The sequence below is a fragment of the Mastigoproctus giganteus genome, chromosome 8 (assembly GCF_048544385.1).
Source record: "Mastigoproctus giganteus isolate SK-2022 chromosome 8, ASM4854438v1, whole genome shotgun sequence".
Lineage (NCBI taxonomy): Eukaryota > Metazoa > Arthropoda > Arachnida > Uropygi > Thelyphonidae > Mastigoproctus > Mastigoproctus giganteus.
Window position 1 is genome coordinate 195,695,684 of NC_143582.1, and position 72,089 is coordinate 195,767,772.

At 37.1% G+C, this 72,089-nt stretch overlaps 1 protein-coding gene across 1 annotated transcript; it reads right to left on the bottom strand.

The window, feature by feature from the left end:
* Positions 1–14,365: 14,365 nt before the first annotated feature.
* LOC150082141 (uncharacterized) lies at positions 14,366–50,223 on the bottom strand. The gene is made up of 3 exons (XM_090380006.1): positions 50,003–50,223; positions 23,674–24,192; positions 14,366–14,535 (listed from the first exon to the last, which is right to left on the bottom strand). Exons 2-3 carry the CDS (start codon positions 24,182–24,184, stop codon positions 14,501–14,503), a joined length of 546 nt encoding a protein of 181 aa, XP_090236132.1. The 5' UTR covers positions 24,185–24,192; positions 50,003–50,223; the 3' UTR covers positions 14,366–14,500.
* Positions 50,224–72,089: the final 21,866 nt, after the last annotated feature.

The window sequence follows — 72,089 nt, forward strand, 5'->3', positions numbered from 1 at the left end:
GCCAGAAGGAAGCAGAAATAACAGTTTGTTTGCTTCTCTAGCGTCCAGGATTAACATCTTAAGGATAATTGAACTAAGAAATATTCACTGCTCATGAAAATTTAGCTACTTCCAAGATTAACACAAAAAAATCCTCGAAAACTAAAGTTATTTTCATTGCTAATTAGAACTTGAAGAGTGCTCTAATTTACGTGCATTTCTTGAACTCACTGGAGAAGAAAATTGCTTCAAAAGAAAACCCATATTTTGGCTGTGTTCTCGCAATAGAATGAGGATTACATGAAAAGGAGGAAACAAATCTGTAAATTTGTGATCGTCGTCATTCAAAAGACTTCTCGAACATCATGTCATTCGGACACCGATCACAAATTTACAATTGTATCCAATGGAGGCAACCGATCACAAATTTACAATTGTATCCAATGGAGGCAACCGATCCTGCATTACACTCCAACATAAAACAATAAAAGAGGGGAGGGGAGAAGAGGGCAAAATTCATGCTAGAGTAAAAATATCCTTAAACTTACAGCACTTATCGTTCCTAACCTGTGCCATACCTGTTGACCTTAACTTAATAAGCCCAGGCACCTTTCAAAACTTCTTCGTCTCTCGCACATGCGTGTTAAAACCATTGATGGTAGAAGCGATAAAGCTTAGTTCTTTGAGAAAAGATCGAAATGCATTAAACGCTAAAAGCATCCCCGAGACGGAAAATAAAAAAAAAAGAAGAAGAAAGTCACGCCTCATCTATGAGCCTTTCCATTATACCAGTACACGTACCTGCATTTCTGATGATCAGACAGCTGCTGTCAAAGGACTGGTTGTTCACATGTGTTGAAAAGAGGTTGGATAATTTGGAAGAAGTAGAAGTCTGTTCTTAAAGAGTAGTTTTGTGCTATGTAACAGGTAATTGCTGATTCTTCAGCTAATGGAACGCGCAGTCATATTTAATAAGAAGGTTAAAGGCAAAATGCGACCTTTGAAACCACCTCTGGAATTGGAAAATGTCTCCTATTGTAGTTTCCAAATGTTTTAAGCTGTTGGAAATTTTAGAGAGAGAGAGAGAAAAGAAATATATTTGCATTATAAGCTTTTGATTATTTTAAATTGTATATATTCCCCAGTTTTCCTCCCAAGGCTTTTATTGAGGTTAATTGTTTTAGGGTTTCTTGGGGTCTCAATTGCCCCTTGGTACTGGAAGTGATCTTTGTTATATTTGTCTGTAATTGCATATTTTTATCTTCGATTTTCTAACCATTTTTTAGTTTCTTGGCAACAGGATCACCATCACCATTTTCCGTCTCCTATTGGTTTTTGCGACAGGGTCATCTTTATTGAATAATTTCACTTAATTGGGCTTTTATTACCGTAAAACAATTTAATGGTTTTTATTAATAAATAAGTTAACTTAGTGTTTTTAAATTATTCTAATTTTAAAATTAAACTTAATATTATAATTTAGACTAAGTTGGTTGGCAACAGGGTCGCAAAAACCAACAGGAGCTCAGGGTCATCATCACCACCTTCCGTCTCCTGTTGGTTTTTGCGACAGGGTTCCTTTCGTCGATTATCACTTTTTCACTTAAGGGTTTTCAATGTTTTAAAATAATTCTGATTTTAAAATTAAACTTAAATAATTTAGATTAAGTTGCTTGGTAACAGGGTCGCAAAAACCAACAGGAGATCAGGGACATCATCACTACCTTTCGTCTCCTGTCGGTTTTTGCGACAGGGCCCCCTTCGTGGATGATCACTTTCACTTAAGGGTTATTAATAATTAAGTAAATATTATAATTTAGATTAAGTTGCTTGATAACAGGGTCGCAAAAACAAACAGGAGACCAGGGTCATCATCACCACCTTCCATCTCCTGTTGGTTTATGCAACAGGGTCACCTTAAAAGGGTTTTCAATGTTTTTATCATGTTGCTCGGTAAAAACCAACAGGACACCAGGGTCACTGTCACTTCCTTTCGTCTCCTGACAACTCGATGATCACTTTCACTTAAAAGTTTTCATTACTATAAAAGAGTTTAAGTGTTTTTATTAATAATTAAGTTAACTTTTAGCGTTTCAAAATAATCCTAAATTCAAAATTCAACTTAATATTATAATTTAGATTATAGAATGTTATTTCGTTAATAAAATGAAATATATAAAAAATCTAAACTTAGAATTAAAACTTAGGATTACAATAAACTTCATAAATTGTTCATGGAATTGGTTATTTGGCTACAATTTATGAAAAATTTCGTATGAGTAGGAGACAGATAAATGGAAGCCATCCAACCATTCTCATTGCAAACAAACAAACAAAAATCATTGGCTTCCAAGCAGGGAAAAGATAGTTGTGTTTATCTTCGAACCTTCTCGCCTATAATCCTCATATTTCTTCTGGGTTCTTGGTTTTATGTAAGAGGGTCTTACTGGGATGGGGTAAAACGAGAAGTGAATGACAAGGAAAATCAATTATGAAGTTCAGTATCGTAGGAGTTCTGTGTTATCTTTGCTATCTGAGACACAAACCTTCCACACCTGGTTTTCTATTTCCGGTGCCAAACCAAACAGTCGTCACACAGAGATTGCTTACATTGTCAATAGGTTGGCGCATAAAAAACACACTTGCAATAGGAGCAGCCATACAAAGGCGCTTGTGTTTGTATCTATTAAGTCATCTATGTAACTCCAGTTTGAGTCTTTCCCAAAAGTTCCGGCTTACAATGAATGGCCCGGTTGCCATAGCGATTAAAGAGACTAGAAGGAAAATACCAGTTCCGTATTCCATTTAGTAAACCAATCTTCGCCTTTTTTTTTTTTTTTTTTTCTTTTCTTTGTTTCCTTAAAAATTGTAATAGTAGTTTTATGTTGCCCGTGTACTCAGTTTCCATTGAAAATAAACCTTTTGTTATGTAGAAAAGAAATTAATGGAGTGTAGGAGTCGTGGAGGATGCAGATATCTTATTTCCTTGGCAAGGAAATAAGATGTCCGCATCCTGTGTTCTTAATGGATTCGTAGGTGGTTTGCGTTGGCTGGAGATTATTTTGTTGAATCCACTAAGTTGGTCAGAGTGATGCAATATCATATATTGTCTGTATTTTCAGAAATTTAATTCGAGATTGTAATGACCTTGATTTATGTAACTCGCCTCAACTTTTTTATTTCAAGGTTGATTATAAGTTTTGTTCCTCTAAGGGTTTTCTCCAAGACTGGTTATAATTTTTCTTGGAAATCCATAGGGGAGGTGGCTCTAATCGAGGTGAAATTATGTCCTTTCTTGCATCGATATTTAGACAAAAGTGGTGGTCAGAGTTACATTCGACTAAGGATTCAGTTTAAATTATGAAAAAGCATTTCCAACGTTCCATTGTCTCTGGTTGGCTAGTGTAGCCAGCTGGTGCTTCCGGGCAACTCAGAGGAATAAATTGTGGCTTATAAGAGTGATTATTTTGCATTCTTTATACTATATATACGCTGGAACATTTTTCCGAGGACAGAAGGCTATTAATACACAGTCAATCGGGGAATGGCAGCGCCACCGTACATCCATTCAAGTTTTAGTAAACTACCGGTAGATAGCAGGAGTACGTTATGGCTCATTGGACTCTTGAGCAAAATTGTGCCAGCTCATGGTTTATTTATTGTCTTGGCTTAAAACATAGATGTTTTAAGCCTCTTTCCATAAATTAATAAATAGGATATGAACCTGTTACCCAAGCCAAAACAGTTTCACTTTTATATTTTATGTCTATAACGTTTTTTCTTTAATTATCAACAGAATTAATATATATTTTTTGAAAAATAAAAGGTGCAAAAATACACTTTCTTTAAATGTTTAAATTTTTAGCAAAAACTAAAAATATATATATATATACAATAAGTATTCTAATCCCTTAAAAAAAGATGATATATTGTTAAACTCCAAGCAGAATTTAAAACGGCTCATAACTTTTTTCCATAAATTAAAAAAGAAAATTTACAAACGGTGGCGCTACACCTGTCAGGTGTAGCGCCATCGTTTTTGTAACAATTAGAGGCCTCACCACTGTCGGGTTTGGGATGTCAGTTTTTTCCATCATCTATTTGAAAATAGTGCAATACCATATTTATTTATTTATTAGGTTGTATCTTGGCAGCACCTCAGTCTAATATATAGCTAATTTGCATTAATCTAAATAATCCCCACCTGTTTATTGTCCCGCCCCAATTATGGGGCAGGAGAGACCCTCTAAGACGACATAAAAATATATATATTAAGGAGACACAAAAATAGATACACGTAGAAAACAGGACAGCCCAACGTGTCCAAGTCCTATTTATAAATAAATGTTGGCCCATTTCAGTCCACAGCATGATCCGCTAAGATGGCCATGGCAAACCAAATCACTAAAACAGAATCTTCCAACCCTGCCGTGGGCCTCAACCTTTTTCTCTCAGTAGCAGAAGGAACTTCTTTACACAGACGCTCAATAAGGAAATCTTCACAACATCAAAGAATCTGTGGGAACCAACAAAGAAACTTGCTAGAACAGAACTCCCAGCATAACAAACTGGTGCTGGAGCTAGAGCTGGAGCTGTATATATATCACAGCTATGTAGGTTTAGAAATACTGTAAATCAAAATAAATTTTGAAAAAGGCGTGACAAAAAGACTGTTTCTCTTTTTGATTATCGGATTTTGATCTCTTTTATGATTTTATGATTCATTGTGGGCTGTTGAAAGTTCAGACGTCTTATTTATTTTTTCTTAAATAATAAAAGATGTAACTGGCAGAATACCTGTTCCTCATCGATGCTGGAATGTCGAAAATGTCAGACACGGAAGCAAAATAAGCTCAATCTCTCTCTCTCGCTCTCTCTCTTTCTCTGTATCGTTAATTCTGTTTCATTCTTTCTCTTTAACTACTCTGATAACTAAAAACAAACGGTGGTGGATTTGATTTTCTTTTGTGGTATATTCGAAAAGCTTTTACGACATACTTTATGTTAAAACTTAATTAGAATGCTGAAATAGTTCGCGTAATTGCAGATAACGAAATACTCGAAGAATTTCAGGAATTCCTAAACTGTCAGGTGTTGAGTGAATGGTTGGAATTATTTTCCTCATTACTTTTATGCTCATGCTTTCAAGAGATCATTTTATTGTTTTGGAAAACGTGTAGTAAACCACCAGCAAATGAATACAGAAAAATTACATTTTATAGTTATTTTGAATAGTTTCGTTCATTTCTTTATACACTTCTGGATATTTTCACTTCCGAGAATATTGAGATTATTAAAATAAACCACGTGACCGAATTATCGAAGATGAATTCTCCTTTGTGTTAATGGCTGACGCAATATTACATCATGATTGTGATAGCGGATTACATCATCATTGGTGAAGCAACTGCGTACAAAAATTTGAAATTTAATATAGAAAAAAACAAAGTGTTAACCTTAAAGATTGTAAAGAAAGGGCGGTAATCTTAAACAAAAAATCTAACGTTAGTTATTTCTGCAACTTTCATCTTAAGAAACAAAGATTCAAGGAGATTCTTTTCTGGATGACCTAGCTACAAAATACATTACCCATCCTCTTAGCCGTGCTAACTGTATTGTGTCACTAATAACGCACATGAAAAATAATGGCTTTTAGCGAGGATCTTTCCTTTGATGTTCTTCTTCCTTCAGTATTTCTTGATTCATAGAAGAGCTGTTTAATTCGCTGTGGTCCGCTTTATAAGATGAATAATATAAGTATTGGCTTCTCTCCCCTACCTCTCTCAAATATTTCAACATAGTTGTCTTTGGTTTAAACCCCTATTGTGATTAAAATTGTGAGACAGTACAAATTATCTCTGAAATATCTATACTAGTTTACCAAATATTATGGAACACCTTTCAAAATACTGAAAATTAACTAAAGTTAATCACCACCTTAATGCAGAGTTTTTAAACTATGGGTTGCGACTTCCCCGGGGGGAAATCGCAAACAATTTAAAGGAAAGGGGGTGGGAAGGATTGGAGAGAGGGAGGGAGGGGTGGCTGCTTTATCCTAGACTTTCAGAACCTCTGCTTTAATGTATTACAGCGTATTGTTCTTTAAGAGTCTTAATCCTTTGCCTTCTACGTCTACGATAATCAGTGGACATCGAAGGGCAGCATGGATGTTTAAAATTACACATCCAAAGCTATCCTTCACCAAAATAAGAAAGTCCTGGCCCCCCTTGATCTGTAACTGGCGCAGTCAAATTAATCAACTCACTATATTTTCATATCCAAGCATTTTAACGCTGTCTCAATTTACAACAAGTTTTGAACTGCTCTCAGCCTAACTGATTGAACCAAATCACATACAGTTTCGGGTCCTTACCCACAAGTGATAATCTCTTCTAAACATCATAAACATCTGCTGGTTCGCTGATTTCTAGCTCGTTCTCTTTCTTTATGACATACATACGTTTTCCCACTCCAACAGCTCGCCATGTGGATGTCGCAATAAAATTTAAAATACCATTCAAACTACAAACTGCAGACAGGAAAATATTTCCAGGAAGTCATTAAGTTCAAGAAAAAAAAAATCACACTTTCAAAACTCGAGATTATTTTGATAATTAATTTCCTCCGGGGATGTTTTTCAAACTCGAAAACACTCCCACATAATTTATTTCGATATAATGAATTGGAACTTGGATGTTATTTTTCTTATTAGAAACTAGAAAAATTTATATGTTAGAGGATGACTCCATAAGTGTTATTAAAATACTTTGATTTGCCCGAGGTGACTCTTACTGAAGCTTACTAACGCACCAAACATTTCTTAGTTTATGAAGAAATTTGGAACCGTGTACGCAGTTCAAAGAGAGATGCACAGGTGCGGCTAAAAAGAAGCGAGAAATATGTTTAAATCATTTATTATTTTAAATACAACAATTTCAATGTTTATCCCCTTCAAAGTACTCTCAAGCAGCGCTCCATTCGTGATTTCCAGTATCTAAAACAGCAGCGGAAGTCCTCTGAAGATATTGCCTTTAATTTCTGCATTGTGTTCTTTTGAATGTCTGTTAAGTCTTCAAATCGTTTTCCTTTGAGGCGTATTTTAATTATTTTGGAACAAAAAAAAAGTCGCACAGCGCCAGATCTGGACAATAAGGTAGGTGCTACAATGTTGTGATCTTGTTTTTCATTAAAAACTCTCTCGCTGACAGAGAAATGACAAGGCGCATTGTCAAGCCATCTATCAAAATTATTCCTACTGTTTCTTTGTCAATGTGTAACCGTTCTGCAGTCAGTCGAATGCTCACCACCAAATATCAAACAGTCACCAGGAATATACTGCGAGGCTGTCCTCAGGGCTCGGTCCTTGGGCCATTTCTTTGGTCCGTTGTCTTGGACGAGTTCCTGGGGATGGATCTCGGAGAGGTCAAACTCCTGGCCTTTGCCAATGATCTCGTACTGGTTGTTCATTCTGGTACAAGAGCCACACTGGAAGTACAAGCCAACTTTGCACTGGGAAAACTGCAAGATTGGGCCACCATGCGAAAACTATAACAATCTCCAGTGAAAAAACAAAGTCACTCTTTCTAAAAGGAAAGCTGCAAATCCGAAGGCCACCAGCCACCAGCGATAAAAATTGACAATACCCCGACCCGTCTCTACACAGAAATCAAATATCTGAGTCTGTATCTAGACGCCAACTTATCCTTCCACCCCAATTTAAAATACCTGTCAGCTAAAATCCGAAAATACACTACAATGATAAGGCGGATTAGTAGAGCGGATTGGAGCTTAAATAACAAAGCTCTATCATTAATATATAAGGTAGTATATGTCACAATTGTGTGCTAAGGAGCCTCCATCTGGTATTAAAAGGCAATCCTGGAAAGGAACAAGCGCAAGCTTGAATCCATTCAAAGATTTACTGTACTGTCAGCACCCCTGCATTACAAGTCATTACAGGATACGTACCTCACTATCTGGAAGTTGTCAAGAGGGGGTCTCTTCCAGCGTCTGAAGAAGAGAATCCCAACGCAATTGTTGAACCTGCAGTTGGACCATGCAAATGACCATAAAAAGGAAAGAAGAAAAATTGCAGACCACCTACAAAAACCTCTGGCAAAGGGACAATCACCAAAAGCTTTATTCCCTCAATAACTCCAACAATCCATTTTCCCTCAATAAGCCGCACCAAGGGTCCGGCTTATTGAGGGAAAATGGATTGCATCACCCTTCTGGTTACCGGCCATGGACTGTTTCAGCAAAAACTGACAGCCATGGGAATAGAAAATAACCCGTATTGTCACTGTGTGAAGAGGAGTCCTAGCCTTAACACGCTAAGCCCAGGCTGTATTCAATTCTAGAAGAGCTAGACTTGCGGAACTCAAGACAGAACAGAACAACGCACCACCCCTGCGAACCCCGACTGGGGTATGATAATGCAAGCACCCTGGGTGCAGGATTTCAAAAGCAAGTTGCCTTGCTGACCCGATAAGGGTAGGATTCATGCTGGCACTCCTCAGAGTGCGGGATACTCAAAGAGCGTAAGGCGTTCACACAGGAGTACCTGCTCCTGTGACTTTCAACCCCCATTCTCCATCCTCTACCTTCATGGCAGTGAAATAAAAATAAATTTTCTTATAACTCCAAAAACCTCTACAAGTTTTTATTTAGTTTTTATTGAAATGTCCTAATGCTCTTTTATAATAAAATTATAACAATTCTGTGCCGTTAGAGTATTTTACTTAAAACAGAGATCACTTGTTAAAAAAATATACACTGAAAGGACACAATTCGTGGGATATCTTGTTCCTAGGCAACGCGGCGCTATCATCCCTCTCACTAGTGTACGAACCCACCGTTTGGCAGGTATATAGGTACACTGCATCCACGTAGACGGTAATTCGATGTCAGTATGGATAAACGTCGTGAGTTAACCGACTTTGAAAGAGGGATGATTGTGGATGGAGAAAGGTGGTGGATGAACGTGATCGTCGACGACTGTCTCGCATTGCTTCAGCCAACAAAACTCGAAGACAGAGTAAACTTGAAGACTCTGGGTGAAATCCGAAGAAGCAGAACTCCATTCTGAAAGAAGGTAAAATGTTTTTATGCTTCTTAGAATTCCCCGAGTGCTGGATTCATAGTGTTAAAATGTAGGAATGGATAAAAAATAAAAATATGAACATAAAAATAATAATAAAACAAGAAATAAATTGATTGAATATCCTATACTAGCAAGCTAGAGGATTCTTCTTCCCAGTCATCAATGATGTCCTCACAGGAAAACCAAGAAGACGACTCTGGCGATCGAAGACTTGGCAGGAGAATCCTAAGTTCCAGGAATAGGAGCATCGATACGAGCGAGAAAATGAAGACGATAAAGATGGCAATGAAAGAGGACTCGCTTCCCAATTTTGTACTAGGGAAGTCGTCACTAGCTAGAAGGTAGATAGTATAAGCTTGGATGAAAGTTCCAGTGTCATTGACAGGATTCTAACCAGGGTCTTTTCCATCTGGTTTAGGGAGGACAGTGATTATTAAAATTTACGAAAAACATAAACACCGTTTTTCTTTCTATTTAATGCGCTAATTCAGATTTCACGAGTGATCCATCTGTTATAATGTCTGGACATGTCACCAAACATGTTGCGACAAGTTGTAACTCACTACAACGCCGGAATTACCAGATGCAAAGTCACCGAACTTTTTGATCACACCCAGTACACTTTAACTCTTCAACTACATCTTACTTAAAGAAGTAAGTTGTATTTAGCTAATGCTTCAAAGGAATTTAATATCAATGTGGCATATCTGTAATAATAAAATTAGAAAATATTTATTTACAGAATTTAAAAATTTTATTTTATTTTTGATTAATTAATTTCCTGTAAATGATAGTCTTCATTTGCAGTCAGATTTCTTATTCTAAATTTCTGATTGTCTGAGAAAGTTACATTTTTTTCCCTTTATTATTTAACAGCAGGGCAACGAGTTGACTCGGTATTGCTCTGCTGAAACAGCACTCATTTTTGAGACGTTTTCTGTTTCAAATAGTGTATTACTGAGGCAACTCTGCGATAGGAAGGCTATGTACATGAAATCTCGGTTTTTAAGGATAAAACGGAAACAGAACATTTGTTCACTTGCAACTTGTGCGTTAAAAATTTGTAAATAAGTTGCAAAAGCATTTGGAATTGGTGTATAAAGTGTCAAGAAGACCACATCGAAGGAGATCCATCCAAATAGCCATGGACATGTGTATATGTAATGGGCGGTACCTAGAACGTCTGTTCAACTACGCCTCGTGTCTCTGTGAAGAACAGTATCACTACAAATGGGCCAGATAATGTGCAAGATTGAGAGAGCCATGTCCAGTTACCAGAAAGGAAGTTTCCATAGTTAAGGAGCACCAGGTTTTAACCGATTTAGAGAGTAAGAAGGTCACATCAGGCAGGAATTTTCTTGTGGCCACTTCAAGCGGGGTAGTGTCCCATCTGGTCTGCCAAATGCTAATTAGCTCGTTAAAGCATCTGGATTTCTCTTTTTTAGGATCTTCATTTAAATTTAGCTGGATACCAAGTAACTCTGAAGGTATTTGTTTTTTGTGTCGAAAGCAGATGCCACGATAGATGACAAATAGATCCAATGGAAGGGAGCCAGCAATAACTTGCACTGCAGCGGTGGAAACTGTTCTACAGACTCTGAGAATAGAGAGGAGCATGCTCCGCTGGACAGAATTCAGTTTTAACCTCATTTTGGAATTGGGGGTCCGATTAAACCAAGCTCCTGCTGCATAGGTGACTATGGGCAGGAAAACAGCATTGTAGTAGAGAAAGAGTGACTTCCTAGAGAGACTCCACTCCCCTCTGGAAATTCTAATAATTGACCCTGTGAATTTTTTGATTTTAGTACTTATGTGAATCAGACGAGGATAGAAGAAAAGCTTATGGTCAATAATGATCCCAAGGAGTTTTGCCTCAGTGACTATAGGAATCCGCTTGCCAAAACTTTTGACTTGGTGAGGCCGCCTGAGATCCAATTTGGATTTAAAAAGCATCATTTTCCTTTTCACTGGATTAATTTTAAGTTTGTTAGCCAATGACCAGGTGGAATGGTCAGTTAAAATCCAGTTTGTATTCATCTCCAACACCGCACGAGAACTGCCTGAGACCACAATTGTCAGGTCATCGGCGAAAGCAAATATTCTGGAGAGAACGGCTCAGCTAGTCTTCAAGCACAATGCTCCAGATAAGGGGCCCCAAGGACTGAACCTTGGGGACACCCTCGAAAAACCTTCCTAGAGATTTGGAGGAATTTTGACTTGACAATTATTGAGCGGTCAGAGAAATAGCTTTGAAATAATTTGTACATATGAAAGGAGCATCTGGCAGATCAGAGACGTTCAAGGGCGCTGTCCCACCAGACAGTGTCGAAGGCGCCTTCGAAGTCGACCATAATAGCTAGTTCAAATATGGATGTAGAATTTACAATGTGTCAGACAAGGCCTCCTCGCAAGAATGACCTGGGGTGAAGCTATATTGACAGGCAGAAAAGAGATTTTGTTGTCGAAATAGAGCTGTTAGTCGAAGAGCCATAAGCCGCTCTAAGATCTTCCCTAGATTAGCAAGCTGCGCAATTGGTCTGTTAAGCATAATCACTTCCCGAATATTATTTCGGTCCCCATGGTCCTTGTACCTCAAGGGAACCGTGAACAAGTCCATAGTGGTTCGCGAGCAGACACAAGCTCGTCCGTCACGTTAATTACTAGAGGTAAATTTTTGAGCCTTTTTTAAATTGGAACCCGACGATGAAGCTAGGAATCGAAAGAGATTCATGGTGGGAAATGCTTGCGAGACACTGCTCTATAAGCAGATTGATTTGGTTGATTTGGTAGTTGTTGGCGCATCGGCTTCTGTGGCCATATTGCACCTCCCAAGGTTTTTGCAGTACTTTGATCCAAGCCCGAGGCGGGAATCGAACCCGCGACCTTTGGGTTGCCGGGCAGGTACTTTACCCACTCGGCTAGCCCGGTCGGCCTATAAGCAGAAAATTTATCAACAGGGCCATTAAGGACTAACACCAATTCCAACAATTTCTTGGAATTGTTAGAAGATATCTTTCTTCCCTGTCCAGTGTGTGTTTGAAACTTTCTACAGAAGAAAGACATTCAATGATCTTCTTCTCCTCCCCCGCTTTTTTTTTCTTGGAAGCTTCCCGTATATGATATTCTCTACAATTTGAGACGTACACTGCCCTACCATTAATGTCCGGACACCTGCCTTTAGACAAAAAAAAAAGAACTTTTAAACCTTTTGCTTTTATAACGGCCTTCAATTTTCGCGGCAGCTTTTTATAACTATCACGTGATATGTTCCTCAACTAGACCACCAGTTCGCTCTTGTTCTTTGGGCCATCTCGCCGTGCACGTACCCGACAATCCAATACACCCCAAAGATGCTCGACAGGGTTCAGATCATTCCTCTCTGGGCTGGCCAATCCAACTTTTCCACACCCATGTCCTCAAACCACTCTGTTACGACCCAAACAGTATGGCATCGAGCATTGTCTTGCTAATACAGGTATGGGCCTTCCCCGAAGTATTGCCATAATGTTGGAAGTGCATAATTGTCCAGACTACCCTAGTATTGCACAGCATTCATGGTTTTGTCGATAACGACTAATAGGGCCAAGCCAAACCATGAAAGGAGCCCCATACCATGACACTGCCTCCATAAAACTTCACAGTTGGGAGGATACAATCGTCACACCCAGGAACGGCCATCAGACTGGTAGAGTGCGAACCTCTACTCGTCTGTCCATAGGACTGTTCCACCGCTCTACAGTTCAGGATTTGTGTTCCTTACACCATGTTAATTGGAGTCCAGCATTTGTTGAGGTGATCAATTCTGTTGAACGTGTCATCTTGCATGCCCACTTTTGCAATTATCTATTCAAAGTCCAGGGTGTATATTTATGGCAGGTTCTGTGACGTGTTGCATGCATAGGACTGTTTCACAATCCATGGAGGGGTGTCCGGATATTAATGGTAGGGCAGTGTACGTTAAATCCCTGAAACCATCGGAGCAATATTCACACTCTTCGATTTTGTAACGAAGTTTTAAAAGTCTTTATACAGATGCAAAAGTGACAACAATATGTTACACTCTCGGAAATTACAGATGGTTATGTGTAATTGACTGATTTCTCCATTACTTTGGAAGGGTTGAGGTAAATGGAATTCCATGATCCAATTGTTTTACAATGAGACGCAGGAGTGCTGCACCAATTCATTTATTGACACAAGTGTTCGTACAGTACAATAAAGAAGCATCCTAACATTGTTTTCTACTTAATCAGTCATTTCAAGCACTTATTACATTAGTGAGGGAGTGCAGAGTAATCCTTTCAGAAGATATTGCAGACCAGCAAATGCAACGGGCCATCACTACCATGGACATCTCCATCAGTTTCAAAAATCTTCCTCGATAGATGTAGTTAAAACTACATCTATCGACAAACTGATGGAGATGTCCATGGTACTGATGGCCTGTGGGTCAGAAAGTTGCATTGGAAATGTAGAAGATACCCCAAAAGATGTAGAAGATTTCAGTTCACATGCGTGGCCCACTGTGTAGATTTAAAGAGCGATTGGTTAAATTTTTTGAAGACGTAAAAAAAAAATAAAAATCTACGATGATATTTTTTGTTTTGTTTATTCTTTTATCCTTTATGTTTTAAAAATGAATTAATAATTTGCATAAAATGAGATAACACTAAAACACAATGTGACATTTTATTTTATGAAGTTTTTCTACAACATGGGCGTGCTACATAATTTTTTTTTTTTTTGGAATAATCTTTGTAAATAAACAGAGAAGCACGATGAACGATTCTATAAAAGCAAGAACGAAGAGAGAAAAAAAAAATTTAAACTTTACTTTCTTATGGATGTGTTATTTCATTTTTTTAAAATTTATTTCAATGATGGAATAAAGATTCATCATTGAGTCCAATGACTGATTTTAGCTTATTAAGAGCTAAACTTTATTAAAATAAAAATAGCACATCCACGTGACCTATTTATTTGTAAAAATAATACACATACATTAAATTGTACACATTCATTCATATACACACAAAGGGTATACTTAACGTAAGAAATTATAATATTATTTTAGCTTACAGCTATATTTTTGCTATTTTATTAAATAAATAATTCAAACAATAATTACAATAACTCCAATAACACCTAATTTAGTGGTTGTGTGTTAAGAATAAAATACGTTAATAGACAAAAGTATTGGTTCATGAAATTAGTTGGAAATTTATTTGATTTCATTTTAAAGTTTATTGATTTATTTTTGATAATTTATTTCTGTCTTTTTGATTTATTTTTATTTTTTTTTTGAACTCGCATAGGTTATTGATTTATGTTTTTCAATAGTTGGAGTTGATATAAGTTGAAGTTGCTTGAGATAGAGGATTGAAGATTCGGATGGAGAGAAATGATAAGTAACTTCTTTTATGCACGTTCTGGCTTTAACATATCTTCTCTTTCTGAAAGAAAAGAAAAAAAATGCATTAAGATATTTTAAAGATTACAGCCAAGATCTTAAAGATAACAGTAGAGTCTCGATAATTTGAGATTCCAAGTTAAATTCCAGTTACAGTGACAGAACTATCGATTTTACGCTCTATTTCTCTGTGATCATAGCAGAATAAACTTTGCCTTTACAACAAGTTGCATTGATATTGCGCTACTTTCAAATAAATGACATCTTCCATTTATTAAATAACCACAGACAGCCTGAGCAAAGAAAACTTGAATTACGATAAACACAGTTCCAAGGTTCGTGGCTTAAATGCAATTGTCTTTATGCTCACAGCAGTTGCCTTCACAACGAGTTACTTAGGTATTGCACTGCTTTTCAATAATAGAACACAGACAGTGGTGAATTTTTCCTTTGCAAGTGGTCTCTAAAAACACACTGGACGATGATGGAAACCTATATAAGCAAGGAAACAGAATGCCATAACACTACCTTAAATTTAAAATAAAAAGAGATTAATCTATTGGCAACATTTGTTAAAAGTAGCGCAATATCAAGGCAACTCGTGGTAAAGGTAAAATTCGCCTAGCATTAAAAACCACTTATTGTACCATGGTCTGAATGCATTTTTCCATAAAACTAAACAGATATCCTTACTCCTTCCATCAAAGATACATCACAAATCCAAATTGTTACATTCTCAAAGATTAAACAGATTTTATTCGTTTTCAGTTTCTTTCACCATAAGTTTAATTAAATCAGTCTCGATGTAGACGTCACAATTTTAATCTCCCGAACTTTCACCCCTGTTTACCATTAATTAGAAGCACACCGTTCTGTAATTGTGTTCTCAATTGGAGATAGCTGAAGCAAACATTGAATAGAAGATTAGGGTAGCTATTTAACCATCGGGTGCCATAGCAACGAGTCTGGAGATTAGAAGCATCTCCAACAAACTATGTGACGTTGAAATCATCGGTTGCTAGGAAACGTCCGGATGTCGAATTCGTAGAAATAGAAGGTATTTGGAGGACCCGATGGATTTAAGTATCAAAATTAATGGTCTCATTTGCTTAAAAAACAATATAAATTCTAAACTTTTTTTTCCCATTTTAACAAGAGAAGATTTCATCAAAAGAAACTTTGATTGAATTTAAAATTTTATTTTAATTATTATTGCTTCTGTAAGTTTGCAATTAGGATTTAAGTTTATTAGATTGTTAAATTCTTGGAATCCTATTAATGCTAGGAGACTTTTGATCTCGGTTTCAATATACTTCAGTCGAATAGAACCATCAAACTTTCAATTACCTATTACTTTAAGAGTTTCCTTCATTTTTTCCACTTCAATTTTCTTCTACATTTTTTAAGACTGCTGAACTTTTTCAAATAAAAAGAAATGCCCATCCATCACCAAACTGTGTCCTGTATACCAATGAGAGGGAATATGTTAAGCTTAGCCGTGCTTGAATTACACCAAAAGGTCTATTAATTTCATTACCACCTTTGGAGATTTTTGGAAGCATTGATCTCAACAAATTAATCTTCGTCTTCATATTTTTATTTCTAAGTTTGCCTGGATAAAAATGAGAAATATATGACCAAAATAGTTTATTTAATGTCACATTTTTTAATGCAACTATCCGTGTTTATTATGTTCATTGTAGAAATTTCAATATGTATTTAGGTTATAACACAGAAAATCATTTGAATTGCAAAGATTGATCACATTTTCGAAATCGAATGCCCTCAGAAAAAATTTGCACAAAAAGCTTATGGATGCTACTGGAGAAATTTGAAAATCTTATTCAATATATTATATAAATTTAAATCGATGTAGTGGGCCCACCTTTGCATTACATACACGACGGGGCACATATTCCACCAGGTGTTTGAGGAAGTCTAGCTTCAGTTTTAACCATTCTTAACCATTCATGATATTTCCATCCCTGACATTCTCAAACTGGATTCAGATTTGGAGAAATAGGCGACCAGGATAGATGTTGGAAATCTTGTTCCTCAAATGCACGGTGGATAATTGCGTTGTCGTCTTGAAGAATCCATCGCAGTTTGGGTAAAAACGTTCATTGGTGATGAGAAAACTTTCGAAAGGTATGAACCCACCCAGTCTGTACCAACAGAAAACGTTCTATACTATTAAACCACCTCCAGCCGCTTTAATAGTAGACAAGAGACAGTCTGGATGCATGGCTTCATGAGGTTCAAAAAATCTAAATCAGACCACGTGATCGTTTCCACAATTCCACAGACCAGACCAGACCAGTTTTAGCGTTTGTGGCACCACCACAATCGAATCTTTCGATTTTGTTTTATAGAAAGAATTGGCTTTCACAGGCACACGGCTACCAAATCCCTGATTCATCAACTCCAGCTGCATAGTCGGCAAGAAATGGGCTTTCTTTTTGGAAAATGTCTGATGTTTTCTAATGTCAGTGACTGTATAAATCTATATACATTAAATAAAATGCTTTATTCTATAACAGGAAACTATTGTCCAATTGAAATTACTATTAGAGAGATCTTTCGCCTTCTACAATTGGGCAATAAGTTGTAGAAAACTTCCTGTTCATTGAGTCTTGTGGAAAATAACTTGGAATAAGGCCGGATAAACCAGTGAGTCCAATAATCTGAGTATGTGTAAGCACTTCATCTTTCCTAATCTCAGAATCCGATATCCTTCATCGACCTTGCCCTCCATCTAAAGCTGCTAATTAAAACTTGATCTCCTCTATCACTGCCTTTCCCTGATACAAACAACTTGTCTGCTAACTTACTGCTCGTTGTGTGTTATTCTAACTGCGCTTACCTATTACTGTAGATTAGATGGAGTATGTATGTGCTGACTGTTTCCTTTTCAGCAGATTATAGGAAGTAGTTTGTCTCTCTCTCTCTCTCTGTATGCTCTGTGATTGTATAGTATATTCATATGATTTTATACTGTTTTCGATTAATAGTGCTTGTTTACAATAGAATCACTCGCAAAACCTTTGAATACACTGCTAAAATCAAGTAGTTTTTTTTTAAGATTTATTTAACAACAAATCCTCAAATTAAAAGGAAAATTTAATCACAAGTTATATAAAAAATACAAGTTACAACTCGTCATAACTTGTCGAGGGCCACATTCCATTGGGGACTCCGCTATGCTTTTTTTTTAAATCATGGCACTAAGGTTGAACTCAACACCATTCTGGATCATTTAACAATTCTTTGAACGTGAATTTAGAAACTATTGTTTGTCGATTGTTTTTAACCATTCGCATGATCTGAAATCAAAATAGGTGTATAAGGAGTCTAACGTGAAAACGGTTAAAAATAAAGAGTTATAATTTAATAAAAGTATTTTTTTATTATAATTTTTACTTTTCTTTAAATTAAAGAAAGCTCGTTGTGATCTTTTGAAGTCTTTGAACTTTTAAAAGAATTTTTCGTGATGGAAAAGATCTTGGAAGAATTATCATTGGATGGCAACACAGACTGATCGTTTAGGATATACTACTTTGAGAGATACTACAAAAACTTTTGAAGTAAAGTAATTCTAAGTGAAATTGAAAAAATAATAAAGAAAAGAGGAAGGAAGTTCACATAGCTCTCTGGCTTATCATCAAAGCACAACTCTCCATCACTAAACGTGACAATTGTCTACTTCCAACACAGGTTGCTCATAGCAGTATTACATTTACATACAAATTTGACTCTCTGGAGTCACAACCGAGGTTTTTTAATATACTAAAGTGCTCTTTTTTATTAAAAGTTCAAGAACGTGCTAAATTCTCTGAGATTTCCGTTCTTCATACGCTTCCTACTTACGAAACAAAACAAAAAAATGAAATAAATGAAGGAATAAAACTGAGCTTTTTCTTATTTTCAGTTTAGGCGTCCAGATTTCTAAACTGTCTTGGATTAAAATGAAAAATATTAAAAAATACTTATGAATATTTCATTAGCTAACGTATGGTAAGTGCCATCTGTCACACAGCTCTGCTTTGAGAAGCGTTGTGCTAGCATATGACACTGGATAGCGCTTAAGGACCTTGACTAATTTCGATTCTTGAGAAATATTACTTATCATTCAATTCACCATCTATTTTTAAATAAAAATAACATCTTATGGAGTTCAACTATGTAATCTAAATTCAATGATCTGGACCTAAAATTAGCTAATGGGTGTGGACAATATCTGCACTCGTAGATAAGTCCAGATTCTTATTGATTTCCATAAACAAAGATCGGAAAGAGGTCACCATTCTACCCTAATTACGTCTTGGTGAGATGTTTCTTTGCAAGACTTTCTGGAAGCTCAAATTTGAATCTTTGGATAGATAAATAGCTGTGGGAGGAGTTTGTTTGCATCTAATGTCGAAAGACTCGAGTGATCTCAAAGGAAAGAAGTGACAATTATCCCATGAATATCGTGCATACTACCATTAATGACTGACCTGCTCGTTTGAAGGTTTGTTTATAAATGTCAGAACGTTTTTTTTTTACTATTCTTCTACAGTTGCGCTAATAGTGTATTAACATATTTATTAACGATGCTAGGAAAACATATTTTATAATAAATATTCAAATTTACCCATTAAAATGCATAACGGCTATTCATATGTAACTGAGAATTTTTTTTATCACTGATTTAGAGACATAAGGATACGAAACAGCTATGGAGACGTCATCGGATGGATGAATAACCATTAGGGCTCGACAAACACGGTCTCCATGGCGACTAATATTTTATAGATCAGTCAGTAGTTCTTTGTTTCACGATCGTTGTGTTCTGCATATTGAAATGATTTTTGGCAAAGGTATAGTATGATAGACTCTTAGCATATGAAAGGTGAACTGTAGACGATTATATGATCAAACACATCCGGCTAATGTTAGGACAGAACGATTTTCTTTTTATTTTTAAGTAAAATTTTGAAGTTTGCACCAACACTAAGAAAAAAAATACAAACTCCCAATTACTGAAAGTTTCTTTTAGCTAGTTTTCTTCAAACAACCGCAGAAAGAAACTTTTTTTTTTCTTTGTTATCATTTGAGTGGTGAATGGTCGTAAGAAACCTTTCAACGGTGACAGATTGTGTAAAATGCCCCTGTTAGCGTCCACTGCTTCGTTTATCGCTAAAGAAGACAACCGTACAATCTTTTTATAGTCTTTTAACTAAAGTAGTCCTGCCAGATGGACAATAGAAGGAACTTGTCACCTGTTCTTGGACGCTACATGCAGGTTTCGATAAAAAAGGGAAAGAAATCTAGTGAAAAATAAATAAAGACAGACAAGGAGAAGAGTCTATAAAAGATTTCCCTTTCTAAGTAAACAGAATGGGAAATTTGTTTTATTGGCTCTCAAGTTCGGAGTACGATAGCTCCATCATTACAATTGTTACCATGGAGATGATAAGAAACCCTAAATTAGGGGAATTAACTATTAAACACCGACGTAATGGAGTTTAACATTACTAAAATGGCCGGTAAATGAATACAGTTTGAAATTCAGTGTTACAAAGTGAACGTGATAATTATAAGTTCAATATAATATGTGTCATCGTGTGTCTAGTGTTCAGATGGATAATAGACACTAATGTCGGTGATTAAAATCTCATAAGATTGTTTACACTTGTTAGAGATCTTGACAAATGGTCTAGCACACGCTTGCAGAACTTTCAGTGTCTTGTAAGTGTATAATCTAGTCTTCAGTAAAATTTTCTCATAGTTGCACCTTCGTCTGTTTAATGTCAGGGCCAGATTCAGACAGTTTTTAGGGGGCGGATATAAAGATGATGATATACACTGAGTGATCACTGAATTATGACCATCCCTATGAAAACTAAATGCGACCCGTTGACCACGATAGGTACGAGAGTACCTAAGGTGGTCAACGGGTCGCATTTAGTTTTCATAGGGTCCCTCTGTCTTTAAGATGGACATCACACCATGCTTTAGCGACGAGTTCTTCGCGTAGATCTTTTGAAGGAATACAGTTAGCTGTGATCGAGTACCTAAAGGAGCAATGAGGCATGTTAGCCTTGAAACAGCGTTCAAGAGCATCCCCTTCTCAGCCAAAGAGAATCATTCTGCAAATCAAACAAACAAACAAACTCGTTCTGGTTCTTGATAAAATGAAAATGTCTTTTCCATTCGTTCTTAAAACGATATACTTTTTTCAAACTTTTACTGCGATCAACATTCATGGTTAAGAACAAAAACTGTTTTTTTTTTTTAAATAATACTTCAGTCGAAGAAAAACGACAAAAAACGCTGTTACTATGACAATAAATGATCCAGAAAACTGTCTACCCAGAATGCGTGATAGGTTTGAGCTGAATCGGTAACGATTAGTTTACATAGCTGCCTAAATATACCACAAATATTTTCCACTGGATATTTGTAATGACGCCAATATAGAAAAAGAGACTCAAAACGATTCGACGTCAACCAGTTGGTCGATCGCAATGAGTGAGTCAGGCAAGCTTGCGCTAAATTTGTTCTCAATGGATTTTTATAGGCTGCCCTTCCAGTTTATTAGAATTAAGCTAAAGGAGAACCTGTAATATTTTGGTACGGCAGTGTATATAGGAATTTAACTCCTCTAGCATTGTTGTTATATATGGCTGTTCATTCATTAAAATGCAACCGAATACAACAAAATGATATTGAAACCTTTATTTAAGCAGAACTATTACAAAATGTGCTCCATCTGGCACACTTAGGTACACATCCACTCTTTTTAATCTGTTTGACGCAAAACCACGAAGAATTCGTTAATTTGGTATAAGAAATAGTGCTGTTGTCATGAGGTAGCTGCCTTCTGCCTAAATATATCTCATTTAACATTCAAAGATCAGTACGCTGTTGTCATGGGAATAACCTTGTGTCATGATGAACTGCCTTCTGCCTAAAAATATCTCATTCCACATTCAAAGATCAGTACGCTGTTGTCATAGTTACATAATATATGAAGTTTCACTCAAGCTGTAAACATGTGATTTTTAACGTCACACTTTTACGAATTCAAAAACGCGATGCATATTTTTGAGGGAAATAATGATAATCTCAGTTTATGATAACTAATACAAGGTGCCTAAGTAAATCCTTATTTTTTTTATAATTTTAAAAATAAAGATCAAATTAATTTTTGTATATCAGAGTTAATTATATTAAATAAACAGTTTTAGATAATTTATGTGGATATAGAAATATACTAAGGGTACAGAAAACTATTGGTAGAAAATTGTAATATTTTGCAAGTTTTTCTACCACTAGTCTTACAACCATAAAGTTGAAATACTTCCTGGTTTTATAAAAGCAGTGATAGAAAATGATTCTTATAGAACCATAAAGTAGAAATACTTATAAAACTAGAAAGTAGAAGCACTTTCTGGTTCTATAAGACCAGTGTTAGAAAAAGGTTCTTATTGAACCAGAAAGTAGAAATATTTATAGAGCCAGAAAGCATTCCTACTTTCTGGTTCTATAATTATTTCTTAAGACCACTAGTAGAAAATGTTCTTATAGGACCAGTTCTTATAAAGACAGTGGTAGAAAATGTTCTTATAGGACAGTTCTTATGATACCAGTGGTAGAAAATGGTTATTATAGAACCAGAAAGTAGAAATACTTATAGAACCAGAAGGCAGGAATACTTATAGAACCAGAAAGTCTTTCTGGTTCTATAATACCAGTGGTAGAAAATGGTTCTTATAGAACCAGTTCTAATAAAGACAGTGGTAGAAAATGTTCTTATAGGACCAGTTCTTATGATACCAGTAGTAGAAAATGGTTCTTATAGAACCAGAAACTAGAAATAGTTATAGAACCAGAAAGTAGAAATAGTTATAGAACCAGAAAGTAGAAATACTTATAGAACCAGAAAGTAGAAATACTTATAGAACTAGAAAGTCTTTCTGGTTCTATAATACCAGTGGTAGAAAATAGTTCTTATAGAACCAGAAAGTATTCATGCTTTCTGGTTCTACAATTATTTCTTAGGACCAGCTCTTATAAAGACAGTGGTAGAAAATATGTTCTTATAGGACCAGTACTTATGATACCAGTGGTAGAAATAGTTATAGAACCGGAAAGTAGAAATACTTATAGAACTAGAAAGTCTTTCTGGTTCTATAATACCAGTGGTAGAAAATAGTTCTTATAGAACCAGAAAGTAGAAATAATTATAGAACCAGAAAGTAGAAATAATTATAGAACCAGAAAGTATTCATACTTTCTGGTTTTATAATTATTTCTTAAGACCAGTAGTAGAAAATGTTCTTATAGGACCAGTTCTTATAAAGCCAGTAGTAGAAAATGTTCTTATAGGACCAGTTCTTATAAAGCCAGTGGTAGAAAATGGTTCTTATGGAACAAGAAAATATAAATACTTATAGAACCAGAAACTATTTTTACTTTTGGTTCTATAAGACCAGTGGCAGAAAATATTTTTATAGTACCAGTTCTTATAAGATCAGTTGTAGAGAATGCTCTTATAGGACCAGTTGTTATAAGACCGGTGGTAGAAAATGGATCTCATAAAACCGGAAAGTATTTTTACTTTCTGGTTCTATAAGGCTAGGACGGGAGACCCCAAATGGGTGGAAGTTTCCCTTTCCACGATAAGTCAATAGAAATTCATTTTTCAGATGTGTGGTTTTTGACGTTCGTCAGGTTTCTATTTAAGATTCCTCCATATACCATAATTGCTGATGTATTATCATAGAATGAGATTTTTGTTAGTCTAGTTTAGCCTAAACTGTAGATTTGACCCTAAATACCTTATAATATTTGTCATTATTTGTTATAAATTAATTTGAGTTATTTAAGATATTTTAGTATGCTAAAATTTTTGATAACGCAGTTCTAAAAATAATTAAGAATTTCTGGAGAAAAAACAGAGCATAACACCGAGAAATAGTAAGATCCCTGGCTAGAGAGTTCCCCACAGAAGGATTCTACTGAAATAAAACTTATATTCAACAGAATTATAAAATAAAGATAATTAAAAAGTCGAGAAATAATCTGCATGACTTTTTCTATTCACTATTTTATTAGCCTTAGACTATAGGAAATGCCTGTGGAAAAGCAAAATTTTAATATAACATAGAAGGTAACAAAGGTACTCCAGTCTTACCATCATCGTCCCATAGATACGCCGTGTTCCAGTCTGACCTCTTTCCCCATAAGCCTTTGAGGTTGTTCCAGTTGGGACTTGGACTCCTCTTCTGTAGGAGCGAGGGACTCTCGGCGATTCGTTTTCCCCACATTCCAGACAGGTTGTTCCATCCTCTCTTGCCCCACATCCCTGACAGATTGTTCCACCCTTTCTTTTCCCACGAGGCGGGTTGCTCATTCCAGTCTCTTTTCCCCCACATACCAGAGAGGTTGTTCCAACCTCTCTTGCCCCACATGCCAGAGAGGTTGTTCCAACCACGTTTTCCCCACATTCCTGAGAGGTTATTCCATCCCCTTTTGCCCCACATCCCTGACAGGTCATTCCATCCTCTTTTGTCGGGTTCGTCGTTTTCGGCAGGAATAATCGCGCCCTCTAGTGAAGAAGGAGAACCCTGACTCGATGTGCTGTCAGCAGAAGCATATGCCAGTGATAGGAGGCAGAGGGCGCTACTGAGAATAACATACTGCATCACGGGATCTAGAAAGGAACAAAAGTCACGTGTTAGTATACAATATAAATGCCAACCATTGCTTGTTTTTAGTCTGTTGATCATTTATTGTCCACAAACCCAATTTTTACCAATCATCAACTTATTTAAGTTTATGTAATACAAAACAGCCACAATTCTAATTTATTTATGGTACGCTTGGAAAGAATAATGACCAAACAAATATTTTGATGAAGACAATTGAAAAAAAGAATTACCATTCTGGATTGGTTTGTCACAGTGTGAGTGACACTAGACTGCTATCAGCCTTATAACTATATCTGACCTAAGAAATAAAAAGAAAAGATTTTTCCTATCATAAAGCTCAAGGGATACGAATACAATATCTTTCGATATTTCAATTATAGATACGTACGCTTCAACAAAGAACCCGTGAAGAGCACGTGCCAGTTTCTCAGCAACGTCAAACAAAAACTACCCAGGGGGTTTTGACAGCATCAAGCGTAGATAATATCAATAGATTCTGATTATTTGGTTGGTTATGAAAACAGAACTTGCCAAGGAATAAAGGTAAACAATGATTTTAGACTACTGGAATTCATGGTTCACGAGAGATGGAGGCTTATGAATAAAGGCTTAAAAACATGTGTAAGATAATTCAGGAGGAACGAAATTTGTCATTAAAATGGGCAACCTTTTATAACCTAGCAACAAAATAAACAAAAGATACACTACATATCAAAAAATAAAGTTTTTTTTTTCAAAGACGAGTTATATTAACTTCATTTCTATGTGGATATGTATGCATGTATGTATGCTAGGTTCAACTATACTCCTATATAACAATGTTATTTATAGTCAGTAAAATAAAACAAAAATCAATGTTTTAATTTATTAATCAGAGTGAAACCCAAAAATTAACCAATGTATTCAACTTAAGAGTTATCCATATTTTACAGTACTACTGTTTTTTTTTTTGGAGTCTATGACTAGACTCCCAAATTTTGCATAACCCTTGCAATTCTAAAGGAAATACATAGTGTATCTCATTGAAATACACTGCTGTGCAAAACTTAAGGACCAACAGTATTTCTAAAGGTAACAACCACAAAATGTTTACTTAAGGTACTCTTCACTGATCTCAGCAGCGTTTACTTAAGGTACTCTTCACTGATCTTTCCCATTTCTGGACGTCAGCTAATCTGGCGAGAGGTTGGCACATGGTATCACCCTTCAAACATCACTGAAAGGGATTGATATGGCGGTCGAGGTGTTCTCGTCTGAGGAGGCGTTATCTTGGATGGAAGTACACAATTCCAGATACTGGAAGGCGGTACTGTAACCGGTGCACGCTACTGTACTGAGGTAATCCTTCTCCATGTGCGTCTGTTCCGAGGTGCCATTGGCCCCGAGTTTGTGTTTATGGATGATAACGCCAGACCCCATCGCACTGCAGCTGTTGATATGCTTTTGGAAAGTGAGGCTATTGTTCGTATGGATTAGCCTGCCTGTTCAGCCGATCTAAATCCCATCGAACACATATGGGACGCTCTGTGAAGATTCCTAACTGCACGTCCACACCCACCAGAAAATGTTCACCAGCTGAAGATGGCGCTGACAGAGGAACTGACGATATTACCGCAAGAACTTATCAACAACATTGTTCTAATTATGGACAGTCGGTGCCTGCATCGACATTAGGGGTGGGTGGCCATATCTCCTATTGAGGGCCACCTCTTCCCTTTGTTCCATCTTTGGCAGTGATGCATCTGTATCATGGCAGCCAGTGCTATGTTGCCATTTTTGAATAAAGTCCCTCTGTACCGTTTTGTTTGCGTTGTTGTGCCGGTGTTGTTTCCTTCATCATTTCTGTACCTCACGAGGTTCCTTTGGTATGCTTTTCCCATTTCCGGGCCATTCCTATGAGAAGCTACAGATGAAAACCTGACTGGTCCTTTAATTTTGCACACCAGCTTATTTACATTTCAAAAATATTTACGTTATATTCAATCCAAAGTAGTTGGATGTTCAGAATTACTTTGAGAATAAAGTTTTTTTGAGGATTAAAAAATTTGGAAAACATTTTTGCATATTTGAGTGGACTGTTCTTAAAAACATGACTGTTCTTATAAGAAGCTTAAGAGACTTAAATCACTAACAAGGACAGAAATTTTACTTTTTCTTTTAGTTTTGTTCACAGAACTGGCAAGGTATTGTAGCACATTTCATAATTGGAACTTTTAAAAACTAAATTTGGTTGTCATTCTTCGGTGCTCAAATAATCACTACCGATATCGGTTAGGTTGATATTCGTACCATACAAACAAAGTAAAAATTTGAGGATCACCATGACATAGTTTATTTATTATATTATTTATTATAATAACTACAGTGAGGTGAGGCAATAGAGGTCTCGGACTGGTGCAATATTTTTGAACACCAAGTGAACGAGCTCAAAATAATTTTATTTTTATTCAAAGTAATCGACTGATCGAATACATTTTTAATACCATTTCTAAAAGTTTCTGAAAAGAGTCAGCCAGGCGTCCAAAGAGATGATGTGGTTACAGTCTCCTTTATGTCCTCAACTTCCTGAAATCTCTTTCCTTTGATCGCAGTTTTCACCTTGGGAAAGAAGAAGAAGTCTGCTGTTGTTAGATCAGGAAAGTACAGTGGATGGTTGATCCGTAAAATACCATATTTCGTCAAAAAATATCTTCACAACAAGTACAGAATGGACGGGGACATTGTCGTGCAACAACAACCAGCAGCTTTTCTCTCGAAATTGTTGCATCACCTTGGAAATACGCTTCAATAGCCTTTGAAGCAAACTATACGCAGAATGCAGCATTGATTCTCTCTCTCTCTCTCTCACCTTCAGGACAAATTTCTTGTGAATCACACCTTGTTTGTCGAAAACCATGATCAGCATTGCCTTGATCCCGGATTGGTGATGGTTTTTAAGTCCACTGCAAGCTCTGATGCTTCATCTCTGGGTTGTACTGAAGCCATCAGCACTCATCTCCAGTAACAATACAGTCGAAGAAATTCGGAGTCTTTAAAAGTCTGGATGATGTCTTCTCATGATCACACTGTTCGTTTCTTCTGCTCATCACAAATTTTGCAGACCTTCCTTTTCACTAAATCTTCATCTTCATACAAAATTTGAAGAATCGTCTTCTTTTTCATATCCAACTCATCAGCCGTAATTCTGAGGGTCAAAACCACTTTCAAAGATTAATTTGCCATTTGTTTAAAATATTAGACACTGCTATGACAGGAGATTTTAGGACCAACTGGTCCCTCATCAAACCGCAGGTGGTTCCTCAAAGAAAACAGATAACTCTAGCTTTATTACAATTTTTAAATTCTGATATCATATACTGCGCGACAGCTCACATTGAACAACTTTACAAATGTTTTATTGACTTGGCACGTTATGGCCTAAGTTGCCAATGCGCTGTTAAACATTAAATCAAAACAAATATTTTGCCTGAGTGTTGTTAGAAGAGGCCACCTGCTATTTATGAGGAACCAGTTAGTCCTTAAACATGCTGTTATAGCAGAGTCTTGTCTTTTAAACAAATGCCCAATTAATCTTCAGCGAAGCTATCTGTTTGAACATAGTACAATGCCAGGATAACTCGCTGCAGAGTAGTAAGTTTGTTCTATTGTGAGCTCTATAAATTTGAAAATAACACCTTTATTGCATGGATTCTTAAAGGCAGATGAAATCATTAATGCTGATATCAAATTTCCTTTTTAATGCTTTCGGATTTTAAAAGATGTCCGATTTTAAAGAGTTTGTTGTATTTATGCAGATTTTTAAATTTTTAGTTTGTTTATTCAAGAATGAACTTTTAAAAAATTAATTTTTACACTATGATGTTTATTAAATCGTAATAGTAATCAAAACCAACTACGTTTTTGTCTACGAATTTTGGTGGTAATATATCTTAAAAAGCATAGTCTTATCCTGTCTTCTAGGAATCTCACCAAGCAAGATATAATGTATTAACAACCATTTCATGCTCCCCTCTTGAAAAAAAAAAAAAAAAAAAAAAGAAATGTAAACTGGCTTACAGCCGAAGTTGTAAAACTGGACAAAGTGCGTCGAGTCGAGTGTTGAATATTGGATTGTCCCTCCAAAAACCAAATAGTTGCTAGCTAGAGTGCTGAGAGTTCAAATTGCGAAGTCTTACTCCAAAACTCCTGGAGTACCATTACGTGGTACTCCAGGAGTACCATTATGCCTTATCCATTACCATTAATGTATTGGTAATGGATGGTAATGGATAAGGCAATAGTCAGGCCACGCCTTGAGTACTGCGTTCAGGTCTGGAGGCTTCATTTTGGGCAAGTGTAGAGTTGCTTGAGCGTGTGCAGAGAAGGGCAACAAGATTGGTGAGGGGAACGAAAGGGTCCTCTTACCAAGAAAGGCTTAAGTTCTGCAAATTGCAGCGTCTGGAGACTAGGCACCTGCGTGGTGATCTGATTGAGGTGTATAAGGCCTTGAATGGATTGAGCACTCTGAATTCTGATGGGATTCTTCCGCTTGCTTAGATTACGAACCTGAGGGAGCATAGATTCAAATTGAGGAAAGACAGTTGTAGAAAAGATTTGCCTTTAGCCAGCGGGTGGTTAATTGCCGGAAAAAACTTCCATCTGTCGTTGTGGAAGTTGACAAGTTAAATAAATTCAAGGAGGAACTGGACAAACTTTTAGAGGGAATGGTTTTTAAACATTTTTTTTTTTTTTTTGGCTGATGCTACATAAGCTCATACGCTTGTTTTCTTGCATCACATGCTTCTATTACTACTACTATTATTATTACTCCTCCAAACTGAGCCATTATTCTATTTTAAGTCCTTAGTATCGTGGCTCCTACAATCTAATTGGGCGCTATCAGGAGAACACATAATAATCACTTACTGTAGTTTGTTCACGGCTACGGTATGCTTTCCATGAATACATTTGCTCTATTATAACTTGACTTGTTTAGGTCTATTTTGATATCATTTCTTTAGGTCTATTTTGATACCAGTTGTCTATCCAAAATGCTAATTTCCAGCACGACAATGTCCGCTCACGGCTCTCATATCCCAACTGCGCTTACGTGATGTGAACTTGCTTTCTTGGCCTGCACTTTCATCAGATTTGTTGTCCCTGAACACCTTTTGAATATGAGACGATTTCAATGTATGTTCTAAATACCCATTTTCATTTTCTTTCTTTCTTGCGATAATCTAACATCCTTAGGAATGGGTTTATTGGAAATGTAGATATTGAATAGTTGGATTCCTGTATATAGGCATTTCATAACTGAAGCGGTGATCCCACGATATTTCTCTAATTGCCTGGAGGTTTTACTAAACACTGATTCCGTGTTGACAGCGTTGTTGACAAATATCGAGAGAATTGGAAGCTGGGCTTCCAGTTCTCTCGATATTTGTCAAAGATCTGTGACCGACATTAATGCGAAGTTCGTCAACATGAATTGGTGCGGAAGGCCCAAACAGTTGAGTTTATATTCAGTAATTCATGTATGGTGATTTCACTTGGGATAATAGCATGAAAATAATTTTTCTGCAAATGTTTCTAGTTCACGGAGAGAAGCCAAATGGAAAGGGTAATGGTGTAGATTGATTTCCAAGAAGGAAGGTCAAGTGAATAAGTCAAAAGAAATAGGTGGAACTTATTTCTTTTAGATTGAAGAAGTGCCTTTATAGTATTGCACTACTCTAAAAAAAATAACATTGCCCAAAGTTCACTCTGCCATTTATTTAAAAGATGAGATATTGCTACGACAGCTTATTTAATTTTGGGATGAATAACCTTAAATAAATCCTCCGATAAATCTCAGAATGCAGCAAAAGAGAGGAAGGAGAATTAGCCACAGCCGCAAAACCAATACATTAAATACGTGGATTGAAATCGTACAGTATCTTTTTACTTTTATTATTATAAACTTTTTCTCTTTTATCGCATTTTTGCCAACTATTGATACTAACTGGTACCAAGTGCATGGGGTGGTTGGGTATGTCCGATTACTATTATTATTGTTGTTGTTATTACTGTTAATCGAGGCACTCTCTTACCGTTCTACAAGTATTCAGTATCACGGCTTTCTGGAGTTCCACGTAAGGGTTCTCTGGGAGGTCTCTTGCTGCTTGGTTCATATGGAAGCTCTTTGGCACCATGCCGGTGGTTGACACGGTGATTGGGATGGTCGTTACTTGTTGAATTTGCCACAACTCTTTGATCTCCTGTCTTAGGTGCGTGTACTTTCTGATCGTATGTTTTCTGGAGGTTGCTGGGCACCGCTGTGTCAATCAGATAGGTAGCCTTTTCCTTCTTGTCGACAAGGGTTATGCCCGGTCTGTTGTAGGGGTTATCTTGTTCGTTATTATGGCATGGTCCCAATATAGTTTATGACCAGGGATGTCTAGTATGGCCTGGGGATCGTACTTATAATACATTTTTCTGCTCTAACTTTTGATGCGTTAACCTGATGACCTGGTCGTGTCTCTGAATGTACTCCGTGTGGGTGATTACCCTGGATCTCGCGGTGAAGTGCTGGATTGTTTCTGGAGCCGGGTGATATCATCGACACGTGTCATCTGTCATTCTGGCGTCCTTAGAAGAGTATTTCCTGGTGTTGACTACTAGGTCTTGGAATGCGATCATGGCTCCTTCGGTCTCGAGCAAGAGCCTTTAATTCGTGAAACATGCGTTGGAAGTCATCTTATCTATGTAGTCTTGGAGATCATTGTAGTGTCTGCCGTGGAGTGCATTCTTCGCCTATCTTTCTGTCTTTGTTCTTCTGTCTGTGTGAGTGTGGTCTCCTTGGTTTTTAAGCTTGTTAACGTTGAGTGTTGTTCCGTTTGTTTTATCTTTTTTATGGCTTGGTAGATTCGTGCTGGGTTTTTCTGGAGATAATCCCTCGGGTTTTCTCTATTTTATGCTTATAATGTATTCATTTCATTTTATAATTAAATTAATATTAAAATTAATTAATATTATAATACAACTGCAATATGCTTGGTTTAATTAATTATTAATTAAAAGATAGCAGAGCAGCAATGGCTCAATAAGTTCTACGTTATAAGTAAATTAGTTTAGAAATGGAAGAATTACCTCTATGATGTCTTGCAGAACATTTCGGTGCTGATACTCTCCGTAGTTGAATAACTATACAAATCGATTACATGTATTCCACTCTCTCGTAGACGAGATCAGTGATCAAATGCACCAGGGAATCGGGGACTTGCGGTTAATTAATAGATCTTCACTGATCGCATGGAATGGGAGTTCCGAAGCCAAGGAGCGGGATGAGAGGACAGACGTTGAACGTTGTCTCATTCTCGTATTGAGTGTATAACGAGTGGATCCCTGGTATGAGGAGTTGCAATCTTTGCAAGATATAGTGTAATAAGTCATTTAATGGGAATGTGGACGCGAATTGGACTTCGTGGTTTTTTTGGGCAGTTTGTAGTTTCGTTGTGGGTTTGGCTATGATTTTGAATTGTGTGTCTTTGAAAATACTATTTAGTTGTTTGAAATAAGATACAACTACATAATTTGGATGGAATTCTATTGTTTGATGAACTCCAAATCACTGAAGTGTCCTCTTCTGGCTTTCAGAGACGTTCCAAAGTAATCTTCACAATGTCTCTGAAAGCCAGAAACCTGAAGATTATTGTAAATATGAAAAATCCTTTTTATTAGAAAAAAAAAATGGTTCAGAACTGGCATCATAGTTTTAAAAAAAAAGTTCTGATATTTCTTGAAGATGACAGCTCCCAAAAGAACTTCTTAAGCATATTTCAAAGTCTTTATCTGTATCTTTCTTACAACTCCAGTATCAAAATGAATTTAAAGTAAAAGAAGGGGGAAAAAGGGGGACAAAAACATTAGGGATTTGAAGTGAGGAATAAGAAAAAAAAACCTTACCACGCGGCTATCATAACCATTGAGTTTAATGTGCCGAAATCTTTAATTATGTTTATCAAAATTTTAAAATCCTTGAAAATCATTTTTAAAATCTTTTGGGATTGCGAGCTACAGGATTTTAAAAATGATTTTCAAGATTTCAAACGTCTTAAAAATATTTTAAAATTATATTCAGGATTTTAAAGAGTTAATTTTATCAATTCATCTTTAATTTTATTTGCATAAAAGTGTTGCATGTGATTTGATAATTAGCAGGGATGTCTTTATATTTTATTATATTTTTCGCAATAAATCATTATTTATTTATTTGTTTATTATATATATTTTTGTTTTTACTTGTTACACCGCCTGTCATCTCAGATATTGTGAATATATCCTATCACTGGGTTCAAATGTTCGTAGTGTATTTAACCATTTAGAGTTGATTTTCTGTTGGAAAATATTTTCGCATTTTTTTTTATTCGGGGTGGTGCAAAACCGAGGCAACTCATTGCGAAGAGCCTATACAGGTTGAGACGAACAATCAGTCCATAGTTAGTGTTTAAAATAAAATCTCGGTGCATATAGTGGACATGGTCAGTGCTTGACCACTCTGCTATGTCCGGCCATTTTTCAGCCAGGAAATAAGGTAAAGTTTACCGATAGCATTAATCCTGAGGTAGTGTACCTACACTGCTTGACAAAATTAAAAGAACAATGTTTTTCTTGAATATTTTATTATGAACAGTGTCACCGAAGGCAAATATTTGATATAATAGAAATCCTGGCAGGAAAATTCCGAGTATCCAATAGAAATCGATCTACCACCTTATAGAGTCGCACATTATGCAAATTAGATTATTCTTTAAATTAGAGATTCTTTAAGATGATGAGCCGTTGAACGACTTGAAGCCGGGCAGTTGCAGACGGTGATGGCACATTGGCTTAATGTGTCACGTAGTTCGTCTTGGCATTATGGAAGCAGTTTCAGGAGACAGGAACCATTACAAGAAGAGCTGCCCACGGTTGCCCGAGGGCTACGTCAACCAGAACAGACTGCTATCTGGAGCTAATAGCAAGAGGGAACCCTACAACATCTTGTCATCAAATGTCTCTTGAGATTTCTGCATAGGTGAAAACATTTCCAAACGGACTGTGTTAAGAAGGTTCAATTCAAGTGGACTTTTCGCAAGGAATCCAGTGGTTTGCATCCGATTAAGTCTTTTCGGCGTATAGGGGAAACCCTGAAGGCCGCAACAAAGTACAAATAAATAAATCCCATGAAGTGTAAACCACAGCAGAGCTCGTCGAAACTGGTGCCATGAACACGCGACTTGAAGCCCTAACAAATGGAGCACAGTTCTGTTCGCTGATGAGTCCCATTTTAGCCTACAAACAGATTCTAAATGTTATTTCATCTGGAGACAGCGAGGAATACAGTACCATCCCTCCAACATCAGGAGGGTGGAGATGTGTTCTCATGTGGGGCGGAATAATGATCAACGGCCGCACCCCTCTTCATATTTTTGATAGGGGTACCTATCAAACTGTACAGAGGTACCGAGAACAGATCCTCGAACCCTGCGTGCGACATTTTAGGGATGCGGTTGGTCCAGATTTTCTTTTCATGCACAACAACGCCACTGCACACAGAGCTCAAGCGATGGAGGAATATCTTTAAACTGAAGATATCCAACGACTGCTGTGGCCACCACGATCATCAGACTTAAATCCGATCGAACATGTGTGAGATGCCCTCGGGCATTGCATTGCACGCTCATAGCCACTCATTGGTCACTTGATGAGTTAAGGTCTGCGCTGCAGAATGGGAATTGTTGCCACAGAATCTTAAAAATACCCTTATATCGAGCATGGTTCACCCCTGTCATGCCTGTTTAGCTTGGAGGGGATTTTAAGCCAATGTTAAAAAATAAATGTTTCTTTTAGCGAACTTTTGATACTTGGAAATAGAAATGAGTCAGATGGAGCCATATCGGAAGAGTAGGGAGTATATTCAATATTCCTTACTTTCTCGATATAGCTCCAACTGACTTTTTTTCTATATAAGGGCTTTGTAGGAAGTCCACCAGCGTTTATAGCACTAAGATTGATATCAATAAAAGTTTCAAAAATGCCTTCAGTCATCTTTGTAGAAGAGAATGGCTTCATGTAGATTTGCTCCAGGGGGTTACTCAGAAGGAGTCAAAAGCAAATAATTGCTAAGTTCAAACTTAACTTAAAAAGACTTCACATAGCAGTTTATACAGATTTAAAGAGATCGATGGTGAAGTCTACACTTTAATTTTACAGATAATTCGTGACTGTCGAGAATTGTTAACATAAACGTAATCTTCAACATCCGGCTTTGTCTAAATCCAATGAACCTAATGGTGAAGGTTGGCGAGAGTTTTCTAACAGAGCAAAGAAGATGAATCCAGCAAGAGTTTCTTTATTATTTAGAAGTGTCAAAGTGAACTGCTTGAGTTAAACATTTCGCGTACACTTCCCAGTAGGGCGTTAAGTTAACTCCACTGCTGCTTGTCAGAACAAAAACGAAATGTCGAAAGCGCATGAATAACTTAAGTTCTCTCAAGTTGTTCGGGGATTCTGTCTGCAGTTTTAATTATGCATATAAGGGAAGGATGGGGGGCTTCAGCGGTGGAAAAAAACTTTAAAAGATGTTAATCTGAACTGGTTTCAGGAAGTGAAGGAAGCAAGGGAAGACAGAAACTTGGAATATTAAATTCCTAGTTTATATAGGTGGAAATAAATGCTTGCATAATGATAGAAGTACTCTGGTTTGACTTTTTCTTTCTGTCTTTCTTTTCTCTCTGGCTTTCACCAGAATAGTTATTGCTGTGAGAAAAATACTTCAGGAAATAATAGTGGGAAAATGCTTTTTTATAACTTTTATGTTTAAAAAATAATGCATTATCACTTATTATTAATAAATGTTGGGCATTTCTTTTCTACATTAATATAAGAAGATAATACTAATTAAACATGCAAATATTCCTTAAATAATGATCGATCTGGAAGTGATGTTTAAAAGCAGTTCAATGCCAGAGCAATCTTTACAAACGCAAGTTCATTGTGCTGTGAGAATTATTAAGCCCATTGTATCAAGGCAGTTTAAATATTGCTGGCCACAAAAAAGAAGGAAAAATAAGATAAAAGGAGAATATATTCCTGCAAAAATTCCTCTGTCATATAGCTTTTGTTATCTCTTAATCAGAAACTTCGTAACTTAACGCGAACCGCTCTTTCAAATAATAGCTGTGTGTCTGGTCATACAGCGCCTGTGTGAGCTGGTAACTAGTTTTACGTCACTTTAGAACAACTGAGAGCAAAGTGAAAGAGAGCCACACACACACACGCAGAGATTGAAAATGCTCAGTGATACAGCTGATAAAATGTTTCCTGTGGTTAATAAATTATAGTATGATTGAATTTTTCCACAGTACATTATTAAAATCAAAATATAAATTGATAAAGACTGCACATAACTTCTTATAATTATTGCTTAAGAGGAATAGGTAATGTAATTAATTAATTAAAATAACGAACTCGATGCCACCTTCCCTCCTGTCATTGATCTATTTATTTACTGTAATTATCCAATCACTTCTAAAAATTTAGATAAACTTTCAACCTGAACCAAAGTAGGTGGACGATTCCTCCAACAGTCAATCCCTTTTTGACTAGAGGAAAGGTTTTCAGACATCGAGTCCAGTTATCTCTCTCTCAATTTAAATGTATTCCCCCTGTGCATGGCACGTGATTATGTGCGAAAATTGCCTCGGCTTTTAGTTTGCGAAAACCTTTCAAGAGTTCAAACATCTCGATCAGGTGACCCTGCAGCTGTTTGATTTCTAAACACTGTACAACTAAACTAGTCTCGTCGCTCTTCTCTGTGCCCTTTCCAGCAAGCCCACATCTTTCCTAAAGTTGGATCTCTAAGCCTGTATTCAAGAAATATTCATTTTCTGGTGTTATATCTCAACTGTCATTTCTCAGCCAATCTAGATAATTTATCTAAATCTTTTTGAAGTTATATATTCCTGATTATTGTCATTAACTACCTTACCCACCCCTGGTAACTTCAGCAAACGTGGACATTAAATTTGAAATAGTCACATCATTAAGTATTATTAATGAATATCAGGAACAGTAATGGGCCAAGAGCTAAACCCTGTGGGACTCCATTCATAACGTTAGTCCAGGAAGAACAGTGGTCATTAACTACTCCATCTCCTAGTACTTAACTATCATCTTTATCTATAGTAGTAACTTGTGCTTAATGCCCATTACTCCAGTTTATACAACAATCGTTTACCTGTATCAAAAAATGAAATCAAAATAAATGATGTAAGCCATATTAATCATGGTTGTATATACAGTACATATCAAAGTTGTATAGTAATGAAATATTTAATGGCTCAAATAATAGTTTATACACTGAGTGGTGTCTCTCTTTAAGAATCAGTATTCGCTTAATTATTTAAAATTAGGATAATTATTAATGCTATTAACAATTTATTTATTATATCCCATTATATTTTATAAGCAAACATCACGTAAACAGAATTTCGTTCTTTGTATTTTGGCAGATAATCTCTCTGATGTCTCCTATATTTACACTTCTAAACAATAATAGGAGACTTCGCCTAAGGTATATAAAGTTTATTTTTATTGAAAGGTATTGTTTTCAAAACTTAATAAAATTATTTTTATAAAAAACGTTTTAGACTTTTAAGATAATTAAAATTTAAAAGGTATTATTTAAAAATTTTAGAGCGTTTGTTAATAAATGCAAATATATTTAGATACCTTTTTTTAATACCATTTAATACCATTCGAAACTATTAATTGTGGAGTGTTAAGTTTTTTGGTCTTTTTGTCAGCCACATCAAGAATACATAAAGGCTGTTCCATGAGCGAAGTTGGTAACTACAGGCCGATAAGTCTAAGTTCGATGGTAGGGAAAATCATGGAGGCATTCATTTAGCATTCTGAAGGACGCATAACACAGTTTTGTTAAGAATAAAATCACATTTAACTGAGCTGGTTTGCTAATTTGACAATTACTAAAGATGCAGGAAATATTTTACTTGGATTTATACACCAAGTGTATAAATGGCTGAATACCTCACGAGGGGTTACTTTACATGCTGGAATCGCAGGAAAAATCCTTAGATGGATTGTAGGATGACTGCAGCTTAATGGTTACTTTTCGGAGTGGGACAATGTTAAAAGTGAGGTCCCATTCCAAGGATCGGTTTTGGGACTACTATTGTTTTTGATTTTTTCAAATGGCGCTAAAGAAAGGATAAAGGGTATGACACCAAAACTGGCACATCATTTGCCACGAAATTTTCCGTGTAGTGTAGACAGGCAGCAAAGTAGGGGGCCCATGGTGTCTTAACAATGATTTGTCGTCCCTTTTCTTGTGGGGATAGGTATGTCATAATCCCAGTATACAAGGATTAATCCCTAATCCGATTCAAAAATTAAATTTTTAGCCTCCTAGTCAGCGCAATGGATACGCCGATACAACCCTTAACTCTGATTTATCCTCCCATGCGACCAGTCTAAAATGTGCAGACACACGATATTCAGACTCCTCAAGGCCTTAAACACACAGCGCTGACTCTTACGCAATTTAGCCAAATAAAACACAGGTCCACAGTTTTGCAAAAGCTGACTTTTGCACAATGATTTAGTCTGTGTATACTCTCGAAAGAAAAGGAACAGGAACTGAAATCCAATGTTTCCTGGGGAATTTAACAACCAGAAAAGTGTTTTGCTCAGCAACGGAATACTCTCTGGTGGAAAAACAAGTGCTCTTCACACCAAACTCGGCATGCGTTCTATTACCTGACACCTTATTATTTCGCGGAAACAAGAGAACGCTCGATTTGTCATTTTCTGCGATCGGCAAGTAATGGAGCAAATGTCCCCGTAATACGAGAAACACCCCGACAGGATCAATAAGCAACACTCTACTTTTTCGACCTACAGCAAACATTAATCATCCAAAAGATCTCGCGTGAGCGCGTGCATTCAGCGCTCTCTCTTTATCCCGGTAACTCGCGTTCAAACTTGTATCGTTCCTAGGGTCGCTCTTGATGCGTTCTTTGTCCGGGGCTGTCTTCTTAAAGAAGGTGCTGTCGAGAAACGTTTAAAAGAGAGCACTCTTGAATGGAATATGAAGTGGAGCAGGAACAGGAGAGATGTATTATTATTATTATGGGACATCTATTATTCGTTGACTGATATAACGGTCCCATAGGGGGGTTATTGTAACCCTATCTGCGTTGCATAACGGTTATAGGACCCCATCGATGTGGGGGGGTAACAACATCTATCATGAAGATCATGAATAACGCATTAATCGTAGGAGACCCGACTCCTCGCTTAAGCAGCAGACCTTTTAATAAAAATATCGTCACTGATCCGCATGATTTTGTTTTAGTGCTCATAAATCATGCGTATTTGAGCACAGAATTGGAAAGCTGCTGTCATTTTAATTGACAGGAATCTCATGGTACAAGTGAACTTCACTCATGAGCCAAAACATGATATCCCTGAAAACACTGATCTGTGCAGCATATACAGTGATGGCACGGGTAATGCCTTGTAATTTCGTCAACGAAGCCCGTGCAATGGGGAAAGGGAAGGACATGATGGAGTATTTCCCAGTATTGCAGCTCCGGGGATTTCCCCCAATTCCTGTGAAGTAACTTTGTGACGCAATATAGTTTTGGTCGTATTCTGTTGTTCTTCTGGCCTTGGGGCTCTTTGAGAACCAAGATCTGCCTTCCATTGCCCCTCCACAACCACGAGGAGATGGGCCAGGAAGCAGGGTTCTGGGACGAACTGTAGCGTCACCTAAGCCTGCCATGGAGGGCCTCTAAAAAAAGGTTTTTATTAGAAGGTAGTGCAGTGGAGACAGTTAAAGTTGAGATAAGGCAAAAGATGAGATGAGAGCAAGAAGTTCACCAGGAATTTGAAGTTAAGGGGAAGAGGGGGGGAATCCTTAGAGGCAATCCCCCAGCGGTTAGAGAGCGCTCCGAGACAACAGACAGCTCGCGATCCTTCAATTAACAGCAGACAAGTTAGAGATAATACAAGAAACAGCACCGTATTTAACAGTCAGTGGCTTGAACCCCGGTCACTCAAGGCACGTGTGCATATGTACTCTTGCTTGTTTGTTCATACGCCCATTTTCACAGATCATCATCAACAACTCATGCAGTGGAGCACTGTTCTTGGACAGTGGGTGACTGGAAAAGAGTCTCCTGGTCCAATGAATCAACGTTTCAGCACCATCATGTCAATGGACCGGTGCATATTTGACTGCGAGCAGGTGAACAGCTGTAAGCAGACAGTGGATATTTTCATGAACATCATGGGTCTCCTCATCCTCCACTGCTCAATTGTTTTGGCTCATGAGTGTATATATTTATTACGTCACAACGAGCATGCGTATAACATTTATTTTAAATATAAATTTTGCATTGTTTATTAATGCCAATTTAGGAGTTATTTTACGGAACTGGAACTAGTTACAACTGGAACTTATTCTAACCAGTTCCAGTTCTATATTGGAACTAGTTCAGTATTAAACTAGTTCCAGGGATTAAAAAACAAAACAAAAAACACTTCTTTAGTTTTCTCTAACCAGGTGCGACCGGGAAAGAGTTTTAGCGAATAAAGTTGTCCAGGATTGAGTGAGAAACGACAAATTAATGGACATCGACCACTGAAGTCAATCGATGGGCAGCTAAGCCTTTTGTTTGGAAGATAATTAACGCGACTCAGTTACGTCTAAAAATCAATTATTTTACCGATTGCGGAAACTACGAAAATCTATTAGTGCTGAGTCGCTTAGTTCCTGAACACTGTAGATAAAACACCTGTTAGGAGAAAGAGGCGAAGTTACTATCTCTAGGGATTTGTTCAGTTAATGATGGATTCAGTTAACACTCAAAATGTTTCAGCTTAATCACATTGTTTTGGTGTAGAACTCTCTTCGAACACCTCAGAAATTTAAATAATTCCATTGTATCCGTTACCTTTTAGACAGGGGTTTTATTTATCGCGGGCATTTGTATCCACACCTTCTTTGCAAATACCATCTTGTTTAACGAAGTTAGAGAAAGAATGGATTGGAGTAAATCAGTTGGCCAGCACAAGCGCCATCTGGTATGACCTTTAGAAAGTACGCTGAACTCTGAATGTTTATTTAGCGAAAAATACCTAATTTATGATATTGTGTTTACTTATTGCAAAAACTTGGAGTTACCTAGTTACTGATAACTTTTGTCTATCCAATCTTCTACTTTCGTGACAAAGTATGGGTGACGTGTGAAATATAGCAATACCACTGCATTCTCTAGTGGTTTGCGCAAACAAAACACTGAAAACATTAAAGTAGTTTTGCCTTAAATGCTGAGGAATATATTCTGTATACTTTCCATTTCGTTTTGATATTTTCGTTTTTCTTGAAAATTAAAGTATTTATTGAAATTTGATCTAAAAATTATTATAAAAACACGAAAAGATATACGAACAATTTGATTTGACCATCAATTACTGCTCATTTGCGTCATTTACTGCTCATCTGCATCATTTACTGCCCACCTGCATCATTTACTGCTCATCTGTATCATTTACTGCTCATCTTCATTATTTACTGCTCATCTGCATCATTTACTGCCATCTTCATTATTTACTGCTCATTTACTGCTATCTTCATTATTTACTGCTCATTTACTGCTCATCTGCATCATTTACTGCCATCTTCATTATTTACTGCTCATTTACTGCTATCTTCATTATTTACTGCTCATTTACTGCTCATCTGCATCATTTACTGCTCATCTTCATTATTTACTGCTCATTTACTGCTCATCTACATCATTTACTGCTCATCTGCATCATTTCACTGCTCTAACTTCAAACTCACATTATAAAACCAAAATAAAAATTTATTCCGCATACATTGAGTGACTACTTTATTAGCTGCACCTAATCGATAGCTAGTAGGTTATGTATTGCTACGTGCTTAATACTGCTTAATTCGAATGCTGAGAGCAAGAATACGTACCCCATTCGTAAAAATAAAATAAATAATTGTTCTATCACGTGAACAAACAAGGCGCTATGACTCTAATAACAAAATCACTAATAAGTTTTTCATTATTATTTAAACATAAAATATATAAAATTAAAAAGATGTTTAGATATATTTTTATTTAATAATTAAAATATTAAGAAAAGAAAAATGAAATAAAAAACTTTTTTTTTGCAAAGTTTTTTAATAAATACCAGGGGGCTTCGCCCCCTGCTCGCTTCTGTTGATAAAATAAAATAAAATAAAATACTTACAGAAGCTTTCGACACTGTGTGCCTCTTCCTCAGCTATGAGTACATAAATACGTTACATATGGAAATCAAGGTACTGCGTGGTCATGCTAGATAAACAAAGCGCGTGCATGAGGTTTATCTAGGATGACCACGCTTAAACAGAAGCTTGTTTTACCACAGTAAAACAAACTGTTATGTAGTACTACGTAACCTGCATCCCTCTTCTCCCATTGGCTGAATAATATCACTAGGAGGAAGATTATTCTAATTTATAGAGAGAGATTATGATTTAAAAATATGCGAGGGGCGTTCAATAAGTTATCTATACTTCATATAGTTATATTTCAATGATTCATGATTTATCATGTTCATACATATCTCAACTTGAATTATACTAATTTTGATCCCACTGTGTTTTTAGGTTGTGCTACTGTAACAGAAAGAAGGAAGACATCTGTATCAAATTATGGTTGAAATTGGAGCATCGTTGAATCATCAAGTTTCTGACCAAAGAAGGAAATGGCACAAAGGCCATACATGAAGGATGTTGGCTGTGTATGACTACAGTGCACCTTCAAAGTAACAGGTGACATTCTGGTCAAAACAATTCAAGTAGGGCAGAGAGTCCATCGGAGATGATCCACGTCCAGAAAGGCCTGTGACAGCGACCACTCCCGAAATGTGCCAAGCAGTGAAAAACCCTCGTGTTGAATGACAGAAGTTTAAAGGTGTTCTTAATGTCTAGGGAATGTGACATATCTGAGGGAACAGTTATAACCATCCTCTATGAACATTTGGGGATGATTAAGATCAGCCCAAGGTGGTCCCCAGATTTCTGACTCCTGTGCAGATGCAATTCAGAGTACGGTATTGCGAGGAGAATTTCGATCTTTATGGAAGGTATCCTGAAACTTTCATCTTCAGTATTATTACGGGTGATGAAACGTGGGTTCATCACTGGGATACTCAGACCAAGAAAGAATCAATGCAATGGAAACACAAGAGTTCTCTACCGAAAAAATTTCGGACACAACCTTCAGCTGGCAAGATTATGGACACCATTTTTTTGGGATGCTGAGAGAATTTTGTACATGCACTACTTGTAACACAAGCAGGGGTCATAAGTATTCCTCCTGTACAACCTAAGGGAAGTCATAAAGGAAAAACCGTGGAAAACTTTCCAGAGGTGTGCTGCTTCTTCAGGACAACGCACCAATGCGAACAACTGACTTTATAGAACTTATCCATCCACCTTACATCTGGATGTATCCCCCAATGACTATTTCCTGTTTTTACACCTCAAGAAAAACGTACACGGACGTCGCTTTGCTGATGATAATGAACTGAATTGTGCGTTCTTTGATGGACAGGACAAAGAATTTGATTTGTCTGGTATTTCCTCATTGCCAACAAAATGTAACAAATCTATTGAAGTTCAGAGGAGTTACACTAAAAATAAAAAACAGGTTTTTGCTTCTATCTCATTTTCTTTGTAGGTAGGTAGATGATTTATTGAATGTCCCTCGAAACAACTATATTTTTAGTGTTATATTTACCAAATTTTTAGGAACAATAGAAAATGAATCATCCGATGTTGGTTGGTTGGTTGTTGTGTTTCTAGCATAGAAACTTAAACTATTATGTGTTCAGGGGTTCATTTGCCTATTTTGAGGGTTTAAAAAGCCTCAATAACTCACTGGAAAAAAATCCTTTCCCCCTCCACCAGTGATCGACTAACAACAACCTTATTTGAAGAAGACTTCATTCTGGACGATGGAATAAGATTCGGTAGAACGATTTAAGTTTTTCTATAATTCGATAGATAAATTTTATGGTGATACTCCAATGTCTGCGAAAAAGTCACATGTTCACAAACCTCGGTATCTTTAGATGCCTTATATGGAACTTACTACTGTTCACCAACTCCATTGTGACACTAATGGCCACCAACATTTTGCTTTCAGTTACCATCGAAACGCTGCAAAAGTTACTATGGCAACAGAAACGGATATTATCACAATGTTTCCTAACTGGAAATGGCCATTTCGATTTGAATTCTACGTATATTAACCACAAGAGGCAATATTTAGTACGCAAATATATGAATCCGATTTAAAAGAAGACTATTGTCGAATGAATAAACTAGTTAAGAGCTAGTGGTCGATACAATTTGTTTAATGCAAAGCAAATAAACTTTCATCGCTTCCTGAATACATTTATTTCTCCAGATGTTTGCAGATCTGTGCGAGGGATGAAAGCAGAATTGACTTGGGTCTGTAAAGTGGGTTAAATGACCATTAGTGGTAATCATTTTCACTTACGTATGACTACCAACGATCAGCAACGTTACCAGGTGTGTATTCAACTATAAATATCGCTTTGCTATTTGGTTTCACAGTAATAATGGTCACGCTCCACTAGGAAGTGAGGGCCCATTCATAATAATACCACAATCTATATAGGAATTATCTCACCAAAGGACAGAGCTTTTGGGAAGGTCCAAGTTGTCCACAGCATTCAGTAGATGAAAGGCAAATATTTCCAGTTCGTGTCTATTATATTAATGTCATATGCGTGCGTGTGTGGGTTATCTAAATATAGAATGCCAACAAGTTCTCCCAAAATTAATCTTTCCCTCTTCCCCCCCTTGTTTATTTATCTTTATCATGAATAAGACTAATACATTGACCGGAAACGCCCATAAATGGTGGATTGATAAATGTATTTTTAGTCTTAACTGCTATTTTTATTCCACTTGGGTCCTTCTAATGTCCTTCGAGTTTTTTATAGAATACCTATAAATAGGAGGGTCTTAAGGGACATTTTACAAACAGGGATTTGTTTAAGCACCAGAAAAATTACTGTTTTAACAAAATAGTCATTCTCGTGGCCCATTAACCACTCATTCAATTTTGAATGAGTGGTTAATGCGCTTGGGATTGTGAACTGCTATCTGGAGGAAAATACCACTTTCTGGATGAAGTCGCTAGAAGACAAGCCGATGATAATTAAGCCAGAATTGTTGGGTCTTTCCTACTGGGGATTAAAACTTTGTCACGTTGTTAACTAGCCAGACAAAAACTCCTCTCTAGTGATTACTTGAATCTACAGAAATAGTAGGAGGGTCATCAAGAAGACGATCACCGTGTGGAGACCAGCAACAGGTGTGTCTTTCTCCACGCAAGGCAATTTGGCCAACATCAGCTAAATTGAGAAAGGCAATTTAGGGACTTAATTAGATCTCTGCCGCTACATAAACTTTAGGGGCGCTCCTACGTAACAAAACAATGAAATCATTACTGCAAGGAGCAAGCTGACTTTTTGAAGATAGCGAAATTGGCTAGGAGAACATGTATGTATAGTATGTACCGAAATAAAGTGTCCAGATAGTACCGCTGCTTTTGGGTATGCTTTGCGATATTTGAAAACTTTTTGTACAATCAGGGCGTAGCCTCCTTTTTGTATATAGCAACAGCGCACTGGATTTGCTACTTATTGAATCGATCTCATTGTGGCGGACCTTCACCACGAGCTGCTTCAGTATTGTACTAATATAATAAATAAACTCTCATACTGAAAGTTTAACCTTGGAAACTTAAATAAATGCTCAAAAAGTATGAGTTTAAAGAAAGTTAAACATGATAACTAAATTGATGATGAACTTGCTGGATCTTCAATGTCATGGTGGTACTCTGTCTTTGCGCCTCTCTAGGACGTTTGGCATTCTTTCTATGAATCAAATACTGTACAATTTCCACCATCATTCTGGATAAATCTTGTGGATTTGAAGGTGGGATGATTGGAAAGTTTTATATTGGTGGCATTATTGAGATTCATTTTTAGCAGTATCGTTGTAGAGACAACGTAAAATCACGGACACTTTCAGTGTCGTATGACTGGTCAATAACTGCACTTCGTATTGAAGCAAAAGACAATGAGTCTACGCAGTTGTACGGGTCACCATATGCTTCTCGTGTCTGAGTGGAAGACATCTATTTTAGTGGCTGTGACCATGGCTATGTTCCCTCAAATCCCGACTCCAACAAGAGAGTCCACCTGACTTGCAGACACCGCCATCTGTGGAGTCAAGACTAATAGGCCGATATTATGTTGTTTTTACACAGTATTTTCAAACAAATATGATATTTTAGTATTAGTAATAGCCATATGGTGCAAGGAAGCCTAAGGCTTTTGCTCCACAAGCAAAAAAAACAAAAAACAAATAAATAAATAATAATAAAATAAAAGGAAATAGACAACCTATGCGTTTCCCTCATCCCGTAGTTCAACTAGTTGACCTTTGAGGGAAATTAAAAGAAAGAAAGGTCAACTATCCAGTTGACCTTTGAATTTCCACAAACTGTCAGCCTCACCCACCATTCTAGGTAACTTATTCCAGTAATTTATAACTCGCTGGCCAAAATAAAACTTCTTGCAATCCAGTTTAAACAACAATCCCCGGAACTTTAAATTATGGCCCATTGTTCTAGAATCATTTATAACCGTGAAATTTTCGTCCTCATTCATTTTACTTATGCCTCTCTGAGCCTTAAACACCTCAATCAAGGTCATCAGAGCTTTCAAGCTCTGCAAGCCACATATTCGAAGTCTTTCCTCATATGGACGCCCTTTTGCCAATCTCACCAGGCGAGTTACCCATCTTTGGACCCTTTCAAAAAGCACAATGTCTTTCTTTAGATGGTGTCTCCGTACCTGAATACAGTGTTCCAAGTGTGGTCTAACAAAAGCCTTGTATAATGGGATTATGACGACCTTATCTCTACTAGCAAATGTTCAATAGATCATCGATAGGACACCATGAGCCTTCCTTGCAACCTGTCTACAGTGCTCGGAGTACAACATACTTGACGGCCGTATTGTAGCACCCAAGTCCCTTTCTTCCACTATTGACCTTAATTCAGCTCCACCAAGTTTGTGAGTTACTTTAGGTTACTGTTCCTCCGGTGTAATACCTTACACTTTGCTGGATTAAAGCATAGCTGCCAATTTTTTGGCCATCCTTGAAATCTCTCTTGGTCACTCTGAAGAATCTCTGCTCAGGGGTGATCATTAACTACTCTACCAATCTTTGCATCATCTGCAAATTTAGACATCACGCCCTCTATCCGTTCATCGATGTCATTTAAGAAAATGGAAAACACCAGTGGTCCCTATATTGATCCTTCGGGAATCCTACTTCTTACATTAATCCAATCTGATAGTATAAACCAGAGCTGTGATGCTCAATACGTTCTACGTTAATGTCAATATTTGTAGAAGAATAAGAGAAATTTACCTCAATATGATAAGTATAACACTTATGATATTCGTTTTAATTTCTGGAGAGTAGCATATGGAAGTGTTCAACGTAGCATATTGAGGTAAAATTCTCTTGTTATTCTTCTACAAATATTCATCAATCTGAAGAATAACCCTCTGCCTCCTGCCCTCAAGCCATCCCGTATCCATCTAAGGATTTTCCCTGTGATTCCAGCCTGTTCCAGCTTATAAAGTACCTGCCCATGTGGGACTGAGTCAAATGCTTTGCTGAAATCTAAATAATGTCGAAATTATTCCCCGAATCCAGCTCATGAGTGACCAAAATAGCTAACCATGCTGTGTGTCTTCAGAATGCCATTTCTATCTAAATTATCCTGAATTCCACCCTTGATCATTGCCTCCATGATTTTACCTACGACTGAAGTTAGACTGACCGGTCGTAATTCCCCACTTCACTCTTAGAACCGCCTTTATGTATTTGAGATACATTGGCACTTTTCCAATCCAACGGAATCACTCCCGAGTCCAGTGATGCTCTCATAATTTGCTTCGTGGTTCAATGCACCCACTTGCCGCCTTCCTTAAAATGATAGGCTATTTGCCATCGATGCCAGTCGCCCACCCTGTAGGCTCGAAAGATTTTTCATTAAATAATCATGCGAAATTTCAATATCGTTAATTGCATATTTTTCAACTTCACTCCCAGAATTTCTCATTGACATTTTCCTCCCATATGTCTTAAACAACCTTCATTTGATTTTCCCATGTTGGTTTGGTTGTTTGGGATTGCTGGTATTTTTTGCGGGATTTAAAATGATTATTTTGGAACCAAGACCATGCAACTTCTTCTCTAGACCAACTAACATGGCCATGGTGCGAAAAGCCTATAAAAACTTCTTCCCTATTCACAACAGTGGTAACCACTGTGATGGGCAATTTGCCTTTGTGCAAGACATATAACAGGAGATTTTAAAACGCTGTTGTTGACTTAATCAAGGGACAATTCTATAAGCGTTCACTTAGAAGATCGTAAACCTGTAACGCGTGCGTGTAGTACAGTGCTGCATCCCTGGTCAAACAAAATCCACAAGTTCTGGACTGTAACATCTTTAATTAATCAAGATTGATTAAGACGGTCTTGCTTTTTTGTACTTTGGAGAAGACCCACTGAGAGAACTGGGCCTCTATTTCCTGGTCATAGTCACCCACGATGGTCACCAGTAATGATGGAGAAAACAAAGTGCGGGTCAGCAGCAACTGAAGATCCTTACATGCAAGAACTCGCCGCTCTCTGTGATCATCAGTGAGGATGCAAGGCACAAACTTGCATCATCACTGATGATCACAAAACACATCGTATTCCCAAATTTTGTGCAAAAATTGGCTGACAAGTCCCATAAGAAATATCAATTTCAACAGCAACTCCGCGGTAGTTCAATGTCAATCACTGGTGATCAAATCACGAGTGATTGAATCATTGGATTTTGAAGTTGATGGTCAGCCAGAGTGAAGACCGTCTTCGACGGATCTTCGCACTGGATTCAATTTCCAGATACAAAGTTAGTCCCCACCCGATCCCAACTCTTTGATCACCAAAGAGTTTTGGTGATCAAAGAGTTGTTTTGTGTACAAAAATTTAGTGGGTACTCATGATATGTCGAATGATGGAAGCAATACTATAACGCTTCTTCTTTGTCTCAATACATAAGTAGTGCAGTACCAAGGCAGCTCGTTGTAAAAGTAAAAACTGCTCTGTAAGAGATATAGTCATTTAAAATAGCCAATGTCTTATTATAATATAAAGATTTATGATAGTATTTCAAATGAATAATACTTACCTAACTCAATATTTGAAGTCGTGCAATCATGAGTTCGACTCTTTCGAGAATGGAGACCATCTAATGTTAAAGGTCTGTGCCATTATAGGAAAAAACTATTCGATTGAAGTAAGATTTAAGTTTTGTGAACACGTTATTTTAATTAAAGAAACGGCAATTCTACATCTTATGTTAAAAAAGTTGTGCAAGCCCAAAGCAACTCGAGATAAAGGTAGCCAGTACTTCCCACGCGAAATCTATACCATTTCATAGAAGAAAAACAAAATCAAGATTTTATTACCCAAAAAGAACTTGAGTGTGATATTCATTACCGGATACCAAGGTTGGTCTATGTAATTTCCATCTAGATTGAAACCTCAGATCTCAGATTCCAGTGTACCATCAACCCCTTAATGGTACACTGGACTTCGTCTAGATTAAAAGCGCAGATTTCTTCAGATGTTAAATCTTAAAGCGTTCGGTTGTTTGATTTACTCCAAGGAAACTAAGACCAAGAAGGATCATATTGTGTCTGTAAACTGCGTTTGTTCCATTGTTGGATTGCCCAATTTTTGGTTTTACAATCTGTACTTTCCGAGAAGAAAAACCATGCACCTCTGGCGCTAAAAACATTGACTGCATCACGGTCTCAAAGAGTCTACACATCTAGAAGTAACCGTTGTATAAAATGTCAGCTTTCAAGTCACCTGTGGAAGAAGTCTGGACTGTACTTTAGCTGATTTCAAGTTTTTCATCCCATAAAAAATTCAAAATTAATTACTAGATAAAAATTAAAAACAACCAACGTCTGGAAATTTACGCCCCAATTTCAAAATGGCTAGTATTACACGATTTCTAACCTTAGCTCTTAATGGACGAAATATTTACCAATCTTTGGGATAGACTAGCTGGACGTTGCCATCAATACGTATATAGATAATATAATCTACTTTTAAGAGCCATTCTGTTTCAACCCATTCTGTACATTACTTAGTAGTAAATTAGTTTTGTGGAACTTTAGTTTGGCACATACTGTATTTAAAAAAAATAAACGGGTTGACAGAATATTTGAGAGGTGCAGATGGGAAATTTTCTTAACGGACAGCACTCCAACCTTGTATTGACATTCTGGAGAGAACTTGGTGGATAAAAACTCTTTAGTGGTAAAGAAAGTAGGAGAGACCTGATCCATCAACTTCATTGTGCAAATTGTGCACACGATTAATTTTAATTATAATTTAAAGGCTTCTGGTCGATCACAATTAACTCAAATCGATCAGAACTCTTGTAAAGTACTTTTACAACTTTCTGAACTTGAAGAGTTTCAGAACTTTTGCCGAGTACGTGTAGCTGCCATCCCATTCGTAATAAACCAAGCAACGATATAAACTTAATTAATTATAACTATAAATAGTTAAGAAAACTAATTATGTCTAACCTGAGGTGCCTATTCCAACTGTTGCTGAGTTTGAGGTTTTTTAGCTTCGCAGACGATCTTCGTCAGACGATCGCTTTAATATCAGACGACTTTTTTTTTTTCCCCTGCAGACGGACCGGGATGGGTAGGACGCTTTGACCAGAAGCGATGATGACTGCGCTGTGACGGGCCACCCACTCTTTCGTGGTCTTTTATGCGTGTTGCAAACCGCAGCGACCAGCGAATGCTCCGCATGTCATGAACGGCACGGCGAATGGTCCCTTGATTCGATTGGAGGAGGACACGGATTACGCAGAGCGAGTCAGAGAGAAACACATCAGGTATGGCGCGAAGTGACGTGTGGGGGGGAGAGGGAGGAGAGGGGGGATAAACAGCAACGTGACTGCTTAAGGAGGACTACTGGATTGATGTACTTACGGGCGACGTACGGCTGATACTGGCGGGGTTTTAAAGTTTCCAGCGTCTGATGTCTCTTGGGTGCGCAAATGGCTCGGTTGCATGAATTTGGTTTCGACACAGGTAGGCGTCTTTGCAGATTCGTCTCTGTATGTTTCTCTTACTAGACAGATTTTTTTTTTAGTTTGAAATGAGAGGGTAACCCCCCTCCCCCTGAATTTCGGATTTTTTTTTTTTTTTTTTGCGCATGCGCTTTCTTCACTACACGTGCTTAAAAATTACGCCTACTCAGGTCATGAAACTGAAAATATCCATCAGGTCTGCTTTTTGTTTTTTTTTTTTTTTTTTTTTAATTGATGATGGAGCTCAAAATAAGGACTTATATGAGGGCTGTTCAGAAGGTAGTGGAGCCAGACTTATATTGATCGTGAACAGGAACTACGTTGCACTGCGTATTAAAAGCAGATAGGACAGTCGTACAGTAATAGTTTTGTAAGTGTACTAAGTTGGATGGAGAATGGTAAGTGCGTGCTGCAGGTGTTCTCAGATATGCCTACGAAACGAGATCAGTGCTGTTGGATAAAAATCGAAGTTGTTTGGAGACGAAAAAGGGATGTTTTGTGGTCCGCAATTGAGTGTGCTGTGTCGAAAAAGTGCCTGTAACGTTGATGCTGTGAAGATATGCAAATATCAATCTTTGAGAGCACGTTCACCCTATTTTCGGATACCATCCATGCTACTCAAACGTCAAAACCGAACTGCTGGCTGTAGCAGATACCTCCTGCAAATTTAGAATTATTAATTTTTTTTCTAATAGTCTTGTTACCACTACTTTTTGAACAACCCTCAGATATAATTAATATTATTCATTTTTAGTGTGTGGCTCTATTAACCTCGTACTAAATCTGGTACAGTAGGATATTAATAATTTGAATGGATTATCCTAAATATCGATTGTAGGAATCACTCGAGGAAGTAGCTTTCTTTTATTTTCTTTTTAAAGTTGAGTGAATTAATCTAGATTTTTAAAATACTGTACAATAAGTCTTGTTTACAATCTATTATTATATTGTAAATGTATTTAAAATAGGAAGTGCTGTTTAAAGTAGTTTGGTGCCGAGGCAAGTCGTTGTTAAAGTGGTAGAATGCCGTACGGCTGATAGGACAGCACTCTAGTTCCGATAATCCGACCCTCGTTAATCTGAATTTCGGTTAAAAGCTTATTTTTACCTGACAAGTATTTGAAAATGAGGATCAGATTATCGATATATAGTTCATGACTCTATTGATATATACACTGGTGTGCAAAACTTCAGGACCAATACTATTTCTAAAGGTTGCAACCACAAAATCTTTACTAAAAGTACTCTTTACTGATGAGAGTAGATTCAGTCTCAGCAACGATTCTGGACATCAGCTAATCTAGCGAGAGGTTGGCACACGGTATCACCCCGCAAATATCACTGAAAGGGATCGATATGGTGGTCGAGGTGTTCCGTCTGGGGAGGCATTATCTTGGATGGACGTACACAACTCCAGATACTGGAAGGCGGTACTGTAACCGGTGCACGCTACTGTACTGAGGTATTCCTTCTCCGTGTTCGTCTATTCAGAGGTGCCATTGGCCCCGAGTCGTGTTTATGGATGATAACACCACACCCATCGCACTGCAGCTGTTGATATGCTTTTGGAAAGTGAGGACATTGTTCGTATGGATTGGCCTGCCTGTTAAGCCGATCTAAATCCCATCGAACATATATGGGACGCTCTGGGGAGACGCCTAGAGGCATGTCCACACCCACCAGAAAATGTTCACCAGCTGAAGATGGCGCTGACGGAGGAATGGACGATGTTACCGCAAGAACTTATCAACAACATTGTTTTAAGTATGGACAGGCAGTGCAAAGTCTGCACCGACATTATGGGTGGCCATATCTCCTACCGAGGACCACCTCTTCCCTTTGTTCCATCTTTGGCAGTGATGCATCTGTATCATGGCAGCCAGAGCTATGTTGCCATTTTTGAATAAAGTCCCTCTGTACCGTTTAGTTTCCATTGTTTTGTCGGTCTTGTTTCCTTCATCATTTCTGTACCTCACGAGGTTCCTTTGGTATGCTTTTCCCATTTCCAGGCCATTCCTATGAGAAGCTACAGGTGAAAACCTAACTGGTTCTTAAATTTTGCACACCAGTGTAGTTCATCACTGTATCGATATATCTAATTTATTCTCTGAAATATTCCCTTATGTTTTTGTACTTTTACCAGCTTAAAATGTCCTTGTAAATCTCAGAACGAATATAATGCCTTCATAATGAGTTTCCTTGGTATTGCACCATTATATCGATATACACTGCCCTACCATTAATATCCGGACACCCCTCCATGGATGGGTAAACAGGTCTTATGCATGCAACAGCTCACAGAACCTGCTATAAATATGCACACTGGGCTTCGAAGAGACATTTGCAAAAGTGGGCATGCAAGACGACACGTTCAACAGAATTGATCACCGATTAACATGGTGTAAGGAGCGTGAATTCTGGACTGTAGAGAAGTGGAAAACAGCCCTATGGACAGGCGAGTCGAGGTTCGCACTCTACCAGTCTGATGGCCGTTCCTGGGTGTGGCGAATGCCAGGGGAACAGTTCCGTCCTGATTGTATTTTCCCAATAATGAAGTTTGGTGGAGGCAGTGTCATGTATGGGACTTCTTTCACGGTTTGACTTGGACCCATTGGACCCATAAAATCATGAATGCTGTGCAATAACAGGACATGCTGGACAATTATGCGCTTCCAACATTATGGCAATATTTCGGGGAAGGCACCTGTATCAGCAAAACAACGCTCCATGCCATCCTGCTCGAGTCATAATGGGTGCGGAAAAGTTGGATTAGCCAGCCCAGAGAGTTATGATCTGAACCCCATCGAGCATCTTTGGGATGTATTGGATCGTGCGGTACGTGCACGTCGAGATCACCCAGAGAACAAGGCCGAACTGGTGGCTGCGTTAAAGGCTGAGTGGAGGAACTTATCACCTGACATTTATAGAAAGCTGGTTGAGAGTATGCCGCGAAGACTGAAGGCCATCATAAAAGCAAAAGGTTTCATCACAAAATATTAAAAATGACACAATAAAAGCTCTTTTTTTGTCTAAAGGCAGGTGTGCGGATATTAATGGTAGGGCAGTGTAATCTTTGCCAATTGTAATTGCATACAAAATGGATCTACGCCTATTCCATCTATGAGGTCTAAGGCTGAAGTTTCTTTTGAATTTAGTAAATAATGTTTTTGGATTTCTATTATCGGTTACAAGAATTTTTTAAAGACTACATAACATAATATTGAGGAATTTAAACACTTACTACTAATAGTAATTCAATTACAATAATTCAGTTTTGAGCTTGAATATAGTATATTTATTAAATTTATGGAAAAACATCTGAAGTTCTAGATAACCATGAGGGATGTTCTGGCATGAATCATAGAATTTATCATTTTCAGTATATAAAGATAACTTCCCACTATGAAATTCATAAATCGATTTAATCACATAATCTTACCCTCCTTATTCGCGAGAGATGTGTTCCTAGGATGGTCAACGAATAAGGTCATCAACTCAAACACAATAGAACCCCAAAAATTCAAAAACTCCGGTATTTTCAAAAATCATTCAACGAAAATCCACATAAAAGAATGCACAATTAATATACGTGGGACATTGCCTAAAGCTTGAGAATAACAAAACCATAAATAGGAACACCGCTCTCTTGGATACAACAGTTGGTATAATCGCCGTCCTCCCACACCAAGTGTAAAAGACTTCAAATTTCATCAATGACGCTAGGACTTCTGTATGGACTTTTTTCAAAAGGTGGCTGATTTGGTCGGTATCAGACGAGGGTTGCATGGTTTTTCTCCTGGAAACTCGGGTTTTTATGCCCAGAAAACAGCAAATCTACCATGGAACACAAGCAATTTGCAGATATTGGGCACAATATGGGCTAAGTTGCTGATGCGCCTAAAAATCTGCACCAACCAATCAATAGGAACACCAAAGAATCCAGACTATAAAATTATGTCTATTGGCCCAATATTGAAAAAAATATATATTGCTACTCTCCATGCAGCTGTTTAGGAATTTAGTATCTTCTTCAGTGAGAAGCTGAAAAAAAAATAATCCAAATCCTCCCAAAAGTAAAAACCAACCAGAGAGAAAATTGATCTTCTCCACAAAACTCCTGAAACCAGGACTCATCCTCAGATGACTTACAGAATTCATCTGAACACATCTTTAACACATCTATTCACCATACCCTCCTGAAGAAGCACTAGACCATCTAGCCGAACAGCTTTATGGAATAGCCAAAGAGGAAGCTGCAAAAGAAACTTGCATCAACTCTGGAACCAAGTCACCCCATGGAACAACACATTGCTGGAAGAAACTAAGTAGACCCTGGATTCCAGCTCAAAAACAGTTTTAACAATCTCAAAGATCTGAAGACGCATGTTTCCTGGAAATACGATAGATTTCATTAACAATCTGGCCATTGATCTTGATAAATTCTGTTAGCATAATCACAAGTTTCTCATTCTGTCTTCAAGGATACCAGCTGAAAGAAAACCAGATGCCAATCTACCTATGAAAAGCAGTTACTAATCTCCATCTTCAGTATCTTACTTTACAAGGCGCCTGTCACAGAGAGCTGAGATACACAGAAAATAAAACTTAAACCTCGGACGCCTGTGATGTACTGTTGAAACTCAACCAAGGAAACTTTTTAATTTAATGAAGTTTTTAAAATGTGTAATTAACTCATACATCATCATCATCATCATCAACCATTTTCAATCCACTGCAGGATGAAGGCCTTTCCAGCAACTTCTAGTTCCTTCTGTTTTGTGCAATGACCATCCATTTACTACCCACAAACTCATGACTCATACACATTGTTATTAATGTTAACACTAATCAAATCATTCATTGCATATTTCTACTTTAAAATGCAACATTGAATATTACTGTACAATGCTTTTAAGACAAAATATAGATACCAAACTGAATATGGGATAGTTTGATGTCCCACAAGGCTATAGCAAGGCCATCGACTCTGTGCCCCATAGCTGGCTGATACAGACACTGAAGATCTACAAAGTCAATCCGACAGTGACACACTTGGTCGTGATGTTCTCGAGCAAGGTCGAGAACATCACGACCTGACCAATACCCATCAGAAGAGGAATCTTCCAGCGAGATGTCCTGAGTCCAATACAATTCTGTCTCACACAAAACCCACTGTCCACCTTGCTCAATAACAGTATATTCTAAAAGAAGGCAGGAAGAACTTGTGCATCCTCTCTCACCTGATGTATATGGATGACATCAAACTCTATGCCGCAACCGAGAATCAACTCCATCAACTATTCCGGATCATAGAACAGTTCCGTATTGACATCAAGATGCAATTTTGTTTGCCTAGTCCATGGGTCTTGCATCAAGGACATCCAATCGGATGAAACTATCAGCTAAAGACCAGTGAAGAGATAGAAGTCATGACAGAAGGAGAGACATGCAAATATCTGAGGATGATGCAGGCCCACCAGTTAGAACACAAGGAGATCAAGGCCCGCCTCACTGAGAAATACCATTAGATACTAAGGAACCTGCTAAAATCGAAGCTGAATTCCAGGAACATAGTCACAGCCGTAAACACCTATACTGTCCTAGTACTAATGTACTCCATCGGGATAATATATTGGACCAACACAGAGCTGGAAAAGATTATGAGATCAACCAGGACAATAATTACCAAGAGGCGCCAACACAACCCGAAGTCGGCCATAGGGAGATTGACCAAAGCATATAAAGGAGGAAGGAGGAGATTGACTAACTTCAACGAACAAGAGCAGAAGGTGATTAAGAACCTGCAGGATTACTTCCAGGAAAACATAGCACCAAACCACCATGCCACAAGGAAGACTGATAGATAAACGGCACACAACACTCGACCTCAACAAGGGACCCACATGCAGACAGAAGAAACAAAGACAGAAAGATGGGAGAAGAAGACACGCCACGGCGGACACTACAATATCCTCCCTCAAGAATACATAGATCAGTTGGCTTTCAACACTTGGCTCACGAATGGATGACTTTTTCCCGAGATCGAAGAATTCATGGTCATCATCCAAAACCAGGTAATCAACACCAGGAACTACAAGAAATACATCGCCAAGGATCCCGGAGTAACAGATGACACATATTGACAATGCCACCTGGTTACAGAAACAACTCAGGACATCACCGTAGGATGCACTGTGATCACCTAGATGGAGTACACTCACAGACACGACTAAGTCGCTAGAATCATACATCAGAAGCTAGAGCAAAAATACCAGTTGATCAAAGAAAGTGTACCATATTAAAAGTACGAACCCCAAAACGTACTACAGACCCCAACTCACAAATTATATTGGCACTGCGCCATAATAACGGACAAGACGATTCCGCACAACAGACCAGACAAAACCCTTATCGACAGAGAAGGAAATGGCTACCTACCTGATCAGAATAAAGGTGCCCAACACCAACAACCTCCAGAAAACCTACGAGAAGATGAGGCAGTACGCAGATCTAAGAGAGGAAGTCAGAGAAATGTGGCATATTGCTCATAACGACCATCCCAATCACAGTGTCAACCATCGGCATGGTGCTAAAAAGCCTCTATAAAAACCTAGCAGCAATACGCATCTCAGGGAGTACCAACATGAAATTCTGGAAAGCTGCGATCTTGTAGGATAGTCAGAGAGTTCCTCTACCAATCGTGGGAGGGGGGTTTTCTCTTTTTTACTTATTTTTTCCACTGGTCCTTAGTATTGCTCAGTGGCAATTGTTGTTATTATTTTAGTACAACAGCCCCCTCAAGCAGTATGGTCCACAAACCACCGGACTGCGTTAAAATATCAGAATTTCCAGGAGCTGGGGGATTTTCCCAAATTATATATATTTATAAGGATTGGACAAGACAGGTACCATTTTACTTTACTCTTTTCGTTCTCTCCTGATACTGAGACTTCTCTCTCCCCAACACACACGCTACTAACGACCTGTATTTTAGGTCTGTAGTACACTCTTCACTACAAGCGGACCTTCCCAGGACTGAACCCCGAACTGAACCCAGAACTACAACAGCAACCACTCCGAACAGGAGCAGCAACCTCATCAACCCCCTACTTTTGGAGAGAAAATCTCATTTATTTCCTTCTCATTTATTTATCTCCCCCTATCCAATTTAAACCTGACCCAATCACGGTGTTGTTCTTTAAACTCACTCTTCTCAGTAGCAAACATTCTGTTTTTCCAACACAGCAGAAGTCTTTCATCCTTTACCTCTTGACCCCCTGCTGACCATACCTTTGAACTGCTACATACCGACGCCATTCCCTAAAACGCACTAAGTGTCGTGCCCTCAAGTAGCGGTGTAATAGAGGGATTGAACTATTGTTCCGCAGCTTTTAATTTTGACCCTTCTGCAACTGACCATACCCTTGTTTACAATATTCCTTAAGTGCCCTACCGCCAGGCCTACTTCCACTAATGGAAATATTTTCGTAATGATGTTTTCTTTATTCCTTAAGTGCTTTATTTCCACACTCCATTCTTACTAAGAGATATATATTTGTAAGAGTTGGTCTTACACAATAATAGTTGTTGTGTCGTGGGATGGTGAAAAACCCATTACTAGAAGAAAGAAGATGATAATAATAACAAATTAATGAAGTAAAAGGTTTGGGAAACCAAAAGAAGCTTTGGTCACTTAGAAAGCAGGGATGCAGAAATTTAGAAAATAAAGATAATAAAATAATTATATTTATAAAGAAGCTCAAGAAGTATATTAAAATATAGTAATATGGTTAATATGGACTAGGGACACTGCATATTTTGGCAGAAGAAACTCAATGACCATAATGGATATATAAGTTAATTGAGAGGATGAGAATAGGAACGTACGCTCGCTGTCCCCCCCTGCTTATCTCTACATTTAGGCCTAACTTCCATTACCGCTAAATTCAAATGCTTTTCCACTACCACGTGCTCGAGTATATTTCATGTCAGAAACAGAGGCCCTACTTCTTGCTGTCTTTCCCGTGATTTCGATGGTTGACCCTTGACGAAGACGTTGAAATCATGAAAAACTTAACTTTAAGTAAACAAAAGTTTAATTAAAGTTAAGTTTTATTGTATAAAAGTTCTGATTATTTTGTATAAAAGTATTGAAGCCAAGTTGACAGTCCTTCCATATTGTAACAACTTAACTCTAAATAAGACTATTTATTATTATTTTTTTTTAAACATATCTAGTCATTTGAAGCTGCTCAACCTCATGGTAACTTAATTATCCTCTGCCATGCTAACCAAACTCAAAAGAGACATCAACGTGTTAAAGAAAGCAAATCATGCAAATCAAAGTTTAAAATTAAAGACAAATTAACGTCATAATTAAAAAAAAAAAAACCCTGAATTAAATTAATAGACCTAAACTCCAGTTAAATAATTAAAATAGAGTGAAGCATAGTAACGAAATAACTTTTAATTTCACTAAACTGTATAAAAGTTGCTGGACACCAAATTCTGTCCACGACTTGTGAAAAAGTGATGGATCATAAGCACTTTGAATGATATTGATACATTTTATTCCTAACCCTCTTAATGTAAAACGTAACACGAACGTTCGTTATGGGAGAATGCTCCAAGTGTGTACATAGTATTGTATGTGTGCGTTTATTCATGCGGCGTTTTACTATTGGAAGATCTCCAAATAAGTACAAAAAGTTTTTTTAAAAGTTATTTGCTGCCGTTATGCAAATCAACAGGATGATGTCTTACGATGCCGAACTAAAAATACAGGTACACTCAGGAGGATTTAGGAAACCTCACCAAATGGATATAATGATGATGGATATGTTTTAAATCCCAAGAACTACATCGTAATAGATCAGTTTTGTAAGGTTTATTGGGATATAAAGAGAACACCAACTCGTCCCCACATGATCGATTACATTTCAAACGTCCATAGTAGTCCTCATCAAAAAAAAAGTCCATAACTTTTCATTTAATGGAAGATAACGTATAGGATATGGGGCAAGGAAGCCTAAGGGTTATGCTGCAGCAGAAAAAAAGTAAGATAATAAAAGAAAAGGAAATATATAACTTATGCATTTCCCTCCTCCCATAGGTAACTATCCAGCTGACCTTTGAATCTCCCCAAACTGTCAGCCTCAACAACCCATGTAGGTAACTTATTCCAGTAATTTATAACTCGCTGGCTAAAATAAAACTTCCTGCAATCCAGTCTAAAACATTTCTATCTAAATGATCCTGAATTCCACCCCCCTTGGATCATTGCCTCCACGATTTTCCCTAAATTGTTAAGATAAGGTCCTGATTGGATGAGTGAAACATAGGAAGGTACAGCAAATAAACTTGCCTTAATTGCTATTAAAATATAAACATCAATTTACGTTTTTATAAAAATCAAGTCTGCTGCCTTTAAAGCCCCATCTGAAGATAACGCGCAATCTAATCATTTCGAGACGTTAATCTCTTCAAATTTTCTCCTCCTGAAATATGCGCAAGTTTTCACTCGAAGTTTATTTTGCAAGTTTTGAATCAACACACGATACGATTTGTGAAAGTTGAGGTAATTAAAATTAATTAAGCAATTAATGAGAGCCTCGTGGTTAGCCAGGAAATTCTAATTCGCTTTTCTTTCGTTTATTTATTTATTTTTTTTCACCCCCTTAGAATATATTACACTCGAACTCACTCAGTGATTTCAACTCTTCCAGGAATTCGGCGAACCTGCACAATTATACCCAACACGCACGAGCGGTTTGAGATTACCATTTCATAAATAGCTGATCGCAAAGAATAAAAGTAGCTCCTTCACTATTTGTCTTATGCCCTACCGAACCCAGCTATTTGTGTGAATTATCAATTCAACAAAGTATTGTAAAAGAAAAGCGCCACCTAACAGAGAACATAAATATCACCAATAATCATACCTCAATTAAAAAAAAAAAGGATAAAATAGCGCACCTATCGAGAACAGACACATGACCGGTGGTCATATATAAATAATAAAAAGATATTTGTTAAATTTTCCTAAATATAGATTAAAATAATTTAAAAAAATTTAGAGACGTAAAATTAAATTATTTCTCCAATGTAAGGCAATTTATTTTATTTATATTTAAAGTTAATATTGCCTAAAGGAATTTAACAATTGATTGTTTGTCTTAGAGACAAACCATATCCTTCCATGTTTTTTAAAATTATTTTATTCTAACGAAGGAATTATTTAAACTGAACTTTTTTTATCTTTTCTGGAAAATTTGATGGATTGATTTTTCTTCTATCTTTCATTCAAGAAGAGGTTTACAATAATTAATTCAATGCTCATTTTTTCTCCCAATTACTTCTTAGACATCCATTAAAGCGAAAGACTAAAAATATTTGTAGAATGACTATAACATCTTCATCAGTACCTAATCTGCTAATTATAAGAAAAATATTTTCATTAATTAATCACAGCGACCTCGCGTGGCGAATATATAAACACAGATGTTTATTAATTACTTTCTTTTAATTCTCAAAGCTTAATCACGATCATAATTAAAAACAGAAGCTTCGCGACAGTTTTTTAAGTAGGATTATTCAAATTATTGTAACACTTTCACTTATCTTTTGTCCAATGTAAAAGAAAGATAACCAAGAGTTTTGCAAATATTATCTTTACTTTCTTTACATATCGATAATAAGGGAAAATTTTTGCGTCTATTTTAATAAACACTTTAAACATCGGTTTAATTGGATCGGATATTCTAAAGGTTAATTACAAATGTAATTTTAAAATACCGCGGTCTCGATCATTTTGGGATAGGGGGAGAGAATGATGCACTGGGGGGGATTACATATATCGAAATTTATTAAGAATACACCTCGTCAAAGGAAAGATTCCGTACAGCGAATGAATAAGACCAAAAATCCATGGCCATGGTGAATATGAGAGAAAAATAAGGACTTGTAAAAGTATCACCTTAACAGCGATCGCAGTGGGGTGTTCATGGATAAGTGTGGCAAGGGCGTACCAGGATTAGCTAAAAAATCGTCTCTTGAAAAGCAGTAACTTTCCTGTTGACTATACGAATAGAAAGGTTATTGTATGAGGACGAGAACAGCGGTAAATCATGGATCCATGAGGTGAAGATAGACGATTCAGTAACTCAAGGGAGCTACAAGGTATGTATGATTGAATATACTAGAGAATTATCACCATCTCATGTAATCCAATTTGCTTTGTCATGGATTACCATCTCATGTTATCCATTACAAAGCAAATCGTTGCTTTTTCTCAATTTTGAAGTTGATAAAAGTCCTACTGGACCTATGGATCAAATTCGCCCTCACTTCTGCAAAAAAATTTAAAACTTGCCTCAAATTTGAAAATCGTTGTGGTACAATCGTATAATTTTACCACTCGTTTGGAGTATTTTGGATTCAAATCCAGCCGGAGATCGAAGAAATTCTTGAAGGCATCTTCAATCGAAGCTGATAGACGATTTTAGCCAAGGGTTTTTGTTACTTTGTCCTCAGGCCTAAGAGGTGCGAGTGTATTGTGGTTGTTAATTGTGCTCTTCTATGGTCAGTTTGCTAGAGTCTCAGGATGAAAAACCTTGTTTTCTAGGAGGGGGGGGAACCTGCACAACCCTTCCCCGTGACCAACTAACTCTGCTAAGGTGTAAAAAAAGAATATAAATATTCCTTCCAACTTAATGGGATGAATCAATTTTTTTCCGATCTTCATGAGACCATTTCAAGATTTAAGAGATACGGTGAACTTTAGATGGGATTTTGCAACCTATGAAGATCAATTTTACGAAATTGGAAACTAATCACTGTTCATATTTTTGGTGTCTAATAAATTTTTCAAGTTTCTAACAAATCCTGGAGCACTTCTTCACGTGCTACGAATGAAGATGAAACTTGGATTCACGACAGCGGCCAAAGCAAGGATTAATGCAAGTAAAATCCAAATATTCGCCACCACAAAGAGAATCGAAGTTCGGTAATCCTCTGGAAAGATCATGGTCGCTATTTTTGTGGGGTTTATGGTACACAAAACCAGCCCTCGAATGATAGGTACATTGCCTCAATTTAATATCTTGTGACCATCAAAGATAAACTTGCAGGAAGATTGATGACTGGGGGGTTTCATTTTCATAGCGATATTCTAAGCCAAAGATCTCGCGAATTTAAAAATTCTAAGCACAAAGAACTTTATATACTACTTTAAATGAAAATGCTGGTGTACAGTGATCTTTCTGCTTAGAATTTCTTAGTGCGTTCCTACTTTTTGTTGTCTGAAGCTTCTGTTAAGAGTAAATTTAAAGTAATCAGTAGTGCTAACAAATCTAATGCTTTCTGGGTTCCAACTCTGAAAGTTTTGTCCTTTAACAAAGAAACGTGCTCTAGGAAAGGGATTAGGTCAAGGTCAAATGCAGACTATAACAAATACAAAATAGGAAAAAAATAGCTTTGTATGTTCAAACAAAGCATGCCTGTGGTGAGTCAAATTAAAACAAGATTTGGATTGACTAAATTTAAATTATAAGGCGCCATGTGAGTAAATTTACAGATTGGTACATGTTTCTACTGAATAATAGGATGCTTCTGGCTGTCTGTATAGACAGCCAGAAGCGTCCTATTATTTTGAGACATTTTTATGTCTGTGATACTCTTTGAGGGCTGAAATGACACTATCGCCATTCTTGTAATAAAGTTTAGTTAAAAATGTTTGTCTTTAGACAGTATTTTAAAGAGAATTTGACTGGACTTGGTTACTTAAGTTGGGACTACAGCTTCAAGCACCTTGACGAGCAAGCACTCGAATTCTGTGATCTCAGAGCCATTTCTTTTTATAACGAACTCAATATTTTGTTTACTGGAATGAATAAATCGCTTAGTCCTATGGTGGTCATTTTTTGAACTTTTTTATTATTTAAAATAAGGTGATTACAATTCAACAACCTGTTTTTCGATACGATCTACAGTTTTCGAGTTATTAATTTTTACAAGTGACAGAGGACTTTATAATCACCCTGTACATGGATTACAAATTAAGAAGAAAAAAAAAGAGATCGAACCTCCTAAGGAATTCTAGAAGAAACAAAAATCCTTTCGTGTGGACATCAGGACTGGCAATAAACTCAACTAAGACTCAAGCGAATAGCAGCAGAAACAGACAGATGTTGTAGGGATCAAATCGTGAGAATTTTCGAATTAAGAACAGTCGTTGGATGGATAGACTAGAGGTAGTCATGTAATAACTGCTAAATCTCAAATGTCACAGGAGGTTTAACCCTTGTCAGGTAAACTTCAATGCTATCTTTATCCAGTTCGTTTTAACGGCTTTTCAAGGAATTTAGTTCAGCGTTTAGAGATCCGGAAAACTGCGTGAACCGAGCTGTTCTAATTTGATCATCAGATATTATCAGATTCAGTTTAATATGCGACTGAAAAACATGTAGGATTAATAAATACTTCTCTTTACCATTGGATTGTCTGGATCTGTTTTTCAAAATAATGGAAATTGTGACTGCATTTTTCATTTTCATGGTTAAAGGTTATCGCTGATTTAACTTATTGTTAAATGATTTTTGATTTATTTCATTGTTAAACGATTCTTAAATTATCCCATTGTTAAACGATTCTTAAATTATCCCATTGTTAAATGAATCTTGATATAAGTAATTTTAAATGATTTTTAGGTAAGTCATTTTTAAATGAACAGAAAGATAATTGTTGTTGATTGAAGCTCAATAACTGAAGCCGTTACAATGATTAGCAAATAGATTACTTATTTTTTAAGAGAAGACGTTGTTCTTGAACGTGTATGAGCAATGATAAATATCCTACAGTATAGTCTACATAGAGCTGCTTGATCTTGAAGTATCTATAATTAAAATAAGTCTACCCGACAGTGACAAACTTCCTAGAAGCAACTACGGAGAAATGGAGAACCACCATCCCGGTCGGGAACATCACGTCCAAACCAATTCCCCATCAAGAGACGACTATTCCACTGAGATTCCTTGACCCCACTGTGGTTTTGTCAAGCACTCAACCCGCTGCCTATTTTTCTTAATACCAGAACGTATGGATATACCCTTAAAGAAGGGAGAAAGAACCTGGACACCCTCTCTCAACTGAGGTATATGGACAACATCAAGCTCTACGCGGCAACCGAGAAGCAATTCCAACAGCCCCTCCTGATCACAGAAGAGTGCAGCACTGACACCAGGATGGAATTCGGACTAGAATCATAGTAACCGGATATAACAACAACCCCACGCACCTGGTACCAGTATCCCTCGAAAGAATGGGGGGATATAAGTAGAAGAAAGAGAAAATAATAAAACATTTTCAAACTGGTATTCGCCTTTCGAAAGTTCCAGTTGATTTAGGGATATTCAAATTGTATTACGTCTTGTTGTGAACAACTTCTATGTTTATATTTACTGCTTTAATATAGGTATAAAAGAACTTGAAGAGGGTTGGTGAAAAGTTTGTTATATCAATAAATTCGTTATAAAAAATTCATTTTATCTGATATACTATTTTCAATACATTTTGCCCCTCTCAAAAAATTAAATTCGAGTCCTTATTGGAAAATAATATCATTTTTCAATCATATTATTGATTTCTGGGACACAGAAGAATATCTCGAAAGCGTGATGGATGGGTATATTAACTGTAACTGGTTAGTATACCATTCTAGCCAATTTTGACTCTCAGATGGCAATGTGTTGTACGGGAACCATATTTTCGGGAGAGAAAAAATAATCACCCATTACAGCTTATTGCAGAAAACCGACCGATAAGCCTTGGAGTTGATGCCAGTTCTTGGTGGCAGACGTATTCGCTAATTGATGTGGATTAGCAATAGTCTAGTGCACATACATCAGGCTTACATCTCCTGAAAATACCGATTCCCCCAGAAAAACCTCTATTTGGACAGCTTTATCTGATAATCCATCCATTTCCCTAAAATTTATTTCCAGTATAGATGGTCATATCCTTCGCCGCCTGTATAATTTGGAAGAATATGCGGTTTTTCCATAAAATCATAAGCATAAGTTTGACGAAACCCAACCAGTTGTTCTCGATATTTCAAGGCTTTCGATCGGATTTGGCAAGAAGACTTTCTTAAGATAGAAATTCCATCTTATATTCTAAGACTTCTTCCACCTTGAGTTGGATTAGAGTTTTTAGAATCAGAATATGAAACACGAATATATCGTGTCTGAAAACGGTGCATATGCTATGGTCGGTTGTTTCTTTTGAGGGATGGAAAACAGGAATATATTATTATTATTTGTAGTAATAGTAGAGGTGGAAAATGATGCAAAAATGCAAGCTTATAGAGGACAGCCATTGACAAAACCCCACGAACTGCACTGGAAGCCGTTCTGCCCACATCAGATAACTATATACCTTAGTACATAATTACCAACAGGTCTTTTTCATCTCCCATTTCCCTGAGTGCTGTACCACACAACTGGCACTTTACTCTGCGATTACTGCTTTCCCTATGAAGTACAAAACCTTGCATTTGTCAAATTTCAGTTACCACTTCTCAGCCAATCTGCTAAATTTGTCTAGATCTTGTTGCAATATCATAACCGGATTACTGTGACTTAACTACCCTGCCAACCTTCGTATCATCTGCTAACGTAGACATTAAAATTTATATGCCTTCATCAATATCCTTAATAAATATAGACAACAACAATGGGCCCCACAAATAAACCCTCGGGGCCTCCACTGATAACATTAGTCTACAAAGAGCAGTGCCCATTGATTACCACTCTCTGTCTTCTCCCACTCAGCCATCCCTTTATCCATAGCAGCAACTTGCCCTTAATTCCACAATACACCACTTTGTACAGCAGTCTTCCATGTGCAACAGTATCAAAAGCTTTCCTGAAATTGCAGCCGGTTCCTTTGTGATCACATCGTAGTATCCAATCGAATTGTCAGACAAGATTTCCTCTTTATAAACCCATGTCGTGTCTGAGGTATAACTGCAGTCTTGTCTAGATGGACCTACCCTACTTCTTTTACCAGTGACTCCATTATCTTCCCTGAAACAGAAGTTAAACTTACATTAATTAATCACTCTGTAATTACTCATGTCATCATTTGATCCCCCTTTATTAACTGGAGCTACATTCGCACATTTCCAGTCCACGGGAACCCTCCTGAATCCAAGAATTCTCTCATAATTTAACTAAGGGTCTGCTTACTTCCTTTGCTGCCTCCTTTAATTTAATTGGATAGACACCATCCACCCCAGCCTTTTTTTTATGTTTGGCTTCAAGAATTTCTGTTACTCTTTCTTCTTAGTTATCAGAAACTCATTTAGCTCCCTGTTAGCGTTTGATAAACCTCTGGCATCCACTTCCCTAAAGAATTCCTCATGCGTGAATATAGATGTAAAATGCCTATTCAGTTTGTCAGCAACATGAGCAGGATCAGTTAAACCATCGATATCAAGTGGACCAATGTGATTCATCTCCCTTCCTTCTAGTGTTTACATAAGTAAAGAAGTCTTTGCTGCTTTCCTTTGCATTCTTTGTCAGAGGCTTCTCTTAATCTTCCTGAGCTTGCCTAACCTCCTTTTCGACTTGATTGCTGACTAGTTTATTTCTCCTCTAAGCATCTATATCACCTGATAATTTATATGCATCCCCGCATCTTTCTTTGCTGCCGGGAGTCTCATCAGGTCATCTAACATCCATTTAGGTGTTGAATGGTATGTCTTATTGGCATAAAGAGCTTGGTAGCTTCTACAATACCATATTTTCTCCTGGCCTCAAGAAAGCTCACACCAAAAATTAATAAAATAACTTTGGATATTATTTTATAATTCTTAAATAATATTATATTCAATAATTTCATTTATCACTTTATTTAGAGCTGATAATTACATCTGAAGAGACAAATTTAAAACTTTATTAATCCATCTGCAAGAAGCATTCTGATCATCCTTTTTTTAATTTTTATTAGTTACATTCTTATTTCTCTATACATTAAAGAAGTTTTCCTCCTAGTGATATTCATTCGAGCCAAATGGGAGAAGAGGGCGAGGCAATTACGTCACCACAAATGCAATTAATTATTAACAACTGCCTCCATAACGTTCACCAACCTCGTGCACGTGCTTCGGTGTCTAACATTTGATGTTCAATCGTAACGTTTTTTGTATATTAATGAATATTGTATATTTATAAATAGTTTAGTATTTTGTAAATATTGGGCACGCTTTATATTTTCTTATTAATTAAGAAAGTAATTATTAATTAGATACGCATTAAAGATTGAATATATAAATATAACTATCACTAGAGGGGTTGTGCTAATCACAGTTCGGTGTAGGTTATGAAGCATTTCCGTACACACATGAATTCAATTAAAATTAGCTCATTTGTATCTGATTATTAAGATGTGTACAGCTGTTGGTATCCTAGTAATCCTGTTTTCGCACTGACACCATGAACTGTGAAGATGGCCACTAACAATCTATCCGGATTTCAGCGAGTGTAAAATTTATCAGCTGAAAATGTAGCCATAGTTTCCTGTTATCAGCTTATAATGAGAAAGCAGATATCTCTGTGTATGTTGACTGATGTCAAATGATGTTTACAGGCTCAGAAAGAGAAGGTAATGATTCCATTTTCATCCTTCAAACGTGATCATTAAGTCTGCAGTGCTGTGTATCTCAGGTTTATCAAAATGCTTCTTGCAAGTTTCGATATTTAAGTTTGTTTTTAAGGGTAAAATGAGGTAAAAAGAAACGCACACTGCGATTCGAAATTGCAGTAATCAATAAACAAAAATAGAATTTCTTTTATTGTAGTCTCTTGCAATCAGCACTCACATGCGAAAAAATCCATCGTATTGCACAATATCTATAAATTTTACATAATTCAACTCGTATTGTCACAGCCATAGTATATATCACAAATATATAAACGAGGTGTGGCAATAAAGTTCACAGACACGTGCTGTTGTGGTTATATTCGATGAGTTTGAGGTGTAGTTCAAACTTCCTCCAACAGATTGGGGTACAGAGATTGTTCAGTAGGATGACAGGTTGAAAGTAACAACCACTTTCGTTAGCAACGTTAACTGCTTTTGCTTTAAACTGGAATAATCTGCAAAAGAAACTTATGAAATGTTAAAAACTGTTTGTAATGATGGAACGTTAAGTTACCAGTGTGTCTAAGTGGTATAAAGCGGTTCAAAGGGAAGAGAAGTTGTTCGCGATGACCCAAGAAGTGGCGTCCGTCAAGCTCTCGAAATGAGGACACAGTTGCAAATGAAATTGTGGCAAGAGATCGCCGTTTGACTCTCAGAATGATAGCTGATGAGTTGGTTGGATATGAACAAGGAGACGATTCGTCAAATTCATCATGAAGGTTTAGAGGAAAGGAAGGTCTGTGCAAAATTTATGCCACAGAGCTTCACGGATGAGTAGAAGCAATGAAGAGTGTCGCTGTGCAAAGACTTCATCCAGACTTATCAAGGAAGGCAATCCTAATTTCCTCGATTGCATTGTTATTGAAGATGAGTGTTGGGTGTTTCAGTACGTCACAAAGAAGAAGAATCAGAGCATGCAATGGACTTAAAGATCATTAGCAAGGTCCAAAAAGTTTCGTTTACAGAAGTCCAGGATCAAGGCGATGCTGATCATGTTTTTCGACAAAGAGGGTGTGATTCATAAGGAATTTATACCTTAAGGGGAGAGAGTCAATGCTCCATTCTACGTACAGGTGCTTCAAAGAATACACTGCCCCTCAAAAAATAAAAACATTTTTTCGCTTCATTAAGGGTGCTTCTTGTAGATTTGACTTTGCTGAATTCAAATATGGCAACCATATTGCTCTAACACCTACCAATTTTAAGGGAGAAGGGATACTTCTTCTTCTGGCATCATAACCAAGGGTGGGCCTTAGCCTTCTCGACGATGTTCAACCAATAGCCCCTCCCAGAAGTCAAACTTCTCCAACTTCTTATTCTCATGGTATTTTAGTCCTTTCTACGTCCTCCCTCGATTTTTTTTTTTGTGGTCTTACTCTCTCCCTCCTCCCTGTAGGTTTCCATTTCATTATACTCTTAGGAAAAGGGATTAACGTCAGTAACTAAGTTTCTAGTAAAAAAGATTTCATATATTTTAAGAAAATGTTACTATAATAATACTAAATATTGAACAGTGGATCTATTAACCTTATTCTATTTACAAAAATGTTTATCTCATAACAAAATACTTACATTGTCTTTTATAATCGTCCACTGATGTCTCCCGTAGGAGATTCCAACAGTAGTCTGCCAACATATTTGGACTTCATTTTCCCTGGTACCTTTTTTCCATTTGAGAAATATCTTAGTGAAACCTTCCACCGTGTGAAAGGTTTCACCAAGATATTTCTTGGTGAACCCCCAAAAAACCGATTAAATTTTTAAAAAGAAACCATCTAATACTTTTCCAAATCGATCTGACATCAGTACGAAAATCTCAAGGACAAACGTTGTCAATAATTAAGAAATAAGTGATTAATTACTCTCTGAGAACATGGCACGTTTTAATTAAGACCATAACCCAAAGTAGTTTTAGATTAATGTCTATAGAGCCGTACAGGACAAACAAGTTCCGTTAAGTGTTTTTGAACCATCTTCAATTGTTTGATAACATTAGGTGGTGGCAGACTGTAAAATCTTCGTTAGAATTTCTTTAATATATCTGTTGTTCCCAAATATTCGTAGTTCGTTAACAATAGCATTTTTTATTATTCATAATTATCTAGACTAATTATAGCTAGTCAACATCCTTTAAAGGTCTCCTGCTCTTTTTCGTGTTTGTCGCATATTGCTGATAGTCTCAAATTTCAAGTTTACTCACATTTATTTTTATTCACACTGTTCTTAAATTATCCAAATTATATTGTGCTACTGCGAGGGAGAAGAAAGTAGTTAAATATTGTATTCCAAGTCAATTTGCATATCGAGGGAGATAAAAAAATTCGAAATACCCAAGAGAATCACCAGTGGAAGGCTCTTAAAATCTTAGACAGTTGATGGGATTTGAATCCACATCTTTAAAAAGGAGTGAAGTCATTGTGCAGTCTAGTGGCTTTACTCCTTTATAAAGCCATTACCCAGTGGGTTTATTATTCGAACAATGGTGCTTAGAGGGGAGTTCCATGATAGGAACCAGTGGTCAGTTACTCATCGCTGGAGAACTCGTCTCAGTTGATGTTATAATATGACGCTAAGAGTCATGTTCTCATTTTATGGGCTTATTAGTCCAAATTTCCTCTTTGTGGAACACCCTGTCTACACGACTCAACTAGTACAGAGGTATTTGGCAACCGAAGCTGTTTAAAGAATGGAGTGGTAAATCCAATCGAAGAATTGAAGCTGGAGTTTCTGCTGGAATTCAGGTTTCTATTAACGATACTGTTTCCAATGTCTTTTCTTTACTGAAGGGTGTTCCACAAGGCTTCGCCTTTGGCCCATTGATATTTAACACATATATCAATGATATAGCCATGAATTTTGAGACACTGTCTATTAGGCTACTGTCTTAAACAGATGGCATTAAGCTCTACTTTGTTGCTTCTTCCAATCTACAAAGCGCGTTACTCAATCAGGCACTCAATAAAGGTCAATATAGTTGGAGCTAATAGTATGAATATCTATATTGAGTCTATATTGTACTAATAAAATTGTACATTTTCAATTAACTGCTTAAATTATCAATATTTTCATATTTTTTATATTAATCCATGCAAACTATGTACAATTTAAACACGAGTACTAAGTTAGTGTCTCAAAAACTATTTATTTGCATCAGTAACAGAGTTGCAAAATTTCTTTCATCCACCAACCCATGTGTAAAAAGATATCATTGTCTCACGTGCCTTCAATGTCTTACGAAACAAATTGCATCACTACGGTCTTTCGGCTAGAACCCCCCCTTTCCTAGTAATAATAACCGAATGAGACATTTTATGTTTCTGTGGTGCGAGCAACAAAAGTCTTTGGAGAAAGAGAAAATCGCTTTCAATGCATTTTTTGTTACACCGAAGACAAAATCTAACCAAACGTCCACTCATTATCAAACAGAAGGAAGCGATGCTATTTGTCTTTCCGCTCCCCCAACCCTCCCCCAGCCCTATACTAGCTACATCACCAAAGTTGGGCAGCAACTGAAATCGTTTCTTACGTTCTAAGCCTTTTCTCCTCAACTACAAATCCTTCGAATGCGAGGTTAATCACAGCGATGTTTACAAAGATTTTCTGTGTTGTCTCGCAGGAGGTAGACCAAGTCCTTACCCTCGCGCTCTAAGGAGACATCTGGTTGAACTGAACAGACCAGACCTTATAATTCTGACAGAGCGATAATCCAACAGTTTATCTCTAAAATCTTTTCTTTGCAACATATTGCTATCAATAAGATACTGTTATCTGATTTGCCAAGAGGTTACCATGGTTTTGAAAACACTATTTAGAAACAAGTTGTTCTGTGGAAGTTTCTTCTGTTCTCACCATTATTTTAATTCGCATTT

Coding starts and splice junctions, on each gene's coding strand:
- LOC150082141 (XM_090380006.1), bottom strand. CDS start 24,184: ATGCAGTATGTTATTCTCAGTAGCGCCCTCTGCCTCCTATCACTGGCA. Junction 14,536..23,673: donor GTATCTATGGGACGATGATG/GTAAGACTGGAG, acceptor CTTTTCTTTCAG/AAAGAGAAGATATGTTAAAG.